The sequence below is a fragment of the Ustilaginoidea virens genome, chromosome 7, assembly GCF_000687475.1.
Source record: "Ustilaginoidea virens chromosome 7, complete sequence".
Classification (NCBI taxonomy): domain Eukaryota; kingdom Fungi; phylum Ascomycota; class Sordariomycetes; order Hypocreales; family Clavicipitaceae; genus Ustilaginoidea; species Ustilaginoidea virens.
In genome coordinates this window covers 2,276,564-2,347,285 of record NC_057322.1, presented here as the reverse complement: position 1 = coordinate 2,347,285, position 70,722 = coordinate 2,276,564, and the positions used below count along the sequence as shown (strand labels likewise).

Sequence of the window (70,722 nt, the reverse complement as noted above, 5' to 3'; positions counted from 1 at the left end):
TATTTTGCCGCTAAGCTAGAATCCTTTGCTGGTTGCGATATTCTTATGCGCTTTTGCTTGCTATTTAGCAAGGTATATATAGAAAACGGGCAGGTATAGCGATAGAGGAGTGGCCGATCTAGCGTATAAGTAATAGTGCTAATATATAATTATTAAGAGTTGGCTTTTTGCCGCCAATATAGAATCTTTCGCTAATTGCGATATTCTTAGGTCCTTCTCTCCGTAACTATAAATAAAGTTAATACATCTAGTTCTTATAGTGTCGCTTATAGGAATGATATCCTAATAACCTGGAAAAGAGAGCCTAGTGACGATGGCTTATATTCGCATAAATATACGAGAAATCTACTAGATTAATCCCCAGTCTTTACTTATTATACCAAGTCCCTCCCGATAAGGCTAAGGACTATATAGATAGTCCCGCTAGTTAGCTCTAAACGCAGCCGAGTAGGTATTGCTAACTCTACTTGGCCTCGTCTATTATTGCTATCCGGGATTAGTTTATTATTATCTTTATTAATTTATTTAGTAATAGATGTTTCCCTATATATATCCTTTACCTCGTTAAAGAATACTTACGCTCTTATTCGCTATACTATAAGGTATATATAGTAAAAGGCCGGGTATAGCCATATAGGCGATATCGATCTTGCGTATAAATAAGATTACTGATATATTATTTTCTATAGGTTATTAAAAGGCACCCTAATCTCGTTTAGGATAATATGGTAGTGTATAGGCCGATGTATTCCTTATATAGCGATATGCGAACTAGTCTTTTCTGGTTTATTAGTCGACTTTTGTGTATAGTATAGGAAAAAAACGGTCTAATAGTCTGTATTAGATAAGTCTGGCGTAGGTAAGTCTAAATTAGGGTCCTAGCTAATATAAGAACCGCCTTCGATAAAAAGAGGAACTAAGATTTGGATATATATATTCAGCTATGAAACTATAGGGTTAGCTAAGCTGCCCTTCTAGACTTTATATTTTCTATTTAATCCCTCGATAGTTTTATAAAGAGTGCTAGGAGGTGTCTAGTTATTGCTGAGTTATTAAGCGCTATTTTTAAAGTTGGAACCTTTTATAAAGGTAACTAGACCTAGTTAGTATATGCTATATGGCAAAGATGGGGGTAGCTTACTTTTAGGCAGATAGTTTCCCTCTTAAAGTAGAGTATTAATATCTATAGGCTTATTAACGCTAATCGGCGGTTTCAACTTCTTGCTATAGATGGTTTCTATATATAGTCTTATATTATTTGCTCGGTATTATAATGTAATCCTTAAGTCTTTATAACTAAATATCTTTTCGTTATTGCCGAAAATGGTATATATGTTTTGCCGCTAATCTATACTCTTTTACTAGTCGCGATGTTTTCGTGCGCTTTTGCTTGCTATTTGGCAAGGTAGGCGTAATAGACGGCCGGATGTAGCGATATAAGTATAGTCGATCTTGTGTATGAGTAATATTACTAGTATATTATCTTTTGTAGCTTAATTATAGGCACCCCCATCTCGTTTAGGATAACGCCTATATGGCTACACCCGGCCGTATTCTACTATTATCAGCAATATTACTCATATATAAGATCAACTATATAGTAGTGGATAGGCGTTGGCGGTTTCCCGCTAATATAAAATCTTTCGCTAGTAGTGATATTCTTGTGCGTTCTTACTTACTATCGTGTAAAGTGGGTATAGTAGATAGCCGGATATAGCGATATAGGCGTGGTTAATCTCGCGTATGAGTAATACTGCTTATATATAATGACTAATAATTGGCATTTTGCCGCTAATATAGAATCCTTCGCTAATAGCGATATTCTTGTGCGCTCTTACTGCCTATCCTATAAGGTAAGTATAGTAAAAGCCTGGGTGTAGCGATATAGGCGTGGTCGATCTTATATACGAGTAATATTGCTGATAAATTATTTTCTGCAGCTTATTGATAGGTACCCCTATCTCGTTAAGGATGATGTAGTAGTAGATAGGCCGAGCTAATCTTTATATAGGGATATGCGAACTAGCATTTTGCTAGGATGATATAATATTAGACCGGGCAAGCCGTTGCTTATATAGCGATGTATAAACTGGCATTTTGCTAGGATAACGATCCTATAGCTCTGTATTAACCAAGTTATTTTTAAGGAATTCTTTATACCTACTTATGATATTACTAACCTTATGAAAATATTTATGGGGCCGAGGCATTGATATAATAATATAGGTATTATAATCCGGCGATAGAGTAGGGAAATTATATTTTAGAGGGAAGAAAGTAGAGGGTAAGAAAGAAAGATAAAAGTAAAGGAAAGGAAGATAGAAAAGAGTAAAAGAAAAGAAAAAGGATAAAAGTAAAAGTAAAAGAAAAGAGTAAAGGTAAAGAAGAAGGAAGGGAGTATAAGTATAGCGGGTAGTAGATAAAGAGGCTATAAATTAAGCTGGTAAAGAAGAAGGTCGTAAGGTAGTAGTGAATTATAGGAAGTAATAAGCATACCTAATAGGTACATAGGTATATAGCATATATAGCCGCGTTATGGCAGCGGCTGCTCACGTGACCCTAGTACGCACTTATATCTGCGGCACGTATACGTAACTGCGGCACGCATATATGACTGCCGTATATATATATATAAAGGCTATATCGTTAGATATAGCGCTATCCGCCCTTTTCCTCCTTTTTCCCGTTTCGCCTAGTATAGATAGAAGCCTATTGGGACCTATAGGTCTGAATAAATAAGCATGCAAGCCCTATAGGACCTGCAGGTCTGAATAAATAAGCATGCAAGCCCTATTGGGACCTATAGGTCTGAATAATATATATGCAAGCCTAAATTATATCCTATAAGGAGGAGAGTAAAGTATAAGAAAGAAGGAAGAGAGTAAAGTATAAAAAAGAAGGAAGAGAGTAAAGTATAAGAAAGAAAAAAGAGAGTAATATATAAGAAAGAAGGAAGAGAATAAAGTATAAAAAAGAAGGAAGAGAGTAATATATAAAAAAGAAAGAAGAAAATAAAAGTAAAGAAGAAAGAGGAGAGTAAAAATAAGAAAGAAAAAAAAGAGTAAAGGTAAAGAAGAAGAAGGAGAGTATTAGTATAAAGGGTAGTGCGTAAAGAGATTAAGAATAAAGCTAGTAAAGAAGAAGGTTATAAGGTAGTAAATAGTAAGAAGTAAGGTAATAACGCTATTAGAATTATTAGTCAGTCGGTTAGTCAGCTAGTTATTTAGCGTATCTAACTAGGTATATAGTATATGAGGCCGCGGTACGGCCACGGCTGCCTATATAACCGCAGCACGCATATATAACTGCGGCACGCATATATAAAAAGGCTATATCGTTAGATATAGCGCTATCTGCCCTTTTCCTCCTTATTACCGCTTCGCCTAGTATAGATAGAAGCCTATTAGGACCTATAGGTCCGAATAAATAAGCATGCAAGCCTTACTAGGACCTATAGGTCCGAAGAGGTAGGTATATAAGCCTTACTGGGACCTATAGGTCCGAAGAGGTAGGTATATAAGCCTTACTAGGACCTGCAGGTCCGAAGAGATAAATATACAAGGTAATATATAGTAGTACGATATATATATAAAGCGCTATATGCTATAGAGTGGTAGTACTAGTATTGGGAATTAAAGGGTACCTATTATAATATAGGGTGCGTATATAAAGGGAAATAATAAACGAATAAAGAAGATATATCTTACTTCTACTAAATCAATAGTATAGTTGGGACCTGCAGGTCTGAAGTGGTTTATTTGATGTGTATGCCTTTAGGGTAATATTATATATACTAATAGCGCGTCTGCCTGTGTTTAGAGTAAGGTTATGTGTATTGCTTGCGCGCCTTTTGCTGTATGCCCTACATGCCTTTAGAGTGAGGTTATATATATTGCTTGCGCGCCTTTTGCTGTATGCACTGTATGCCTTTAGAGTGAGGTTATGTGTATTGCTTGCGCGCCTTTTACTGTATGCACTATATGCCTTTAGAGTGAGGTCATGTGTATTGCTTGCACGCCTTTTGCTGTATGCCCTGCATGCCTTTAGAGTGAGGTCACGTGTATTGCTTGCGCGCCTTTTGCTGTATGCACTGCATGCCTTTAGAGTGAGGTCACGTGTATTGCTTGCGCGCCTTTTGCCGAATCCCCTGCCAGCCTTTACAGTAAGGTGATCACGTATATTGCTTGCGCGCCTTTAGGATACTTTATATGCACGCGAATTTTATAGTGCATAATATATAGTGATACTTTAGTCAAATGTTTGCCTTTTACTTATAGAGCGGTACTTTATATGCACGCGAAATTTAGCGCATACGAGTATATACTGAGTCGATTTAATATTTAGTAGGTATGTAGGTATAATACCCCTATCGCTAGAGGATTTTCCAGATTTGGCTTAAAAAAACAACGATAGTCGGATACTTTACGTATATGCGAGTTTAATAGTGCATAGTATATAGTGATACTTTACTTAACTGGTTGCCCTAGGGAGCAAATGGTTGCCCCTTATTGTAGAGCGGTACTTTATGTGCACGCGAAATTTAGCGCATATAAGCATATACTGAGTCGATTTAATATTTAGTAGGTATATAGGTATAACACCCCTGTCGCCAGAGGATTTTCCAGATTTAGCTTAAAAAAATAACGATAGTCGGATACTTTACGTGCACGCGAGTTTAATAGTATATAGTATATAGTGATATTTTACTCAACTGGTTGCCCTAGGGAGCAAATAGTTGCCCCTTATTGTAGAGCGGTACTTTATATGCATACGAAATTTAGCGCATATAAGTATATACTAAGTCGATTTAATATTTGGTAGGTACGTAGGTATAATACCCCTGTCGCCAAAGGATTTTCTAGATTTAGCTTAAAAAAACAACGATAGTCGGATACTTTATATGCACGCGAGTTTAATAGTGTATAGTATGTAGTAATACTTTACTTAACTGGTTGCCCTAGGGAGTAAATGGTTGCCCCTTATTGTAGAGCGGTACTTTATATATACGCGAAATTTAGCGCATATGAGTATGTATTAAGTCGATTTAATATTTGGTAGGTATATAGGTATAATACCCCTATCGCTAGAGGATTTTCCAGATTTAGCTTAAAAAAATAACGATAGTCGGATACTTTATATGCACGCGAGTTTAATAGTGTATAGTATATAGTAATACTTTACTCAACTGGTTGCCCTAGGGAGCAAATAGTTGCCCTTTATTGTAAAGCGGTACTTTATATGCACGCGAAATTTAGCGTATATGAGTATGTATTGAGTCGATTTAATATTTAGTAGGTACGTAGGTATAATACTCCTATCGCCAGATGATTTTCTAGATTTAGCTTAAAAAAACAACGATAGTCAGATACTTTATATATACGCGAGTTTAATAGTGCATAGTATATAGTGATACTTTAGTTAAATAGTCACTTAAAGAGCGGTACTTTATATACATATAGATTTTGCGTGCTTTTATAAGTATTTGCCTAGGGAAATGGTTGCCCCTTAATTATAGAGCGGTACTTTATATATACGCGAAAATTTGCGTGCCTCTATATATACTAATAGTTGCCTAGGCAAATAGTTACTTAGTAAAATAGTTGCCTAGGTAAATAGTTTTTTAGGTAAATGGTTGCTTAGGCAAATAGTTGCCCCTTATTTGTAGAGTAGTACTTTATATACACGCGAATTTTGCGTGGCTCTATATGTACTAGTACTTTATACGAACGGTTGCCCCTTATTTATAGAGTGGTACTTTATGTGCACGCGAATTTTGCGTGGCTCTCTATATATAAGTACTTTATGCGAATGGTTGCTACTTAGAGCAGAGCAACCAGTTGCCCCTCAATTGTAGAGTGGTACTTTACGTGCACGCAAAAATTTGCGCGCCTTTTAATGTACTGGTACTCTATGCGACTAGTTGCCCCTCACTTGTCTGAATTAAGCCAGGAAATTTTTTTTTTAGTGGAGCGGTACTTTGCGTGCACGCGAAAATTTGCGCGCATCTGTATGTACCGAACCTGCGACCTATTGGCCTGACCCTGCCCCCAGAAGGGACTCTGATAAAGTATAGCGGTATATAATATATAAAATACTAGTCGCTAGCGGGGAAATAGTATTATAAAGAGGATAAAAAGGAAGAAGGGCGGGATATACTAAAGCTTATTTATATAAAAGAGGAAAAGAGAGAAAAAGGCAGGGTAAATAGTAAGATAAGAAAAAAAGAGTATAAGTTATAATAAGGGGGAAAGAAAAGAAAAAGAGAGGGAGAAGTCAAGGCTTTATATAGGAGAAAGAAATTAAGGGAATAAGAGTAAAGGTAAAAAGAAAGTAAAGGCAGGAAGGCAAAAAGAAGGTAAAGGGAAAATAAAGGCAGGAAATATATCAATTCTCTGCTTTAATAGGCCTCGCTTCTGCTGCTAAATAGGCAAGCATATACGATAAGGTTAGGTGCATAGCTATAAATCGCGGGTGGTTTTAGTTTAGACCTATAAGTCTAAGCCGGTTCTCCTGCTCGCCTACTTCGTCGCCATTCTATTATGCTTTATTATCTATAATATATAAATCCTATAAAATAGTAATAGTACCTTCTCTATAGACTATAGTAATAAGCAATACTTTAACGGTGTCTTTATACTACTGATTAACTAGAAAAGATAAAAAGGGTAAGAGCAGATATAAAGGCAAGATATAAGGCTATAGCACTATAGGTTCTATAGAAAGTATTCATAATACCACGCGCTATATACTATTATAAGGTACTATCTGCTGTAATGCCCCCCTCTGTATTCTGGCAGCTTAGAATAAAGCTGGTAAGCTTTACCGTTAGGGAGGTTAGTATATAGGTCTTTATAGAGTAAGTAGTCATAGAGACTATATATATCAATAGGCGTTCTCTATATTACTAGAAGACTCTAACTACTATGCCCCCCCGGTTAAGTCGTAATAATTAATATATCTTATTCTTATATATAATAATAAACTACTATATAGAGCCTATTAGGGAAGAAGGAGAAGAGGATCATTAGGTCGGAATTATATTAGACTAAGGTCTCGGATCAACCTAGGTTTCTAATATCTAACACCCCCCTCCCCATTGGAATATAGTTAGGCACGTAGGCTAGGCCACGCTACTTATATAGTAGTCACCATAGCATATATATGCAACCTTAGTAGGTTAGAGGGCGATGCTATAGTGCGACTATATAGCCCGGTTAGGACCTATAGGTCTGAACTACCCTACCACCCGTATAGCTTATCGTATTATAGCGCATATATATAGTAACATACTCTCAATTCGTAGTTAGCTATATAGGTATGCATCTATCTATACTATATATTTGCATCTAACATAATGCTATACTAAGTAAAAATATATCCCCCTATAGTCGTTCGATAAAACGTAAAGCAAAATGCCTGCGAATGCACCTAAGTTATATGCCGAGTAATATAGCCCCCCCCCCTAGTATTAGCTAAAAACGAAAAAAATAAAATAAAACGCCACCTTATATTTCCTATTAGTGGTTAATAAAAATAAAAAAAGTAAATCACCTCCTACTGCTACGCGCCTAGCAGCATATATTCGTATTATTAATACTTATGAGTTAAATTATACTCCTATAATATAATATTATCTTTAAAGTAGAATCTATCTTCAAAATAGCTACTACTATAGTTATCGTATGCGGCATCTTTTGCATTGCTATTATTATAGGCGCTAAAACAGGTGCTAATGCCTATTTTTATAAATTCCTAATCCTTATCTATATCATAGAGCATACTATTAGTAGGTAAGGGGGGGGGGGACGCGATACTACTAGTATAAAAAGAAGCGATGCTACTAGGGGGGGGAGGGATATAGCGGAGTAATTATATAGGGTATAGTCGGCTAAAGCACTTCTAATGCTATTAGTAAAGAGACTTAGCGATATCCCTTTTAAAGTCCCAATAGGCTAGATAGGGATAGTATATAAAAGGGTTCATAATATGCAAAAAATACTTCTAGTATATAGCCTTTTTGAACTCTATCGCCTCGATATATAGCATTTATAGGCATCTTTCGGCTATCGCGAAGTATCGGAGGAATATAGCTACTATAGATTAGAACGCTGGCGTTATTATTATTATTAATATTTCATTAGCGCTAGGCGGGCGGGCAGTAGCACTATCGATTAGCTTCTAAAGGCTGGTTCTATTATATATTATATCGAGGAGCGTAAGGTATTTGCCGGCTAATATCTCCTAGTGTATAATTAACTTACTCTTTCTGAGGCAGTAGCAGCCGTAGAGTAAATACTAATCGCAAGAGCTACCGTCTTATATACTAGTGCAGTATAAGAACCTAGAGATGAATCTATCGTATGCGCAGTTATAGCATAGCTATACGGGCGATACTTATATAAGAGCGTCCTAGTCTTCTATTTGGATAGTTTTATTAGTAAGCCTATCGGGCAGATAGGTTTAAGCGTCTAGTCTACTAATAATCCTCCTATAGGTTAATACATAAAGGTTTGTAAATAGCTTATTGAATATACTAAATAATACCATAGGGATAATTAACTCTTTCTTTATACTATATTTTATAGCATCTGCAGCCGAGGTAGGTTAAGCCATTATATCTATTTTAATTATTAGTATAAAAAAGAAGAAAGGAGGAATAAAAGGGGAAAAAAAAAAAAAGGAAAAAAAAAAAAAAAAAACGAATTTATAGGAAAAAAAAAAAAAAAGTAGGTATTAAGATGAAATATAGTTAGATCATATATATATAATTCTCTATTATCTATAATAAGAGTAAATAAGCTACAATAGCAGTTCCTATATGATTCCGTAGTAACTTAAGAGTATTAGGTAAGTCGGCGCACCGAATTATAAGGTATACCCTGCTTTTCCCCGCACTAGGAGTTGCTAGCCCTACTGCAGGACCTATAGTAGCAGAGCCGCACTAGTAGAGCCGCACCACCATGCCTACTAGTATATAGGCTATCTTATTAGGGCTTGCGCGTTATCCTCTGCCTATTACTTATACACTCTAGTGCTTATAACTTCCATATATATAGTAGTCTAAGGGGCCGGTTAAGACCTATAGGTCCGAACAAATCTACACTAATATATACTAGCCTATACCGAAGGTTACTACAGTCGTAGGCCGATACAAGCTATATATCATAGTGCGTCTATAGTAGATTCCATAATATAGGTTGTATTGGGATCTAGTGGCCTGTATAGCCGGTTGGGACCTATAGGTCCGAATAGGTCTGCACTAGTATATACTAGCCTATGCCGAAGGTTACTATAGTCGTAGGCCGATATAAGCTATATATTATAGTGCGTCTATAGTAGATTCCATAACATAGGTTGTATTAGGATCTAATGGCCTGCGTGGCCGGTTGGGACCTATAGGTCCGAATAAGTCTATGCTAGTATATGCTAGCCTATACCGAAGGTTATTATGGTTATAGGCCGATATAAGCTATATATTATGGTGCGTCTATAGTAGATTCCATAATATAGGCTGTATTAAGACCCAGTGGCGTACATAGCCGGTTAGGACCTATAGGTCCGAATAGGCCTAGGCGAGCCTACGCATAAGGAGCATACGGTCGTTCGCGAATATAAAAACCTTATATAGTAGTATAATATCTCTATAGTATATTGCTTGCTTTAGGCTGCATTAGTATATGTAATACTAGGAGGCTAGTTCGGACGTATAGGTCTAGATAGGCCTATATTGGCCTATATATTAGGCAACCTTCGCTTAATTAGTCTATAGAGGCAGCTATAAGGGAGGAGTGGTTAGTCAGAGATAGGCGGCAGGCTTTATCCCCTCCTACGATAACTCTAAGGCTAAGTCTACCAGCCCCTACTAAAACCCACTTTAGGCTTTATAGGTGAGCTGCTATTACTAGGGTGGTATATTGAAAGGTCGGCTAGGATAAAACCAATTAGGCTAAGACTGGTTATATAGCCGATAGGATGGGCGCTGCTAACGGGGGCGGCACTAGGTAGCTAGTTTAAACCTATAGGTCCGAAGCTTCACCTAGTCTATACATATAGGAGGGTTACCTATATAGCTATACTGCCCTATATATATAGGTAGGTACCTTGTCTAAAGGAAAGAGGCCGGTAAAAGGTTAAAGGCCGCGATCGGGCATTACTATATATCTCAGCAATATAGTATATGCGAGTGCCCTAGCTACCTAACCTATATATATGCTTCGAAGAGGGAGAGCAGTAGGAATAAGCAAGCCATTTACTACACAATAAGGATGCGGATATAGCGGCGGTGCTCGGCGTAGCGCGGCGATATATAGCGCGCTATATATAAAGGCCTGATATAATTAGGTATACTAAACGATATCTACCTTACTAGAAATAGAATATTGGAATCGGTAGTTATATTAGCCTAGCTATAATAACTGTGCCTATTAGAATCGCTATCGTAAGGTGCCCAATTGGGCATATACTGCGATAGATATGCCGCGTGCTGCTGCGTACGATATGGCCACTTTTGCCCGTTTACCCCTTATGCCTAGTAGGGCATGCGGGCAGCCCGGCCCGACCGCGCCGAAGCACGTGATTATAGCACGCGCATAACCGAGGCTATATTGTGTAATTCCTCTCTTTTGCCTCTTTCTTACTTTCTTAAATAGTTATTAGCAAAATAATAGAATACCTTTGCTTTATGATTAATAGGTATATTATACTACACGCGCGACCCTATATATAAATAGGTACCCCTTGATATAGCACCAATAGTGCCAGTATAGAATGGTTCCTACGTGCGAGGATGCACCGATATATAGTAGCGGAATCGACTCGCTATATATGCTTAGGTCAGGTGGCCGCCTGTCACCTGACTTACAGCAGCCCGCGGTATATATATGTCACCAATAGGTGCCCCACCAAGGCTTATAGTCCCACTATATAAAACACACATATCGTCGGCTTTATATACATCCCGAATTTAAATATATACACTAAACCTATGCTTATTAATGCCGACTAGGAGCTAATGCCGCTAACTATAAGCTAATGCCTAGTAGGAGTATTATATATTTATAACCTTATCTCCCTTCTTTTATCGCTTATTATCTTATTAATTATACTTATATAAATCCTTATTATTAAATGCTTTTGCTTTTATATCCTCTGCCTCTACTATATTTCCTATTTCTATTTTAGTTGCAATAGACCCTAGAGTGGCTTATATAAAGCCCTCTTCCCGGAAAGCCTATTAACTAGGCCCGAAATAGCCTTATTGCAATAGTTAGTACGTTAGAATAGCTTATATAAAGCCCTCTTTCCGGACCGATGCCGTATATTTTTAGGTATGGGTCCTTCGATAACTTTAAGTCCGCAATATTATTTTCAATATTTGCTCGTCGTTATTGCGGATTGATTAGGCCCGAAATAGCCTTATTGCGATAGTTAGTATATTAGAATGGCTTATATAAAGCCCTCTTTCCGGAAAGATGCCATATATTTTTAGGTATAGGTCCTCCGACAACTTTAAGTCCGCAATATTATTTTCAATATCTGCTTATCGTTATTGCGGATTAACCAGGCCCGAAATAGCCTTATTGCGATAGTCAGTATGTTAGAATGGCTTATATAAAGCCCTTTTTCTAGAACGACACTATATATTTTCAGGTATAGGTCCTCCGACAACTTTAAATCTGCAATATTATTTTTAATATCTGCTCGTCGTTATTGCGGATTAACTAGGACCGAAATAGCCTTATTGCGATAGTCAGTATGTTAGAATGGCTTATATAAAGCCCTCTTTCCGGAATAATGCTATATATTTTCAGGTATAGGTCCTCCGATAACTTTAAGTCCGCAAAATTTTTTTTAATATCTACTCGTTATTATTACGGATTAACTAGGCCTGAAATAGCCTTATTACGATAGTTAAGCTATCTTTCCGGAAAGACGATTAACTAGGCCTAAAATAGCCTTATTGCGATAGTTAAGCTATATTTCCGGAAAGCCTTATAGGTTAATACTTTTATAAGAAAGAGTCTTTCGGCTAAAGTTTTTAATTAGAAACTTATCTTTAAATCGCACTTGCTGCGCTATAGCTATATCTGTAAGCCAGTCTGCCGCTATAATAGGCGGCTCTATATTCCCCTTCTTAGCTATATCCCTAAAGCGCTACTATATCTGCTGCTCGTCTGGGCTACTGCTAGTAAGTAGGTAGATAGGCTTAGGCTTAGCGAAACCTTCCTCCTTAGCCATTATAGGCTTAATTATCGTGCCACTGCGCGTGCGGTATAGCTTGAATATAGCTCCGTTAGCCTTAGCAATTAAGCAGTAGCTCTTAGGTCTGTTGCAGATCTTCTCTATATAGTAGGAGTCTTTTATTTAGGGGTAAGTAGATAAGGCAGGTATAATCACTATATTAAATGCCGCTATAATATTTAGTTAAAGGAGCGAGTCTATATATATACTATAGTGGCCGTTCGCTTTAGCCTTTCGTATCTTAGGGAGCGGATTCTTTATTACCTAGCGCTATATTGTAGCCCCTAGAATGCTCTCTTTATCTATTTATAGTAAATTAGTAAAGGTATACTAAATAAGGCCTGTAGCCTATATAGAATTAGCGCTCTTGCTTGCTATCTGGTAAGGTGGGCGTAGTAAACGGCCGGATATAGCAATATAGGCGTGGTCGATCTCGTATATAAGTAATATTACTAGTATATTATCTTAAGAGTGGCTAATATGCACTTTAGTTATAGCTCGCAGTATGATAAAAAAGCGTGCTAAATCTCGTATTAGAGCACCAGCTAACTGCCTATTTTCATCGAGGTTTATAGAGAACCGCAGTTCTCCTTTATACCTATACTAATTAGTAGTAGTTAGGCATTAGGAAGATTGTAAGGTAAGAGTGGCTAATATGCACTTTAGTTGTGGCTTATAGCGTGATGAGAAAGCGTGCTGAATCTTATACTAAAGCACCGGCTAGCTGCCTATTTTTATCGAGGTTTATAGAGAACCGCAATTCTCCTTTATGCCTATACTAATATAGAATAACTATTAGTTAGTTGGTATTTTACCGCTAACTAAGGCGGATAAGAGGTAGAAGGGGGAAGTTAGAGCAGCTAGGTAAAGCCATACTATATGCTAAGACTAAAGCACGCCTAGCTATATAGTGTATATATAGTGCATAGTCTAAATGAGCGGGGCAGACGGCTGCTATTAGCTGGCAAGTAATATTGCCCCGCACTATGCGGTTATGCCACTATAGAAAATTATTAATGCCTAGGGGCCGTAATATTTATCTTCTTTAGTTATTATTTTCTTCCGCCGTTAATAAGCTAGATAGAATGCCTACAGCCTAGGGGCTGTAATAATTATCTTCTTTAGCTATTATCTTCTTTAGCTATTATCTTCTTTAGCTATTAATAAGCTAGATAGAATGCCTATAGCCTAGGGATACCTTTATATCGAGTTAGGTAGTAAAAAAAAGAGCCGATACCGCTAAAAGACCTAAACTTAGGGGCCTAAGTCTTATTAGCGCTAGGTAGAGCCATTCCTTTCGCCAATTAGTCAACTCTAAGGTCTTTCTCTCTATAACCGCAAACAAAATTAATATATTATAACTAAAAGTCGGGTGGCATTTTGCCGCTAAGCTAGAATCCTTTACTGGTTGCGATATTCTTATGCGCTTTTACTTACTATTTAGTAAGGTACGTATAGAAAACAGGCGGGTATAGCGATAGAGGAGTGGCCGATCTAGCGTATAAATAATAGTGCTAATATATAATTATTAAGAGTTGGCATTTTACTATTAATATAGAATCTTTCGCTAGTTGCGATATTCTTAGGTCCTTCTCTCCATAACTATAAATAAAGTTAATATATCTAGTTCTTATAGTATCGCTTATAGGAATAATATCCTAATAACCTAGAAAAGAGAGCCTAGTAATAATAGCTTATATTCGCATAAACGTGCGAGAAATCTACTAAATTAATCCCCAGTTTTTACTCATTATACTAAATCCCTCTTGATAAGGCTAAGGACTATATAGATAGTCCCGCTAGTTAGCTCTAAATGCAGCCGAGTAGGTATTGCTAACTCTACTTAGCCTTATCTATTATCGCTATTCGGGACTAGTTTATTATTATCTTCGTCAATTTATTTAGCAATAGATATTTCCCTATATATATCCTTTACCTTATTAAAGAATACTTGCGCTCTTATTCGCTATACTATAAGGTACGTATAGTAAAAGGCCGGGTATAGCTATATAGGCGATATCGATCTTATGTATAAATAAGATTACTAATATATTATTTTCTATAGGTTATTAAAAGGCACCCTAATCTCGTCTAAAATAACGTAGTAGTGCATAGGCCGATATATTCCTTATATAGCGATATACGAACTAATCTTCTCTAGTTTATTAATCGACTTTTGCATATAGTATAGGAAAAAAACGGTCTAACGGTCTATATTAGATAAATCTAGCATAGGTAAGTCTAAATTAGGGTCCTAGCTAATATAGGAACCGCCCTCAATAAAAAGAGGAACTAAGATTTAGATATATATATTTAGCTATAAAACTACAGGGTCAGCCAAACTGCCCTTCTAGACTTTATATTTTCCATTTAGTCCTTTAATAGTTTTATAAAGAGTGCTAAAAGGTGTCTAATTATCGCCAAGTTATTAAGCGCTATTTTCAAAATCGGAACCTTTTATAAAGGTAATTAGACCCAATTAGCGTATACTATATAGCAAAGATAGGGGCAGCCTACTTTTAGGCAAATAGTTTCCCTCTTAAAGTAGAGTATTAATATCCATAGGCTTATTAACGCCAATCGGCGGTTTCAACTTCTTACTATAGATAGTTTCTATATATAGTCTCATATTATTTACTCGGTATTGCAATATAATCCTTAAGTCTTTATAACTAAATATCTTTTCGTTATCGCTAAAAATGGCATATATATTTTGCCGCTAATCTATACTCCTTCGCTGGTCGCGATATTTTCATACGCTTTTACTTACTATTTAGTAAGGTAGGTATAGTAGACGGCCGGATGCAGCAATATAAGCGTAGTCGATCTCGCGTATAAATAATATTACTAGTATATCATCTTTTGCAGCTTAATTATAAGCACCCCCATCTCGTCCAGGATAACGCCTATATAACTGCACCCAGCCGTATTCTACTATTATCAGCAATATTACTCGTACGCAAGATCAACTATATAGTAGTAGATAGGCGTTAGTAGTTTCCCGCTAATATAAAATCTTTCGCTAGTAGCGATATTCTTATGCGCTCTTACTTACTATTATATAAAGTAGGCGTAGTAGACGGCCGGATGCAGCGATATAGGCGTAATTAATCTCGCGTATAAGTAATACTGCTTATATATAATAACTAATAATTGGCATTTTGCCGCTAATATAGAATCCTTCGCTAGTAGCGATATTCTCGTATGCTCTTACTGCCTATCCTATAAGATAAGTATAGTAAAAGCCTAGGTATAGCGATATAGGCGTGGTCGATCTTACATACGAGTAATATTGCTAATAAATTATTTTCTATAGCTTATTAATAGGTACCCCCATCTCGTTAAGGATAATATAGTAGTAGATAGGCCGAGCTAATCCTTATATAGGGATATACGAACTAGCATTTTGCTAGGATGATATAATATTAGACCGGGCGAGCCATTACTTATATAGCGATATATAAACTAGCATTTTGCTAAGATAACGATCCTATAGCTCTATATTAGCCAAATTATTTTCAAGGAATTCTTTATACCCACTTATAATATTACTAACCTTATAAAAATATTTATAGGGCCGAGGCATTAATATAATAATATAGGTATTATAATCCGGCAATAGAGTAGGGAAATTATATCCTAAAGGGAAGAAAGTAAAAGGTAAGAAAGAAGGATAAAAATAAAAAAAAGGAAGATAAAAAAGAGTAAAAAAAAAAAAGAAGGATAAAAGTAAAAATAAAAGAAAAGAGTAAAGATAAAAAAGAAGGAAAAGAGTATAGGTATAACAGGTAGTAGATAAAGAGGCTATAAATTAAGCTGGTAAAGAAGAAGGTCGTAAGGTAGCAGTAAATTATAGGAAGTAATAAGCATACCTAATAGGTATATAGGTATATGGCATATATAGCCGCGTTATAGCAGCAGCTGCTTACGTAACCCTAGTATGCACTTATATCTGCAGCATATATATGTAACTACGGCACGTATATATAACTGCTGCATATATATATATAAAGGCTATATCGTTAGATATAGCGCTATCCGCCCTTTTCCTCCTTTTTCCCGCTTCGCCTAGTATAGATAAAAGCCTATTAAGACCTATAGGTCTAAATAAATAAGCATGCAAGCCCTATAGGACCTATAGGTCTGAATAAATAAGTATACAAGCCCTATAGGTCCTACAGGTCTAAATAAATAAGTATATAAGGCCTATTAGGACCTGTAGGTCTAAATAAATAAGTATGCAAGCCCTATTAGGACCTATAGGTCTGAATAAATAAGTATGCAAGCCCTATTGGGACCTATAGGTCTAAATAATATATATATAAGCCTAAATTATATCCTATAAGGAGGAGAGTAAAGTATAAGAAAGAAGGAAAAGAGTAAAATATAAGAAAGAAAGAAGAAAGTAAAATATAAAAAAGAAAGAAGAGAGTAATATATAAGAAAGAAGGAAGAGAGTAAAATATAAAAAAAAAGGAAGAGAGTAATATATAAGAAAAAAAGAAGAAAGTAAAAATAAAAAAGAAAAAGGAGAGTAAAAATAAGAAAGAAAAAAGAGAGTAAAAGTAAAGAAAAAGAAAGAGAGTATTAGTATAAAGGGTAATACATAAAGAGATTAGGAATAAAGCTAATAAGGAAGAAAATCATAAGGTAGTAAATAATAAAAAGTAAGGTAATAACGCTATTAGAATTATTAGTCAATCGGTTAGTCAGCCAATTATTTAGCGCATCTAACTAAGTATATGGCATATAAGGCCGCGGTACGGCCACAGCTGCCTATATGACCGCAGCATATATATATAACTGCGGCATATATATATAAAAAGGCTATATCGTTAGATATAGCGCTATCTGCCCTTTTCCTCTTTATTACCGCTTCGCCTAGTATAGCTAGAAGCCTATTAGGACCTATAGGTCTGAATAAATAAGTATGCAAGCCTTATTGGGACCTATAGGTCTAAAGAGGTAGGTATATAAGCCTTATTGGGACCTGCAGGTCTGAAGAGGTAGGTATATAAGCCTTACTAAGACCTATAGGTCCGAAGAGATAAGTATATAAGGTAATATATAATAGTACGATATATATATAAAGCGCTATATGCTATAGAGTGGTAGTACTAGTATTAGGAATTAAAGGGTACCTATTATAATATAGGGTGTATATATAAAGGGAAATAATAAACGAATAAAGAAGATATATCTTACTTCTACTAAATCAATAGTATAGTTGGGACCTGTAGGTCTAAAGTGGTTTATTTGATATGCACGCCTTTAGGGTAATATTATATATACTAATAGCGCATCTGCCTATATTTAGAGTAAGGTCACATATATTGCTTGCGCGCCTTTTACTATATGCCCTGCATGCCTTTAGAGTGAGGTCATATATATTACTTACGCGCCTTTTGCTATATGCACTGTATGCCTTTAGAGTGAGGTCACGTATATTACTTGCGCGCCTTTTGCTGTATGCACTATATGCCTTTAGAGTGAGGTCACGTGTATTGCTTGCGTGCCTTTTGCTATATACCCTGCATGCCTTTAGAGTGAGGTCACATATATTACTTACGCGCCTTTTGCTGTATACACTGCATGCCTTTAGAGTGAGGTTACGTATATTACTTACGCGCCTTTTGCCGAATCCCCTGCCAGCCTTTACAGTAAGGTAATCACGTATATTACTTGCGCGCCTTTAGGATACTTTATATACACGCGAATTTTATAGTATATAATATATAGTGATACTTTAGTCAAATATTTGCCCCTTACTTATAGAGCGGTACTTTATATGCACGCGAAATTTAGCGCATATAAGTATATATTGAGTCGATTTAATATTTAGTAGGTATATAGGTACAATACCCCTATCGCCAGAGGATTTTCTAGATTTAGCTTAAAAAAACAACGATAGTCGGATACTTTACGTACACGCGAGTTTAATAGTATATAGTATATAGTAATACTTTACTTAACTGGTTGCCCTAGGGAGCAAATGGTTGCCCCTTATTATAGAGCGGTACTTTATATACACGCGAAATTTAGCGTATATAAGCATATACTAAGTCGATTTAATATTTAGTAGGTACGTAGGTATAACACCCCTATCACTTTTCGCGATTTCGCCCGCACCTCGGTACCGGCGCGAATACACCCCTAAAACAGTCAAAAAGTTGATAAATCAATCCCTTACCTCATCTTACCCCATCCGCTAATAGCATATCGGCACCGGGAGGAAGGCGCAATCAAGGCGGCGGAAATTATGGATTTAGACAGAAGAAACAGGGGTAGACTCAAGTCAAGCCACTATAACCACCGTATTACTATTGCTAACGATAATTACGGACGAATTAGCGGCAATATCGTATAAACTAATGTAGGAACCCGAGAAAAAACCGAATTGCTTAAATAATATTACTAAAAGATTACAGACTACATCCCGGCAGCTATGCTAGGAAATATATAGAACGCTATTACTAGCCTGGTCGATAGTATTAAATATATTAACCGAACTAATTCTGCCTTGAACCCGAACTCGAACCTTATTATAATTAATAATCTAGAAAAAATAGTAGAGAGTGCTATAAATAAAGCTTTTGCCTTAAAGATCCCCTTTGGAACGACCTAGGCCAGTATCGCTACTAAAGGCATACTAACGACTGCACTACCTAGACCGACCACCTTACCTATACCGCCGAGAATCTACTGTAAAATAATAATTAAAGGAGATAATATTACTAAGAACTTACGATAGAGAACCCCTATTGAGATTATAAAAGCGGTAAATACTACTACTAGAGGTATTAATGCTATTGCCGCTCGCCGACTCTATAGCGGAGACACAGTTATCACCTTCGTAGAAGCCGCATCCCGTTTTACTATAGAAACTACCTAGATCCCCCTTGCATTCGGTATAAAAGCTGCACTAAATATCCGCACCTTTAGTATTATTATTAAAGGATTCCCCACCTAATTCTCTAAGAATGTCCCTATTGAAGATATTAAACTAAACCTAGCCTAAGCTAATAGCCCTAGTATTAATAAAGTCGCTATAAGAAAACCCCGCGAAAAAGCAATAAGAGCCCCCCTAATTATTAGAGTAACTAACGTAAAAGTAGTAAACCGATTCTATAAGACTAGAGTTATCTACTAAATAGAAATCTTTAAGGCCGAACTATATAACGAAACTATCTACCTAAGATAGTGCTATTAATACTTTAAATTCGGATATATTGCGAATTACTGTATAGAGACCCCTCGATGCAGATAGTATAGCGCAGAGAGATACCCTAATAGAGATAAAGACTGCCCTAGCATTATTAGCAATAAAAGAGAGTACTGCCTTAATTACTAAAGACCCTATCCGGCCTAGTCTCGACTTTGCCCTATAGCGAATAGGCAATAGGACATCGCAAAATAGGCTTATAGCACCAGACTAATATAGTTCGCAACTATTAGCACCTTATCGATGCCTCCCCCCCCTATCCTAAAGGATAGGGGCTATAGATACCTCGCTAATAACTCCCTAAGGGAGGACTCCTTAAGAAAACGAATCGGCAAATTATATAAAGAAAGCTCTATCGCCCCCGAGAGGACTAATAGTAGTAATAATATTACTACTTTCTTCTAACCTGACTTATCCGAGCCTACCGCTACTAACGCACTAAAAGCCCCGACCCCCTAGCCCTAATACTAATAATAGAGGTACTATACTAGAATATATAAAAGAAATTACTACTAGCGTACCTTACCTTTAACTATAAATCCGAACCGGATATTATCGCCCTCTAGGAATTCGCAGCCCTAGATAGACTCCCCCTATACTCCAGCCTCAGCAGATACTAAATAGCCGCCTATAGTAGATGCATAGCGATCTATATCTATAAAAGACACGCTCCTGGCTCCTAGGCAATAGACTTAGGTCCAGACTAATACTATATTATACTCTAAAATACCGATATCTACTCTATTTACTCCCTAATCCCTTCCCCGAATTAGTCTACCCCCCTCTAAGAATTCGCCTAAACTACCCCTCACCCCCACAGTATCTTTACTAGTGACTTTAATATCTACTACCCTATATAAGACCGCTCTTATAGAACCTCCCTAGGCTATAATACCCTCCTCGAACTCGCATTAAAATAGAAGCTAACCCTTATAATATTATAGGGAGAGATAACTAGATAAGCCCTAGGCAAACGTAATAGCACTATCGACTATATATAGAGCATAGGAGACCTTAACGTAGAGTTTATAGGGGCGGCAGATATTACCGGATCCGACTACATCCCTTAGGTAATCTAGGTAGAAATAAAACCAGATAAGTTTCACAAACTACCGCCGATACACTAATAGAAGAAACTTAATAAAATCCTTACTTAAGCTAAAGCTAAAGTTAGGATAGCTATCCTATACGCCTCGCACCTACCCCAATCCCCTATAGAGATTGATGCTTTCGCCTAATAGCTTACAACCTAACTATAGGCTATCGCTAATATCGCTATACCTAAGAGAGGAACCAAACCGCCAGGAAGGGCCCTATAGTAGACCCAGGAAGTACAATCGGCTATAATAGCGGCCCGCAAGGCTATAAGGAATTAGAGAAAAGACTATACTAGCCTCAATTAGTTAATAGCATAAAGAGCAGAGATAAACTAAACTAAGGTTATCTAATAGGAAAGGCGCCGGATATAGAGAGAAGCTATTAATAAGGCTATAACGAAAAACGCAGACCTATAGTCCCTAGAGAAATAGGCCTAGATACACAGCAGACTCCCCCTAAAATTAAGAGAAATCCCTATACTTCTCCAAGGCGAAAGAGCCTAAATATAAGAAGCAAAAATATATTCCTCTAAAGCAGAAGTACTAGCAGAAAGATTCTTCCCGATATTAATAGCCACCCTTAATAATATCCTAGACCCACAATTCCCCTGCCTTACCAACGCAATATTCGCCCCTAAAGACGAATTCTCTAAAGTAGATATCTATAACGCCCTCCGATATATAGCCAGCTGGAAAGTATTAGGCCCTAATAGTATACCAGCGGGATTCCTTAAAGCCTATAAAGAACCGGTTCTTAGAGCCCTAATAATACTCCTTAATGCCATATGCAGAACTAATTACTACCTAATATAGTTCTAGGAAGCTAAAGTCGTAATTGTTACGGGCTCGGGCTACGCCCGCGCCATAATGTGGCTAGGACTCGGGCTGCGCCCGCGACTAGCCTTAGGAGTATCGGCACGGGGTTACGAGGGCTCGCTAAGGACTCGGCCTGTGCTACGTATGAACATAAATAGGCTACTTAGAGGCCCCTATTTGGGCCCTCTCTTTTTCCTCTTTAGTCTATTTAATATATTCATTCGACGCCTATTCGCAGTAGCCCTAGGGCTAGTCCTTTACATTTAAATAGACTCTCTTAGCCTTGCTGTTATAACCTTACATTATGGAGCCGATGATGCAGGCTATATAAGATATCGAGATGAGTATACCTGGAGAAACGGGTATAGATAACCCGAGACTAAGACGCTCCCGATGTAATATATATACCCAAGTGGAGTAGCTTGCATTAGGGTTATAATAGATAGAGGCGCAGATGTAGACTAATGCGTAATACCTTGCTGCTGTTGCCGCCTCGCTATAGACCCTCCTTGCGAACCAGTTAAATAGCTCCTAAAACGCCACCTAACCGGCCCCGGTTATATAATAGAACGCCCCCCTCCCTACGGCTTAGGATACCCAGCTAAAACATAAGCCGATCCTAATGGGGGACCCTTTTAATGGCAAAAAGGCTATATTTATAGCCTAGCAGACCTTTATATAATATAAGCTTGAGGTCGATAAGGAATTTATTGGGGATGAGAAAACCTAATAGATGTTTATCTTTTAGAACCTTTCGTCTATAGTCTAATTATAGGTTGCGGCCTTTTTTAAGAATAGTGCGGCTTGCAATTATAATATAATAAAGTTTTTTAAATACCTCTAATGTCTCTTTAAGGACTTGCACCGATAGGATTATGCTATTATTGAGCTTAAGTACTCTTTATGCTAAGGCCCTAAGGAACCTTTTGCTGCCTTTTTTATACAATTCGAGGAAAAACTTGCGTTTACTAGCGGTCTCGGTTAGCCTAAGGAAGTTAAGCTTAAATACCTCTAATTAGCGCTTAATGCTTATATGGCTGATAAGATTATTAGCCTTAGGGTCTCCTATTACGATTATTATTTAGCGGTAGATTATTACCGATAAATTGCTATCGATATTAAGACTAGCCTGATTATTAATTACTATATGGGTTCGACCTATTCCCGACCGATATACGCCTAGGATTCTAAGGGCGATATATAAATATTAGGTGTTAATAAGCTGGACTCAAAGGGTAATTAGTATGCGCCTAGGGCGATATAGGTCTCTAAAGAATGGTATAAAGATTATAGGAAGAAAGGCCTTTATCTTTAGTATAGCTCTCCTAATTATTAGATATTTATATGCCACCTATTGCCGGCAATCCGATCTGATATAGCTAAGGTGGCCTCGCTTAATTTATAAGTTATAGAGGTCGAAAGTAGCGATAAAGATTAGGAAAAAGAATAGCCCTTAAACCTAGTCTCGTTAGAGGGCTTAAGATGCGTATATAGACCCTGGCCCGATTATAGAAGGAATTAAAGGAGATTATAGAATAAATGGATAGATACCCCTTTTTAGTACCAATCTTATATAAATCTTATACCTTTATTAATACCTTAATCGACTTAGGATATGATTATTATAGCGCTATAAGCGAAAAGATAGTATAACGGTTAGGCCTCTAACCTATCCGCCTACTATAACGTAGGGAAATCGGAACGGTAGTAGATATTTAGAGCCATTTAGGAGAACGTAAGGTAATATATTCCTCTATCACCTATATTATCTACATAGCAATTGATATCGATAGATAGCTATTTATAGTTATGCTTTATATTATCCCGGGCCTTACCTATAATATTATCTTTAGGATGCTTTAGATAGAGCATTATAATATTATACTATAGGCGAAGCGATACTAATTAAAGATCGGATCGGTAGGTGGCTTTATCGTTAAGGAATCGATAAGAAGGCGATAGGGTCTAACTGCAGTAAATATTCTTAGCTTAGTCTTCTATAGTATGCTAAAGCGGGCGAAACGCTTTAGGGACTAATCGACTTCCTTTATTGCGATAAGCTTATAGGAGATAATATATATCCTTTGCGTTATACTGCCATCTTATTAAGACTCTGCCCTATAATTGCAGGAGCCGCAGGTGCTCCCGATGGAATTATAGGAATTCGCCGACCTCTTTAATAAGGAGAAGGCTTCCGGTCTCCTTTTACATTAGGGTATATTAGACCACTATATCTAGCTCAAAAAGACTATAGACGGGAGCTAGCCAGACTTACCTTAGGGCCTATTATATAATATACTATAAGACTACTTATTTGAGGTTCGAAGATAAGTAACTAACCTAATAGATAAAGGATAGATCTGCATAAGCTCCTTATTGGCAGTAGTATTAGTCCTACTAGCTAGAAAAGGGAATAGCGGGTGGCATTTTTGCATTGATTACCGGGCCCTTAATAAGGTTACGGTCTAAGACTAATACCCCCTCCTTTTAATTAAGGAGACCTTGCGATCCTTATCTTAGGCGAAATAGTTTACTAAGGTTAATATACGCATAGCGTTCTATAAGATATATATTGCAGAGGGTGATAAATATTTAACTATATTTTGCATACGATTCGGACTATTCGAATGGCTCGTTATACTATTTAGTCTAACTAAGGCCCCTGCGATTTTCTAAAGATATATTAATGGGGCCTTAGGGAATATACTAGGAGATTTTATAACTGCCTATTTTAATAATATTTTAATCTATACCGGGGGAATAAAGGCAGACTATATAGGGCGCATTAAGGAAATCCTTTAATAACTATAAAAGGCCGGCCTAAATTTAGATCTTAATAAGTGCGATTTTATAGTAAAGGAGGTCTGGTACCTAGGATATATCGTAACAGCCGGAAAGGAAATCCGCCTAGACCTTAAAAAGATTAAGGCTATTTAGAATTAAGAAGCATTTACGAAATTAAAAGGCATTTATAGTTTCCTCGGTTTTACTAATTTCTACTGCGACTTTATCCTAGATTTCTCCCGCTTTATCGACCCTTTAGTTAGGTTAATAAAGAAAGGGGTTTCGTTCTAATAATTAGATAAAGAAGAGGCGGTATTTTAAGCACTTAAGCGGTATTTTATATCGTCTTTAGTTCTCGCCTAATAAGACCTAAATAAGGAGACGGTTCTTAAGGCAGATAGTTCCGGTATAGCCCTCGGTGGCTATCTATTATAGGTTAGGGAGGATAGCGTACTCTACCCTATTATATATTATTCCGCTCGCTTATCGGATATAGAATGGAATTATACTATATATAATAAGGAACTCCTTACTATTATCTTTTGCCTTAAGGTATAGTTAGTAGAACTCTACTTAGTAGCCTCCCCCTTTACTATCCTTACCGACTATAAGAACCTAGAGTATTTCGCCCGATTATAAGAAATATCCGAGCGATAAGCCTAATAGGCTGAGACTCTAGCGCTCTTTAACTTCTATTTTTGGTATAGGCTAGGGTTATAAGCCTAATGCCTTAATGCGCTTTCTTAATAGGAATAAAAGGCAGGCAGGGCAAAGCTATAAATCGGCTAGATCCTAAAACCGCTATCTATTTTAGCACTCGATATAGATAAAATAGAGGGCGGGACGATACCGACCTTAGCCCTATAGACTACCCTACCTTACAGCCTATACGTCTTCGCCGATTCCTACCTTTAAGCTATCTAGGACTAAATAATATCCAAAGATAGTATATATCGGGCCCAATGGACGGCAGTTGCGAATAGGGAATAATGATTTCCAGCAGAAGTAGCGATATAAGAATAAATTGCTAATTATACCCTAAATGTATACGGCGTGCTCCTTTACCAGGTATAGGTATAGCTCCTATCGTTTGAGCCCTTAACTACTATAGTGATCTAATGCTGCTATGACTCGCCTATTGCAGGCTACCTAAGGAAAAACATTACCTTTTAACTATTGCGATAGGATTATCATTTCGATAATATATTATTTGAGGTAGCGAGATATATTTGGAATTGCCGATGCTATGGGGTATATAAGAGCCGCTAATTGCGCCAGGGCCTATTGCAACCGCTACTAATTGCAGACCGCTTTTAGTCGTAAATATCGGTCGACTTTATGACCGACCTTCCTATCTGTAATGCCTCCGACCCGCGATTCCTTATGGTGATTATAGACCGCTTATCGAAGTATGTCTAGCTTAAGGCTATGCACTTAATGAAAGTAGAAGACTGCGTAAAATGCTTTTAATAGTATTAGTAGCGCTTTTATGGCTTCCCTAGGGAGATTATTAGCGATCGAGGTTTGGATTAGGTAGGCTAATTTTAGTTTATGCTATGCAAATTAGTTAGGACCGAGTAACTTTTATTAATAGTATACTACCCCTAAACCGATGGCGGTATAGAGCGAATGAACCAAAAAGTATAGGCGGTCCTCCATATTATAATTTCCTTTAATTAGTACGATTGGCTATATTATCTTACGGTATATTAATTCGCGTTAAATAACTAGATATTATCTATTACCGGGTTTAGCCCGAACCGGTTGCTTAATAGGTTTGATATTCTAATTATTGCCTTACCTCTAGGGGTAACCCTAAGCTTGACTACCCTGAAGGGGTATATAGCTCTCTTTTTTAATAATTTTAAAGAGGGATAGGAATTAGCCTAAGCTACTATTGCTTTTATATAATAACGATAGTAAGATACTATTAACCGTTTATGATGCCCGGCCGAGCGCTTTTAGGTTGGTAATTAGGTATAGTTAAACTTTTAGAATATTAAAACGAACTGCCTATATAAGAAGCTCGATTGGGTCTCTATTAAATATACTATTGTTGCTATTTTATTACCGCTTAATATCTAGCTTGATATCCTATAAGGCATTTATCCGGTTTTCTATATTAATTTAATCGAATGAGCCGCTTTTAATCTATTACCTAATTAGGTAATAACCGATATATAATTTAGGCCCTTACTTGTCTTTCCCTAAGATTTTACGAACCTATATAAAGAGTATAAGGTTGAGGAGATATTTATAGCGAAGAATATATAGGGCTGAGGATGGAAACATAATATACTTATAAAGTAGAAAGGGTACGACTTACCGATATAGGAACCCCTGGAAAACTTTGAGGATACTATTATATAAGAAATATTCGAGGCTAAATAGGGGGATATTAGGATTTATAATGGGCCCAACTAGGTCCCGAAATGAGGTCTATTAGACTAGTAAACGATGCCGAATGCCTACCACTATAAATAAAATATAAAATAATAAAAATACGCAAAAAAAAAAAAAAAAAAAAAAAAATATAATATAATAAACTAAACCGGGGCCGATATAGGCTTAACCTTGATACGCCCCTTCTTAGGGCTACTCTTTATCTCCTTAAGCCTCTTCCTACTTTTATAGCAGCATATAGGCTAGTAGTGGCAGGGGTCCTTGCGGGGTAGGGCGCGCATATGGGATATATATTAGACGGGGATAGTTCCCTATATGTCTATAATATAATAGAGTCTGCGGGACACTATAAGGCGAATACAGCGGGGGCGTATTAGGAGATGATGAGACCCTTTAATAAGATAGGGCCAGATGATACGGTATCTGCAGAAGCGGCCGCGATAAAGATAGTAAGGGTATAAGGGGCTGTAGAGCGGGGTCTGCCTACTGCTATAGGGGTTGCACTAGATAACCTTGCGCCAGCAGCGGCGGAGCCTTTACGTAATACCAGCCGCCCTAGTCGTATAATAGTTCCTCCCTTATGTAATATGCGGGGAGGGCGGGCTGAGATAGGGGCAAGGGTAGTCGGGGACGTTAAGCTCTAACCTAGTACTGCTCTATCCTAGTATAATATTCCCGGGCTTCTATTTGCATCTCCCTTATAATATTTAGAACGGGAGCAAGATCTATAATAGACCTAGCCTAGCGCCGCGAGGGTATTAACGCTATAGATGCGGTAGAAACTATACCGGTAGTATCTTTTGGGCCGAATGCTAAACGTAGGGCACTAGGGGCCACTTGCTTAGTAGTAAAAGCGCGATGCTATTGATTATTTAAAGCCTAAAACTCGGGGGTAAGGATAGCGGTATGCGCTTTCTGCGTATCTATTTTAGGATGAGCGGGCTCTACAATGGCCCTCCCCTCCTTTACTGCTTTGATCTGGCTGTATAAGATACGCTATAGTATAGGGTTCCCCGCGAGATGCTAATTAAGCTATACGCAGGATGCGTAAGAATTAGCGCAACTTTTGCACCCTTTGGCTCTCTTATGATGCTTATATACGGGCAACTCTCCGGTCGATTGTATATACTTGGTGTATCTATTGTATGGAAACTCTTCGTCTTTTGCATACTGACACTTTTTATCTAAAGAGTCCCCCTCTAGGAGATAATCGCTAGCGGCGCGGTATAGCTTCTAGGGACGAGTAGGGCTCGATCCCTCCCTAATAGGGGCACTTTTAGCGGCGGATAAGGATATATTCGGGCTCCGAACGGGGTTAGCATAAGATACTTGCAATAGAGGTAGGGACTTAAGACTTACTAATAGGCTTTACGATAGGCTAGACCAGGTCTCGCTATAAAAGGAGTTAATAGCCGGTTGCAATAGAGACAGAATTCGGCAAGGAATACTAACGCAAGCGGGATGGAAATAATGCTTCAACCGATTAGTATATAATACGGGCTTAATATAGGATAAAACTTATGATAATGGGGACCTTCAATACTTATTAATAGCCTTAATAAGAAGAAGGGAAGAAGGAAAAGAGCCCCAACAAGGAAAAATAAAGACTATAGGGAGATTTCCAGCTAATAGCTAACGAAAAATTTTTTATAACGTTTTTAGTTATATCGGTCAACCTTTAGCTAGTAGCGCGATAACGAACTTCTACGCGCTTCCACTATACTATTCTTAATTAATAACTGTACGACTCCTATTAATTATATGGCTATATCCGCTACGGTTATAGACGAATCCTTCCTATACCTGGCAATTGGCCTATATATGGATTTAAGGATATTGCGATGTAGTAATCGGCGATATAATTGGTCCCTAGCGGAGGATTGATTGATAATAGAAGGCGATTTTTCCGATTCTAAGGCAGAGAAGGGGGGTATGTCACGGGCTCGGGCTATGCTTGTGCTATAATGTGGCTAGGACTCGGGCTGCGCCCGCGATTAGCCTTAGGAGTATCGGCATAGGGTTACGAGGGCTCGCTAAGGACTTGGCCCGTGCTATATATGAATATAAATAGGCTATTTAGAGGCCCCTATTCGGGCCCTCTCTCTTTCCTCCTTAGTCTATTTAATATATTTATTCGACGCCTATTCGCAGTAGCCTTAGGGCCAGTCCTTTACAGTAATATTAAAAAAACCCGGCAAAACACCTAAGGAATACTAAAGAGTAAGAGCCTGGCGCCTAATATCCCTCCTAAACCTCTTCGGTAAAGTCCTTAAAGCTATAGTAGCAAAAAGACTAATAATAATCGCAGAAGAATAGAAACTACTACTGGATATACAAATAGGCAATAGAGCAAATAAATCAATAGATACAGCGCTATATACCCTAGTAGAAGCAGTCAAGGCCACTTAGCAGTATAAAGGAATAGCATCGCTACTATAACTAGATATCTCTGCGGCATTTGATACCGTTAACTACACCAGACTTACGCACCTCCTCCTCTAAAGTGGCGCCCCCTAATAGATAGCAGCCTAAGTCTAAGGCTTTACTGCATCGCATTTAGCTAAAATCTTCTTTAAAGGCCAACCCACCTAAAGATTCCTAATTACAGTAGGAGTGCCCTAAGGCTCCCCGATCTCCCTAGTCCTTTTCCTCTTCTATATCGCACCCCTATATTACAGACTTAAAGTAGTAGATAACTCGCTAACCCTAGGATTCGCAGACGATACTAATATAATTACATACAGCAAAATAACGCAGGATATAGTTGCAATCCTCTTAAAAGTATAGAAGATCTACGAAAAATGGTCGGTAGAGGCTAGATTGAAATTCAACCTAGTAAAGAGCGAGCTAATACACTTTACCAAATAGCACCGACCGGATACTATAATAATACGATTCAGCAATATGACTATCTAGCCTATATAATACGCCTGATTCTTTAGAGTAGAGATTAACCGCAAATTTAGCTGGACTGACTATAGGGCCCGAATAGTAAAAAAGCTAGAAAGGCAGAAGCTCGCCCTTATTGCTTTAGCAGCCTCTATATAGGGATATTAGTTCCGCGAAGCCTGACTACTATATATATAGGTTATTAGAACTATAATCGCCTTTAGCGCTAGAATCTGGCATACTCCTACTAAGCCGGGAGAAGTAGCAAAAGGCATTATATGCAGTCTAGCCGCTAAATAGTCGAAGTGCCTTTATATAATTATAAAAGCCTACCAAGCAATACCTAATGCAATTATAGAAACCGAAGCAATAGTCCCCCTACTCGACCTCTACCTTAATCTAGCCTAATAATAATTCCTCACTAGAACCTAAGAAAGTAGTATAGCCAATCTTATCTCTAATATATATACTATTATCTAGACTTAGCTACAATAAAGACCTACCTATAGATAAGGGCGACCGACCGAGAATAGAATACTAAATTATATAGCCCTTAAAGATTCGATTCTACTTTAGGATAATAAACTATCCCCCGCTTATTCCCTAGCTCTTAAATAGATAAAGAGATAGCAATCAAAGTAATAACTCGCCTAAATATAATACCTACTAAAGAACCACCCCACTACCGAATATACTCTTAATTTCACCTCTATAAAGAAGATACTAAATCTCTATAAAAACCTCCGTAAATATAAGTCCTCCCTCCTTACCTAATTTAGAATAGAAAAAATAGGCCTTAATAAGTTCCTATATAAGATGAAGGTCCTATCTATCTACCACCCGTATTGCTAATACAATCCTAATATAGAAAATATCGAATATATAATCCTAGAGTATAGCAACTATCTTAGAAACCCTCCCCTTTATATCTAAAACCGCCCTATATTAGATAAGCGTAGTATTACCTAAGCACTCGAAAATAAAGACTTAGCTAAATAGGTTATTAAATAGGTCTTTAATACCCGCCGGCTCAAATAGTTTACCCTAGCTATCGCACTTACCGCCTATACAGATTTTAGCTCTAATAGCAACCCGACACAATTACACCCCAACCCTAGACTATATATATATATATAGATAATTATAGATAAAGATACGACTGACTATATAGATAGGGGAAGAATATCCTTTTTATATAAGCTATTTATACGGTCGATAGACTTAGACCCCTAATCTTCTTAATACCCTTAACCCCCTAGACCCCTATTTACTCTATACCACCCTCTCTATTACTATAGCTATTATTAGGGGCTACTCTTACTTTCCCTTTTCCCTTCCCTTTCCCCCTTAGGGAAAAAGAGATTATAGATCTTAAATGCATCTTTTATTTAACCCTAGCAGCTAAACCTAGCATTCCCTTTATAGGCGATTCTATCGTCTTTAATCCCTCCCTCTTCCTCTTAAAGGGGGAAAAGGCAGGGATATTAGTATAGGGACAAGGAAAGGATAGCAATAGAACTACCAACTTAGCTTACTTAGGCTGCACTAACTAAGCAGCGGGTAGGGGAGGCTTTAACGGCGGTATAGCTAGCATCCTAAAGGCAGATACTACTAGCTGAGACTCCGCTTAGGACTTTATAAACTTTAAAAACGCAACCGCTTACTATAACTCACTAGAAGATAGTATCGTAGGAGTCTTAGACTATATTAGCGAGACCCCTTTACTATAAGGTGGTTCCTCTATAGTAGTAGGCCCAAGAGCAGGCTCGTTATCGATATCTAATATAATAACAGAACTAGCAGGGCTTCTATCGCTAGTAGTAGTAGCAGGAGGCTAAGTTCCCTCGACTAATGAGAGAGGCTAAGGCTCGCCGCTATAAGCGCGCTCTAAAGCTAAAACCCCTCTCTTAATAAGCCTAAGGAAGTCGGCCGGCAGCGAGATTAGGACTATAGGCACTATCATTCGTATTATAATAGTAGAGTCGTTTTAACCCTTTCGAGGCATTAAGGTAACTAGCGCAATAGACCGATATGCAGCCTGCTAGGCCTTATAGTAATCGTCTTCATCTACCTACTAAAGTCAACCATAAAGCTAAAGGATACCAGCAAACTAATACACTTACTTCCTACTCGCAAGCGTAGGCCTTCTATAATATAAGCATACTCTCTACCGGTTCGCGGTTTATAGTATTACACACTAGGATATAATAAGGCTTCCGCTTCGAGGCATAAGCGAAATAGGCACCCCCGAGCCCTACCTACTATTAGAAAAAGACAGACAATAATCAAAAGAGAACCTCTCACCTTATTAGTTATAACAACGAGCGGCCACATTAGTACTACGGCATATATAGGGACGACACAGCCATTTTCAAGCTAGGCTAAAACCCAACTCTAGAACGGTAGGCATTTCGAAGGATAAAAGATACATAAAAACTACCATAGCGCAATTAAGGCGGAGAAGTAAAGGAAAATTCTTAGCAATTTTCAATAAGGAACAAAAAGGGAAGAGGAAAAGAATTAAAAAGGTAGGGCAGGTAAGGGAGACTTTATACTACTGCATGCCTGTACTAGATCACTCGACCGTCTGCTAGCTGCCCCAACCTACATTAGACGAAGCTAATAATAACAAAAACGCGACTCACCGCAACACCGCCGCCCACCCGATACTGACGTTACCGCCACCTCCCATACCTAACAACATTAACCACATCGGTTCCGATTCACACCCACCCTAGAGCCTGACTAATGCCCAATAACTAATAACTAATGACCACTAAGGCAAATCACCGCGCCTATCGAGGCGCGCCTACTATCCACACTTTCCTAGCCCTGCCGCTAGACCTAGTCTCGCGCGATAGGACACCTCCTCGCAACGCATAGTAAACCCCCTTCGATTCCGAAGGGATACCATCGACTACAGACAGTATATAGGTTTTCCTCCCGGCATTTGGGTTTCCTATATAGATTAGGCATAGAGGTACTAGCACTAGGCTAGACGGGGGCTTATCCCCCCCCCTAGATAGCTTAGCTAGTGTAATATATATATATATATAACACCCCTATCGCCAGAGGATTTTCTAGATTTAGCTTAAAAAAACAACGATAGTCGGATACTTTATATGCACGCGAGTTTAATAGTATATAGTATATAGTAATACTTTACTCAATTGGTTGCCCTAGGGAGTAAATAGTTGCCCCTTATTGTAGAGCGGTACTTTATATATACGCGAAATTTAGTATATATAAGTATATACTAAGTCGATTTAATATTTAATAGGTACGTAGGTATAACACCCCTATCGCTAGAGGATTTTCCAGATTTAGCTTAAAAAAATAATAATAGTCGGATACTTTACGTACACGCGAGTTTAATAGTATATAGTATATAGTAATACTTTACTTAACTAGTTGCCTTAGGGAGCAAATAGTTGCCCCTTATTATAGAGTGGTACTTTATATATATGCGAAATTTAGCGCATATGAGTATATACTAAATCGATTTAATATTTAGTAGGTATGTAGGTATAACACCCCTATCGCCAGATGATTTTCTAGATTTAGCTTAAAAAAATAATAATAGTTAGATACTTTACGTGCACGCGAGTTTAATAGTGCATAGTATATAGTGATACTTTACTCAATTAGTTGCCCTAGGGAGCAAATAGTTGCCCCTCATTATAGAGCGGTACTTTATATGCACGCGAAATTTAGCGCATATAAGTATATACTGAGTCGATTTAATATTTAGTAGGTATGTAGGTATAACACCCCTATCGCTAGATAATTTTCCAGATTTAGCTTAAAAAAATAACGATAGTCGGATACTTTATGTGCACGTAAGTTTAATAGTGTATAGTATATAGTAATACTTTAGTCAAATAGTCACTTAAAGAGCGGTACTTTATATATATATAGATTTTGCGTGCCTCTATAAGTATTTGCCTAGGGAAATGGTTGCCCCTTAATTATAGAGTGGTACTTTATATGCACGCGAAAATTTGCGTGCCTCTATATATACCAATAGTTGCCTAGGCAAATAGTTACCTAGTGAAATAGTTGCCTAGGTAAATAGTTTTTTAGGTAAATAGTTGCCTAGGCAAATAGTTGCCCCTTATTTGTAGAGTGGTACTTTATATGCATGCGAATTTTGCGTGGCTCTATATATACTAGTACCTTATACGAATGGTTGCCCTTTATTTGTAGAGTGGTGCTTTATATGCACGCGAATTTTATATAGCTCTCTATATAGAAGTATTTTATGCGAATAGTTGCTACTTAGAGCAGAGTAACTAGTTGCCCCTCAATTGTAGAGTGGTACTTTGCGTACACGCAAAAATTTGCGCGCCTCTTAATGTACTAGTACTCTATGCGACTGGTTGCCCCTCACTTGTCTGAATTAAGCCAGGAAATTTTTTTTTTAGTGGAGCGGTACTTTGCGTGCATGCGAAAATTTGCGCGTATCTGTATGTACCGAACCTGCGACCTATTGGCCTGACCCTGCCCCTAGAAGGGACTCTAATCATATCCTGGGATGGTGGGCTAGTAGTAGGCTTGATTAGTCTGTCTACTAAGGTGCCTACCTTATCAGCCAAAAAATCGATTTTAGAGTTCATTCGATTAAATTTATGACTGAATTCTTTTCTCATTTCCTGTTAGTCTTCCCTGAGTTGGGCAATTTCCTGGTTATTATCAGATTCTTCTACCTCTGCCGTATCAGGGACTTGGTAGCCTGGGTTATTGGTAGGAGCGTTCTGACTGGCTATTGTAGGAAGAGAAAAGGTGCCGGAAAGTCTTAAAAATGCGAAGAAAATCAAGACTGAAAATCTAGATAAAACTAGAAGAAAGCTGCGTTAAGGAATAACCTTAGAAAATCCTGTTGCAAAAAGGATGTGTTGCAGCTTGGTGTGGTAGCTGGGTTCCTAAATCTGGGATGATCAGTCCCTTACTGCAGATAGTAATATCGTTAGTTAGATTTCTGGAAGGTTAGCTGCCAAGTGCGTTAAAATCCTAAGTTAGCGTAAAAAAAAAGTCTTAAGCTGGAAGCCTTGAGACACCGGGCTCATAACCTGTTGCAAGATGGTGATTCAGAACACTGTTGGAAATGTACTGGATACCGACAGTGGCGTACAAGGCGTTGCAGAATAAAACAAAGAGCTGGTTAAAGATTTAAAGCGCACAAAAGGTTTGACCAGAGCAAAGATGTCAGGGAAATCTGATTCTAATTGTTGGTGACTATTCTAGCTAGAAAGAGGGAATTTTGGGCATATTTCTACCATCTTGAAAAAGTGGTTGAAAATAATGAAAAACCGCAAAAATAGCGAAAAACCCGACGAAAAGTCGGTCTGCCCAACCGTGCCCAATATCCTACCCAATGCCTACCCAACCAAGCCCAGTGGCTTATAGCGGTGTGCCGGATGCCCTATAACAGCCTGCCGTACGGGCCGGAAGCCCTATATCGGTCTGCCGTAAATGACCGGTGTAGCGGGTGACTGTATGTAGAAGGCCGAAAGTGCTGGTATTAGCAAGGTTTGCCCATTTGGTAATCCCGTAGAAATGCGCCGCCTGTTGTGGGCCCTGTGGCCCGCTGTGACCGGCCGCTGTGGCCGGCTGTGGGGCGCTGTGCCGGTGCCGTGACCGGCGCTGTGGCCCACTGTAATCGGCGTTGTGGGGCGCTGTGCCCCACCATAGCGCCTGGTATAGCCACCGCGATATCTCAACGTAGAGACATCGTACGGTAGCGAGACCAGTACCAAAATACAGCTAAAAAGGCGCTGATTTCAACAACATATACTTCCCTTTAGCAGTAATATTCCTTTTCTCTTAAAGCTTTACCCGCTATCTTGCATCTTTAATAATCTCATAAAAGTTAATATATTGCCCTAGCTTTTCGGCTTTAGTAATTTCCCAATCGATATTATCCTAAATGCTAGGATACTTCTAAAAGAGGGCTTTCGCTAATATATTAGCAGGCTTATTTCTAGATAGGAGGACCAAGCCACTTTATTCCAATCGGTTATAAATAGTTAATACTTTACTAAGCTATTCTAAAATGTTATATTTATTAAAATTCCGTTCCATAACCTAAACAAAGCGCTATATAATATGCTTAGTAATTGCGGTCTTTACCGGCTGCATACGCTTAATAAAGATATGTAATTTATCCCTTATTATCGATCTTATTGCCGTTATTTACTTGAATTCTAGGCCGAGGGTCGTATTAAACCACTCTATATATTTAGAAAGGGCCCGTTCTAGCTCAGTATAATTATGCCGGTTGTTTCTTAATAAAGCATTAATAAGAGTAGCCTATTCGTTAGGGCCTATACCGTCTGGGATTTATCTCTATTTAAAATAATTATTTGGGTCTTCTGGCTATTAGTCTGGCTACGAATAGCTTCGCGTTAGTATAGATACTGCCCTTAACGCCGAGGCTGCCTTAGTATTACTAGAAGGGCTGCTTTTTATTAGTATCTCTTCCGATAATAATACTAGAATAGGTCGATATAATTAGAGCGTAATATCCTTAGGTTTATTAAGGATTACCGCTTAATTAGGATCAATAAGATCCTATACCTTCCTTACCTAAGCCTCGCTCCAAATATAATTATACCAGATATCCCATTCGTATCGGGATGTCAGAATATATGCAGGTTTATTATAATTAATTGTATCGGCACCCATCTTTGCTATCTGCAATATTCTAGGCACGAAAGGCTAATAATCTGACTAAATAGGTCAATCATAAGATAAACTGCAAAATAAACCATAAAGGATATCGCGATCTTCCGAATAGCTTCCTTTTTTATTATAGGAGGCCACACGAGTATAATAGTAATACGAGGTTTCAATAAATCTAGTAGGAATTTACTATTATACCTTAATAGGTATCTAAGAAGAACGGTAACTATCCCTTTGGCTGTGTTAAGGTGCAGCTTTCGTATCGGATCCACTCTTTTCTAAATACCTACTAGGTACCCTCTTAGCAACTAGCCTAATCACCAAACCTTTATCACTAAAATCCTTATACTAGGGAATTCTAGCATTTTTAATAGAGCCAATAAGTGACATCTTAAGAGTTAGTAATAACGCCTTTTCTATCTGCCCTTATCGCTGCTAAATTGACAGCCTAATATAGTGGCAATAGCCTCACAGCGCTATATGCCGGGCCCTATAGGTGCGATAAGTGCGATGTAGCTCCTTATAAGTCTGGAAATTGCCGGTACTTATACTAATATACTATTTACTAAGTCTGTTAATGTACCCTTTAATTCACGGGTTTCTATTGGCTTAAACCCTGGTCCGTTATAAAAGCTGCACCTTAATACAGTCAAAGGGATAGCACAATCTTAGATATCGAACGATATAGTGCTATAGCACCTAACAAAAGGATGAGAATGAGGTTATTATATTATTTTATACAATTGCTACCATATCAGGAAGCAGGGAGAGAAAGCAGTATATTATAAAGGGTTGACCTGACTTGGCTCAATAATACTCAGGTCACCAGCTATTTATAGTGGGCACGGGGGTAACCCTAAGGGGCTACTGTTCCCTTAGTTATATGTGCCACATTCGTACCCGAATATTCCCGACACATACGAATCCACCGGTATCCCCGCCGACACCTTGTCACCCCAACATTTTTGCCCGCACAAACTTAGGGAGCGGGTCACTAATATAATCCGAACCACTCACACTGCACAGAATCAATCATGGTTCAAGCCTGACAGCTGCCATTCAATCAGGTGGGGCAGCTGGCTGAGCTGTCTTGATTAATTTTGTGGGACCGGCGCAAGGGCATAGTCCTGGGTCTTTTCCCGCGCGTTGTCATCTTTTCCCGTCGCCAGCAAAAAGTAAGCCAGAATTTCCAATTAAAAATATTACGTCTCTTGTCCGAGCTGTTGAAGCGCTGCCTCTTTTCGTCAACAAAACTTCCAACATGTCCAGCAAGTTGGTGCTGGAGAACGACATCTCCTACATCCAAACGCCAAAGCAAGCACCGTCGTCTTTTGCTGCTTTTGACTGCGGTGTCTGGACCACTGACGTAAGCCCTCAAATGATGCTCCCTTCACATTGAAGCGTGTGCTGACCGCGATCATCAAGTCGGCAACTATCCACAACCCTCCGCTGCCCTCCGAGGGCGCAGGCAATGAGAGCTTCTCCAACCTCCTTCTGGGTGCGCTGCTGCTGGGCGTGCCTTTTCTTGTCATCCGCTTTGTCGGGTTGGGCTTTAAGACGTGGTTCTTCTTTGTCGTTGTGCTTGCTCTCCCTATACTGATTGTGTACTGGACCTTGGCCTCCAACTTCAGCCCCAGGATTAACGAGAATGTCAGACTCCCAGGTCGTCCCGTCGAGACGTACGTAACGTTCAAGGATGCCGCCGACAAAGCAAAGTGGGGTGGCAACAGCAAAGTTCCCATCCAGACTTTCTCCGAGCTTTACATTAACGGCCGAGCTGATTTCAATGGTGACACCTTGGATGTTTTGGAATACCGTCATGATTGGTCCAAGTTCAGCTTCACATGGGACTTATTCAAGTATATTTTCTGTACCTTCTTCGTCGACGTACTGTTCCACACGAGAGAGCAGGACATGGAGCAGATCCGCCCCAATTACGATTCGGGAAACGATCACTACGCTTGGTTCCTTGGCCCTCGCATGATTTATACCAGCGGTGTCATCTCCGATCCCACTCGTGAGGAGACTCTTGAAGAGCTGCAGGACAACAAGATGGCCGTGGTGTGCGAGAAGCTCGAGCTGAAGAAAGGCGAGACTCTCCTGGACATTGGATCTGGCTGGGGCACGCTCGCCAAGTTTGCCAGCGTCAACTACGGTGCAAAGGTTACTGGTGTCACGATTGCCAAGAACGGCGCCGCATGGGGCAACGACGTCCTCCGCAAGGCTGGTGTTCCCGAAGAGCAGAGCCGCATTCTGTGCATGGACTATCGCGACGTCCCCAAGCAAAAGTTCAACAAGATCTCCCAGCTGGAAATGGGCGAGCACGTCGGCATTCGAAAGCTCACTGGTTTCTTCCGCCAATGCTACGACTTGCTCGAGGACGACGGTGCCATGTACGTGCAGCTCTCTGGTCTCCGACAAGCTTGGCAGTACGAAGATTTCATCTGGGGACTCTTCCTTAACAAATATATCTTCCGCGGAGCCGATGCCTCCACCCCACTGTGGAACTACGTCCGATCTCTAGAAAGCGCAGGGTTCGAAGTAAAAAGGTGAGCAAATCACAGCACCCCAGTGGGAGAATACAAGCGTGAAAAGAAAGGCTAACGGAGTCCGCCCTTTGCTCTAAAAATAACAGCGTCGATACTGTTGGCGTGCACTACTCAGCCACCATCTGGCGCTGGTACAGGAACTGGGTCGGAAATGCTGATGCCATTACCGCCAAGTATGGACAGAGATGGTACAGAGTAAGTGGTTTTCTGTCGCCAAGACTATCATGGCCATGGTAGCTAACATAATGACTTCCCCTGCTTCAAGATCTGGGAACTCTTCTTGGCTTGGTCCGTAATTGCTTCCCGCCAGGGCAGTGCCACCTGCTTCCAGATCCTCGTTGTTAAGAATCTCAACGGTGTCCACCGAATCAACGGCGTATACTCGCAGTTTGGACTTTCTGGCGCGTTGGCTAAAAGCCGTGCTCTTGGCAAGGCCTCACTTCCCAATTCTAGCTAGGGCAATGGCTGCCGCCGGGCTCCACATGATCGCAGGCAGGTCACTCGCAAGGCTTATTCAATGCCTGATGCGATGTAAAGTTCTGTTGAACAAAGTCTATGGCGCAAGGCCAAGTTATTTGACATTTAGATGCAAGCTTTGCCATCATACGACAGTAATGAGGGAGATTTCTTGTTTCGGCTGTTGAAACGACCAAGCACGTCTCTTGTATTTCAACATTAGACTATGGTGTGTGTGGGGGGGGGGGGGGGGTCGAAAAATTTAGGGGTTACCCAACGTAATACGTCTACAACACGTCTCTCAGCCATGCCTTGATCTTTTTACCCTGCTGCGTCTCTGTTCTGTCTCCCACGTAGATGTTGTATACGGGAGCTACGTGGCCTTCGCGCTCACCTACAAACAGTTGGACGTTTGGAAGTGCCGCCTATCAAACGCGTCAGCGACCTCGTTAACGCTATGGCTGCGCATTCAAACAAATGGACACATCGAGCCAATGCTTACTCACCTGGAGCTTTTCAGCCAAATCCTCAATCACGGGCAACATAATCTCACTCCCCCCCCCGCAAATAAGGACCTGCCGGACGGGAAACTTTTCAAACCAGCTCTTTGGCGCATCAGACACACTGGTAAAGTAATCTTGAGCCGCACCGGCAAGGAAGGCCGTCGACCACAGCAAATCCACCGCAGGGGTAACGAGATCACCACCGTGGTAGATCTCGCGCTTGCTATGATCTTGCCCCATCAACGTCCACGGCGCAATCCCAATGGCGCCAAGCAGTGGCTCGGTGATTTTCAGTTCCGGGATGGCAGGGTGTACATGGGCAAGGTGGGAAAGGACGCCCATGACCATGTTGCCGCCTGCAGAGTCGCCTCCTATGACGACTTGTGATGGTTTGCGTCTAGTCTGCTTGAGGATGTAGCGGAGGGCGGAGACAGCCTGGGTGAGTTGCGTTGGGTAGGCTGCTCCGGGTGCGAGCGTGTAGGTGAGCACAAAGACGGCGAGGTCTTTGTTTGACTGTCTGGAGGAGGCGACGAGGCTGTCTAGAAACGCAAAGTATCCTTTGTTTGCGGCAAGGCAGAAGCCGCCGCCTGGAAAAGCGTCAGAGTTCTGAGCGATTGCTCCCCGAAATGAATAGCGCATACCATGATACCAAATCAAGACATTCTTGGCATCCCTATCCCCCAGCCAGTGGCCCTGCGCTCCGTTTCCCAAGTCTACAGTCTGCGCCTTGATCTTGACGGACCGCGCATACTGCTCGTACACCACATCGGTCAAAGGCGAGATCAACCTGCGTCAACGGTGAGAATCGGTCCACGGGCTCCCATCTTGGCATGCTCAGTCTCTCTTACTGAAGTTGCAGAGGTGTAAGCCGGGCGGTAGCTTTACGCAACATCGCATACGCAATGTGAAGATGCAGACTGGGGGGGTCTTTGTGGCTGCGAGCAACGCCAGTCAGGGCAGAAAAAATGCCGACTGCCACAATGGAAGCGAGTGCGGGGATTAGATCCAGGATGTCGAGTATGGTGAGCTTGGTGATTGTGCTGTCCTGCATCTTGGCGGGGCTCTGCTCTTGAAAGATGGCGATTTGTGGAGATGCCGTTTTGTCAGTCTGTTGCTGAAAGCCAACTGACTAATGGGACCGCAACTTGCCAGATCCATCTTCTAATAGTTGCGCGAAACGACCAAACTGGCCTTAGATGCGGAGCTGATGGTCTTGCCGGCTCCGCATGGGGAGGAACTCCTGAGCCGGCCCGGTCAAACGGGGTCCGAGCCAATCGCAACATCAATGTCGCGTCGCACAGTCGCGACTCGCTTTCAGCTGGTACAAACGCCACTGAAAGGTAGCTGAGTGAAGCTGTAAATTCCATCCCAGGCTTAACAAGTCTAGCCAAGGTGCTGCAATGCTCGTACAACTTGCATTTCTATATTGGAATCTTGTAGTCATATCCTCTTATAGCTTTGTACTTGTTATGACCTTGCGACCCAGATGATGCCCTGCAGACTTGGACTTCATGCTGGAATGCGAGTTGTCATGTTGCACCCACCTCCTCACATATTAAGGGAAATCGCGATTTGATGCAACTTGACGATATAGAGCTTCTATTGAGGCCTGTAATATACCTATTTATAGTGCTGGCTAGAATTTACCTCGGGATTTACCTGGGAAGTCAAGGGACTTGGCCCAGGGCCAGGATTGCGCGGAGCTCGAGGTATTGCTCCTGTTATGTACAATGGTCGGTTGTATTGAGCCTTTTGAGGGGATGCAGCCGGCCAATGTGCTAATGAAGGGCGTACTTGATGATGCATTATAGATGCAGTCTGTGAAGCAAGCTGTGAGGCCACTGTCCGGGCACAGGTCGTGATTTTGTGCTGTGTAAGAAGGAGAGAAAGTTCTATGTAGCTGCTAATAGTAAAATGTGTGCGAAGGTACATGGCTCTATTTCAGGCTTAGCGTCATTGCATGTTCGAAACTCCTTCCTTGCCTGTTTACGTGTACGACGCAATTCACACCTTCTAGGGCATGGGATACACGCAAAAAAGGAAGAGGTATCGTTCTATACATATAATCATACGCAATTGTATATAGCCACGTAACTTCTTTTTCAATAGCAATTGTATAATCATCACGCACTGTAGGATATAGTATAATCTGGTCACAGGTACCTTTACGTATTAACATAGGTGCAATATTGTCTGTTTGATTCGGTTGAGAGATGCTTATAAGTAAGGTATTTTCACGTACTCATTGGTGGAAAGATGCCAGTTACTGCTGCATGATCAAAAATCTATTGCCGCAAGTCCATGTATTCTAAGAAAAGGGCGGCAAATGCGTTAGCATGTCTCGGGTAGGGACAGCAACAGTATAAGATAAATTCTTCATGTATTTCAGGAGTCAAACGTTTATGAAAAGTCTCGTGCCTCGACTGGCGTTTCTACTTGATCAGGACCTAAATCCAGGCTTATACACTGTTGATATATTTCTGCAAAGCAATATGTTGACGATGTCTCGTTATATATATACATTCCGCACACTTTATTATTCGCTCAGGTGATACAGGGTTAGTAAGAGTCAATATAAACTGATGATTTGCCACTAACAGCAACACAAAACCTTTTAGAATGACCCTGGGTGACGTCTGGCTGAGGCGGGACCATTTCGGCCGGCTCGTCATAGTTAAAATAGGGCCTAAGATTCACCTCTGCGCGATCTGCGAACTTTTCAGAATGCTCCCATTGACTCTTCAACCAACCTTGGAACGCTGCCGGTCGTGAACGATGTGGTTCGGGAACCCATAAAAAGAAGTCGTTCGGGCATGGGCCCCAATAACGATAACGAGGGCTAGTTGGGCGTGTTGCGTTTTGCCTTTTCCACTTGCAGTTGGGTCGGCTGAAGGTCGAAGAATAATTGAAGTCAATCAATAAAACCCGATGATTTTGAGCATCGACACTTGGCTCCAGCATAATGTTTCTAGGAGCAAAATCTCCGTGCCTCACACCATGAAAATTGATATAGCATTCGACCTCCATGGCCTTTGCGAGTATGCAGAGGCGCTCCTCAGGGGAAAAGTGACGAACTTTTTGGCGATCAATCAATGATTGCATGCTGAAGCCTGAGATCCATTCCATAAGAACCATGCGTACCGGTCGCACGTCCTGAGATTGCTTCAGAGGCATGTTGAAGGTCCAGGAACCATAGTACTTTGGCACTAGAATACCATCGACTTCAGCTTGGCTCAGATCCTCGTATGCAGCGCATTCGCGACTGTAATGTTGATCTGCCAACCATGTAACATCCACTGGGGTGCCAAATCCTCTATCAGCATATGAGTAATAGAGAGGATCATATATCTTAGCGGCGTAAGTTTGACTATTATCTTCGTCAAGACAACACCGCACTAATTGAGGGCCTCTTCCATCTTCACAGGCGATTTCGTCAATAATATAGAGCTGATGTTCACTCGAGTCATGGTGCGGCAATGTATTTGCGGGTGGATGCTGTAGACACCATTCACTTTGAGTCACCTGTCGAAGAGGTTCTGGCGGAGATTCCTGACGTTCCGGACCTTTCAAGTAGCCTGTAATGCCAAAAGGCGGCGGAGGTCTGTGTCGACGGATGGACAGGTTGAGTCCGCGGTGGTAGGGAAAGTCTGGCCGGTGGAGATCTGGAAGAGGTTTCCAGAGAAAGAACGGGTCGCCCGCAATACGTCCTCCCTGTGGCATATTGAATCAGTTAATTGACCGAAGTAGAGACCGCAGGAGAGACTTGGGAGTGGCGATGGTTTTATTTTCTCGCGGTGATTTCTAGGAGGTCGGTAAGTGTTGCCGGGGATTGGTGCATTTGTCAAGAATGTTTGGCTAGTATGTGGCACATGTAACCGAGGGAACAGTAGCCCCTTAGGGCTACCCCTGTGCCCACTATAAATAGCTGGTGTAGCGAGTACTGGTCAGTTAGTGCTCGTTAACCTTCTTCGAATATACGTGACAGTAGGTTGCGTGGGACCTTCATGACTCAGGCATCAAGGACCAGAACAAGCTTTAGCGCCAGCCAAGATGCTATAGTCACGTGGGCGACCGCCTGCCACAGTGTAACCTTAAAACTGCATATTCAGTAGTGTTCTGCAATTACTCTACAAGTTAACAGGTTCGCTTGAACTTTAACACTTCATTATCCATGATGCCAACCATCCAGGAATCGTTTGATCACGGGCTGCCAACTGCAGTACGCGGTGAAGGCGATGAATCCCCGAATACGCATGTTTCCAGTCGATCAACACTATATGCTGAGCCTCCCGGATTTGCTTATAAAGTTTCTTACCGAGACATCTGGAACACATATGCTAATAGCGTCCTTGATAATGTCGATCTTACTAGATCCTGCCTCGCGTCATAGGAGAGCACCAGGATGATGTTCGTCGAAGGAGATGTGAGCGATGCATCGTCACCCCAACTTATTAATCCCGTCGACTTAGCACTCGATGCTCGCCATCCTAGGGAAATTATTACCCTTAACCAGCACCTTGTTGACAATGCCCGCTCGGACAAATGCTGGTGTCGGCACACAAGAGAAGGGCTAATTACCTTTGCTGCTTTCGACTATAAGAGACCCGGCGTTATACGAAAAAAGGAAATTGAAGCAGCATTTGTGCAACAAGAGCTTTATGATCGGCACGTGATATCTATGCAGCAAGTAGGATCGTATTTTAAAGGAAACTCTTTCATCCTGCTTAAGCAGGCTGTTAATTACGCCAACCGATACAAAACAAAATATGTTGCGTTCTTCGATTGGGTAACCTTACTCCTCATTTTTTTGGGGGACCAGGAAGAAAATTCAGGTGGAATATGGTGCTGCGCAACATTAATTGATGACAGGAAGAAAATGAGACGTGCATTATTAGGGTTCCTTGAACGGGCTTATCAAGCATCTATTGCAGGAGGCGAGCAACATCTTCCGCCTCTAATACCGCCATCAAGTGCTGCTACGAAAAATGGCAAGGGGCGGGCGAGGAGATAGACGTTTCCCGCGTCTTGTCCATGGGTCACGTCCGTCGGTGCCACCACAGGTCTGGCTGAGCCGCCTCAAGCAGCAAACTTTAGCTCAGACGGATTCTCGCAGTATTTCGAACGGCCGGCAGGGCAGGCTGCTCCTGTGGAAGGATACGTCAGTCAGCTTAACGGACACTTGAAAGGCTATTACAACGCCAACATGAGAGGCTGTTCCCGATGTGTCGGCCGTGGGGAAATCACTTGCCATCATCGCCGAAGACTAAGTTATTAAGGCTTGGGGAACGAGTGCCAGCACCCCGGTTTTCGCGGCCATGATTGCCTTGGTGAATGACGCGAGGCTGCGAAGAGGAAAGAAGTCTCTGGGCTTCTTGAACCCCATCCTGTACTCGAGCAAGGTGGCTTCGCTACTGCAGGACGCGGAAATGGGGCAGAGCTTTTCGTGTGTTTAGGATCCCTTTGGCTGTGTTAAGGTGCAGCTGTTGTATCGGACCCTTTTTTTGCTACTTAAGGGACCTAGCTACCTACTGGGTTCCTTCTTGGCAACCGGCCTAGTCGCCAAACATTTATCACTAAAATCCTCATACTAGGAATACCGGCATTTCTAATAGAGCCAATAAGTGATATCTTTAGCATGAGTGATAACGCCTTTCCCGTCTGCCTCTGTCACTGCTAAATTGATAGCCTAATGTGGTGGGAATAGCCTCACAGCGCTATATGCCAGGCCCTACAGGTGCGATAAGTGCGATGAGCTCTTTGTAAATCTGGAAATTGCTAGTACTTGTACTATCGTACTATTTCTTAGTCTGCTAGTACCCTTTAATCACGGTTACCTATTGGCTTAAACCCTGGTCCGTTGTAAAAGCTGCACCGTAACGCAGTCAAAGGGATGGAGTAGAACCTGGTGGATGGCCGGCGAAGAAAGGGTGGGATGCGGTTACTGGGCTGGGGGTGCCCGACCTGAAATGATTCTAATGACCTTGGGCCAAATTAGTGGGTTGTAAGAATGTTGATTTCTTCTAAGCTAAATTATTCCATTTCACCTTCTAACAGACCGCTTTGATAGGCTGATGGCTGATGGAGGTGCTAGTGGAGTATTAGCTATGGTGATGGAGCCGGTGTACTTCGTACTTTTTCTTCAAATAGTTTTTCTTTCTTTTTTCGTGGCTCGTCTTTGTGCTCAAGATGACAAAAAGAAAGGCCCTTGAAGGCCCTTGAAATTGATAAGCATGTACTATGTGTCGCATCCCTGCATCGTTGCATTGCGTAGAATACGTACGTCGCAGTTTATTTACGCGTGATGGTAACCGAGATGTCTGAGCCCTTGCCAACATGTGGGGCTGTGAACAGGGCCAAGGTCCGCCCGTCTGGCACGTGCTGCACCAAGCTTCCCTGTGGCTCCACCTTTACGCTATACCCTTCCGGGAAGGAAGCCGCCGGCAAGATAATCTCGGTAGGCGCATCAACCGACGGATCAGCCGCAAAGCGCAGCCTGAAGGTGCCTGAGCTGGCGTCAAAGCCGAAGCCACGCGGCGTCCCTGCCACAGCCGCCGGGTACGCGCGGCCGTAGTGCCTGGCCAGCTCGGGAAACGGCTGTCCCGTCGAGCCGTTGTACAGGTTCTCGTACGCCCAGCCCATCCACGACACCATGCTTGCGTCGGTGGCCGCCATGGCCTCCTCCAGACGGCGCATGTGCTTCTCGTCGCCCGTCCAAAAGGCCAGCTCGGTGAGGACGCCTGCGGTTCGGAGGCGCTCGCTGTCCCGGCGGCGGTTTCGGAGCGTCTCGGAGATGGAGCCCAGCTGCGGCGGGGAGTAGTAGTGGAACGAGTGGACGGATTTGGACCCGGCGCCCAGGGGCACGTTGTTGAAGCCCGAGAGGATGTCGAGCGTGGCGCCCTCGAACCAGATGAGGGTGTTGTTGTCGACGACGCGGATCTGCTGGGCCGCGCGGTTCCAGAGGCCCTCCAAGGCGCGGTGGTCGGCAATTCCGGGGATCAGGAGCGTCGGGTCGGCCCAGGTGTCGCCCACCCAGGGCTCGTTCAGCAGGTTGTACCCCACTACGTTGGGCGCGTCGGCGTATTCAGACGCCAGCTTCTTCCAGTAGGCTGCGAAGGCGTCGCCCAGGCCGTCGTCGTTGTTGTAAAGCCTTCCGAAGGCGTTGCCCAGCGCCACTGACGTGTAGCTCAGCCCCCAGTCGACCGTGCCGCAGATGGAATGCGGCGTCGGAAACCCGTCTTGATCCACTGGAAACGGCTTGAGCTTGAGGGGGAAGGGGTACCTTTTGCCGCGTGACACCCAGTCTTTTTTGGCGAACCACTATCGGGATTCAGCAGTCAGCATTCAGCATCCGCCAGACCAGCGAGCAACGTGCTCACGCCTGCGCCGCTCACTTACGTCGGGTGCGCCGTGGCCGCAAAACTGCCGCGCCAGGCAGTCCTGATGCACGTCAACCAGGACGTAGATGCCCTGCTCTGCCGCCATCCTGGTCTGCGTCTTCATCAAGTCGATGAACGTCTGGTTGTAGTATCCTCGCACAGGCTCCGCACCTGCCCAGTGATGGCCCAGCCTCACGACGTTGAGGCCCAGATCGCGCAGTGTTTGCACGTCCCTCTCGCCAAACGACGAGACACCGGGCATCCACTCGAGCGGCCGATGCCATGGCGGCTCCTTCATCACCACGTTGGTTCCGTGGAAGAAGCGTGTGCGTCCGAACTCGTCTATTATCTGGTGCGTGTCCTGGTTCACATGGCTGATGCGTGCCATGCCAGGATGAGACTGGTACCAGCCCTGGGGGTCTTGGGCCAGCGCACCAGCCGCGAGCAGCCATACAGCATTAATTTGTGTAGGCCGCATTTTTCTCGCAGCGGACCGTAATCAGGTGAAGCGTTTGCCGAGAGAAAAGTCGCCTTGCGTACATGCAATATTGAAATCGGGACACTGACCAAAGTATACATATATATATATCCATGTACATCATATATCATATTGTTCTGCCGGGTGATGTCTGAGCGGGGAAGACGTGTCGTGAACGTGTTATTTTACTTGGCATAAATGTACTTGCCGCATATAAGCTACGATGAGTTTTCTTAGCTCAATGTACGATGGGGCTGTGGACCTGCCTAGTACCTGTAATTGTACTGTCGCGCCCGTTAAGATAATAGGTATGTATTATTACTAGGTAGCCATCATCAAAAGTCCTTACGAGGGATTGCAGCTGTACAACACAAGGGTGGTTGTCGAAAGTTAAGCCCGTCTAAGGCTTTTCAGGAAGGTACTTTGTAAAAGGTCAAACATTACCCATATGATATAGGCACGTTGTCTATTATCAGAGAAAGCGGAACTTTGCCTGGGATTTGCGAAAAGCAAGTGGAGGCAAGCAGGTGAAGCGTTTGGTAGCTTCCCGATGTCGAGAAATCGGCTGGCAAAGGGACTGGTCTAGCTCTGCGTGTCACCTGTTTCTGCAAAGTGCTGTGCTTCCTAACAACAACCAGGCGGCTAGATCCCTGTGTTCTGTTTACAGCTCCAAACATGCAGCTGGGAATGAGCAAAGAAAGACCTTTGTTAGGTTAGACGATGAGTTTCTGTTTTTTTAAACGAGGGCGACCCTCACCATTTTAAGTTGCAAACATCTGCCTTCACGTGGCCTACGACACGTGATACATTGTCAATGTAAGATGCTGGCATCCAACCTTGACACATGAATCAAGTACAGCATGTATCACCAATAGTTTTGCAGTACGTGGCGGAATCGAAGGGGGAGAAATACAGAGGGCAACAGATGAAGTGGGTGATGTGAGTCCACAGCTACGAAAAGTAACTCCGTCAGTACGGGTCAGGTTGGTGAAATGTTGCCTCCTTGCCTCACAATGTTAGAGCAAGGGAAAGGGGTCGGAACTCAGAGGCACACAGTTAGTTGCATTGTCATGTGGGTGGGGTTGCAAGACCGTCATGGGCAGAAACACTTTCTTTTCGCTCTCATGGCCTAAAGCAGCATAATGTACATTTATTCGTCTCGTCGATGGATGCTATTCATCGCTTGTTTCATCTCGTTTCATATTGCCTGTCTCGTATCGTACTTCCTCTTCATGGCGACCGACATGCAAACGGGCTGTGAGCGCTGCCTTGAGCAGTCTCCTGGATCTGCCTTGACGTTAGTTTGGGTACAAACTATCCAAAGCCAAGTCGCCTCTGTGCAAACTTACAATGTCTACAATCGTAGAATAAGTGCCGGCAACGAGCGTGACCGCGCCAACGATAAAGGCCACAATACTTGCGATGCTGGTCAGCAGATTCTCCTTGGAGTACCAGCTGCCCCTACAAAGAAGCTTGAACCACATAATGGCAGGGATCCAAAACGAAAAGCCCGACACGAAAAGAGCTGAAGCGAGTGAAAGCAGGTCGGAAAAAATGGGAACTGCCTCGGCAATGACCCATGCCACCAAGGTGAATGCGATGACCAGCCCGATCCAGGTGGTCCACCCCATGGGTGTATTGATGTAGCGCGCAACAGAGTTCTTGAACATGCGACCGTGCAGGTAGCGAAGGGCTACCGTCGAATTGATGGAGCCGGAGATGAAGATGACTGGCAATGCGACTCCAAAGGCAGCCTTGGAAATGGTTGGTCCAGCGGACAGCAGTGCCGGAGCCTTAACAGAAGAGCCGACAAATGCATAGCACAGGGCGCCGGTGAGAGCGTAGATGATGATTTGGATAAAACCCGATGCCCAAATCGACTTCATGTAGTCGGTCGGAGTGTGCATTTCGTCCATGAAAGAAAATTGGCCAATGGCGAAGCTAAATGCAAAGATAATGTTACTGACGGCAACAAATGCTTGGGAAAACGTCACCCCTTCCCTGGGCCAGGCTGACCAGTCAATGCCTCCGAGACCCACGGCGGAATCGTTCGCCTGAATACCTGTGGCAATGAGGGTTATAGCGACAGCGGCAACTATGGACCCAAAATCAACATAACCGAGGACGGCGACCTCCGTAAACGATGGCGGGATGGCCAGGATAAGCAGAATGATGGCAGATACCGCGGAAAAGACGATGGAGCAACCGTGGCCATCGCTGAGCGTCCCGAGAGCGATGCTTCCTGTCAAGGCATGCGAACCAACCACCATGACCAACTCAAGAACCAGGGCAGCACCAAAAAGCTCATATCCAAATCTGCCGAGCAAGAGCTTGCCCGCATCGGCGTAACTGGAAGTCTCCGGGAACTTGAGCTTGACCTGCCCAACGAGATAGCTAGTGAAAATCGCAATCAATCCCAAGGTGATGGTAAGAAATACGCCAGCGAACATGCCCAGTGTGTGAAAGGCTGCGGGCAGACTGAGCGCTCCCAAGGCGACGGCCTCAACGATGGTGACGATGGCCAGGCGCTTCCAGCCCAGGCGATGGAAATGCGCATTTCCAGCGGCAGCAATCTGTTTCAGACGATCTTGTGACAGTTCCTCGCTCGTTTCGCCAGAATCGTCCTTGTCAGCAACGCCAACGGCAAGGCTTCCGAGGGGTGGCGTCGTGGCACCTGATGATTTAGCGCGGCTAGTGGTACCGACATGATTTTTGTGTGCCAGTGGCTGCGAAGCCGCAGAGACGGGAGCAAGGATGCTATGACCGTCGTCAGCCATGACCGAGGGAGGAGCCGTAGCCGATACGGAGACGATACGGAGAAAACTGATCGAGACGAAGGTAAAAGACTATTCAATAGAGCAACAAAAAAAGACAACACACTCGGAATAGATTGAAAGCTCGCTTGGTGAAGAAAGGCGCATTTATTTGAGCGGCGGAGTTTGCGTTCAGTGCCGATGATGGATGGGGTGAAGAAAATTTTCCGGCAAAAGTCGAGTCATGAAAGAGGTTTGTTGTGATGGCGCCGGCAGGGGATCGCGCCTGCCTCCAGCTGAGAGACCAGCGACATGTTGTAGGTGGTAGGGAGAAGGTACGTGATACGAACCGCGGCCCCCGAGGCTTGCTTCGTTTCTTCAACCTGCAATACTTTACTATATTGTCCATAGTGACAATTCACTCGATGTCGTCTCGAAAAGTTGTTGTTCTATGGGTGCTCTGTGGCAGCAATTACCATGTCGCATTTACTAACATTGTATGGTTGGACATGCAAGCCCCCCAACTTCTGGAAGGAGCCCCGTTGACTAGGGTCATCCGTGGAGATTATAACGTAATGCCACCAGTAAGTCGATTCTTCCAACGAGTCCACTGATAAGGAATGTGGAGGGTTCAACGGTACCAAAAGAGAGGGCGTCTTTAAGCCAGCGCCGCCGCCAATACTCGAGGTTGCAAGCTTGTGGACACGATCATCTGCGTCGTTGAGCAGACACATCTCACAAGCAAGATAAGAAGGCTCTGATTTGCTATCCGGCTAGCCTTGCATGCTAATCAGCGCGTGGCTGCAGGGTTTTGAATCCCCAGGATCCAGGTAGTCACGACTCGCATATCGTTTGTTTCCCTTCATAGATGGCGACTTGGCAGCCACCATTATACAGGTCAGCTCGGTTAACCCCTTCAGAGCATGCTAAAATCCATACAGTACCGAAAACCTGAGAAAAACAATCACACGGAGAGGACGAAAACTGGCCATGATGTGTTGCAACAGAATACATGATATAAAAGGGTATGATTTAAGCCGCAATCTCCGCCGAAGCCGCCGTGATCGTCGCATTCTCAACCGGCTCAATGGATCCAGTCGAGGTATCTGCAGCAGCAGCGTTCTTTTCCATGATCTTGTTCCCAGAAGGCTAGTTCGTCTTGCCACCTGGCACTATGATACCCTGTCGGTCGTACAAGGACCTGCAGCGGACATACTTGTCAAGTTTCCAGTAGTTCTCTCTTAAAGAGACGGCGATGCTCTCTCTCTCCTGCTTAAGCGAGGCGGCCTGTGTACCCTCTGGGTTCTGGATCCACTGCCTAGTAGCGTCTTCGAACTGTTGGGCGAAGTCTTGTCTCTCCTTTAGGAGGGCGTCGCGGGTAGCGGTATCCTTCATCGCATCGTTCTCACCGGGAATAGGCTCTTCGTATTTGTATTCCCAGTCGTCCTCACCACCATGTTCCTTGAGGAGCTGGGAGGGGTGAATAAACTCCTCGAGGCCTTTGGCTCCGTATGTGAGGTGGACCTTGGATGCGACAACGGGGTCAAGCCAGGCCGAGATGATTTTCCAACAGGCTGCCAGTTCTTAGTACGCTTTTTAAATACAAAGGAAAAAGTTGTGTTGTTCACTCACGCTTGAAAACCCAAGGGGAATTGTGAATAAGAATCGAACCCAGCGATTCAGGGTAATTGGCTTCAAAACATTTAATGATGAACTTGACGGGAACATAGTCCATGTTGGCAAGGGTAAAGTCGGTGAGGTCAAACACAAGAGTGGCAGTTTCGACGGAAGGGTGTAGGGTCATTCTAGCGGTTTCAATAAGGTAGACTGTATATCGCTCGAGGCTCTCGACGGACTGATCAGCAGCACGGTGCATCTTGGTTCGAACGTAGCTGACAGGCCGGTTCTGACGGTCGAAACCGTGGATGAAGCTCTTTCCGTTGCGCATTTGCTTCATGAAGTCCTGGGCCAGACATTTGCTCTTTATTTTGCCATCGTGCTCGTCGCGGACGAGAACCTCCTCACCGTTGGTCAGGATGTCGGAGTCGATCTGGGCCTCGTTATGTCTCCAGTTCATTGCAGAGAACATCATGACGAGAGCCTTGTTGACGTCCCACTTTCGGGCTCTGAGGAATCGCAGAACAACGGCATCTGGGTGCTCATGCTTGATGGCTCCCAGAACCATGGCGCGAAGAGATTGGGACGTCTGAGTGGCGATGACTTGCTGGAACTGCTTGGATAGGCCGTATTTGTCCGTGTCACCGCAGTCGATAAGCTTGAGGGCTTCTTCTGGGACTTCGGGGGCAACTGGTTCGGCCTGAGCGGCGCCTAGTCCGAACCAGCGGGATTTCTTTGGAGCTTCGACTTTGGGCGCGGCAGGGGCTTCTGTGTCTTTCTTGCGATTCCACTCCAGTAGAATGTCGTACAATTTGAACACGGCCTGCCAGAGCTCTCGCAGCTTGGCTTCCTGCTCCGGCGTCAGGTTGCCGACGCGACCATCTGGGATTGAGTTGTTCATGGCTGCGGCGTTGATTTTTGCCCCAAACAAATGCAAAATGCTACACGAGTCGCAACCTGTAGTGAAAAGCAGTCAGGTTAGCCCAGATATTTTGCGCAAGAGAATTTTCCGCCTATGCTGTCAGTCCCAAGAGGATTGAGGCCTGTATGTGTGTGCACCGAGGGGAGGGTAACAAAAGTTCAAACTGCGGTCATGCAGACAGGGGCGGTGAGAGAAGGTTTACTGGGCTGGGGGGCAGAAGTTCCAGAAAAGCATTGGGCTGGGTTTCCACGCTTCGAGCACGACGGATGGAAAAGCAACCAACTGACCCGATTGACGATCCAAGGACAACGCGCAGCTTCAATTCTCAAGGCTGGAAGCAAATACTTATTCAAGATGGAAAAACGTCCACAGAGGCATAAGGTGATGCGGGTACGCCAAAAAGGAGAGCAAGTTGCGCATGTCGCATTGGGAAATTTATAACTAGAAATAAAATAAGCGATCACGAAGGGCTTAACAAGAGCATGTGCATAAAATGGGGTAGGTTGCGGCTGCATGGACCCAACACGGGTTACCGAGGCTCACAAGGCGGGGGTTTGCATTGCAGCAGGCAATATGCAGCAAGGTTTGGGACAGACAAGCTTGCGATTGGAGGGATGCCAGATGCGGGTCATTGTCGGTCGATAGCGCACCAGTTGGCGCAAGGGGCCGCAAGAGGGTGCAAGATGGCTACGGAGTAGTAAGATGGGGAAAGGGAAAGGGAAAGGGGCAACAGGACGGATGCGCAAAGTGCGGCGGTACATGACCCAGGTGTTATGCAGGGCCCCCCCCCCACTCCCCGCAACGCACGCGACGCACGCGACGCATGGATCACCATTCCAGCATCTTCCAGGAATGTGATGGGGGATAAGGGCCCCAGGGCCTCCCACGCAGCACACACAGCGCACGCACCAGCGCACACACAGCGCACACACACGCTCATACCTCCGTCTAATTTGGTCATATGAAGGACCCTGAGAGATTCTTACCTGGCGGTGAAGCAGACTAAGCAGACTACTGGATTAGTCGGCTCAAAGACAGGCAGACCTTGCCAGAAAAAGCGAGAAATTGTTCCAGAACAAAGCACAGAACCTTCTCTCTCCGGCTGCACTAGATTCCACCCTGAGCGAGCGGACCGGAGCCTCGGAGAAAAGTGGATCTTTACATGCATTCTTTTGCATGCCTTTACATGCCAGTACCTGTGCTCTGTCTCTTTCGAGTATCCCGTGTCCCTGCCTCACAATATCACGAATTTAGCTCGATCGATAACCTTAGAAGCCACCTCGATACCATACGTCATCCTTTTACGGGAAATTAGGCATTAAGGTGCCGATTCGAATATACGATTACCGCAACTGAGGGTTCCTGACTCCGTCAGGACTCAGGACTTATCAATATCTTGCGGGCTTTGTTCATTACCCTCGCACAACCCCTCGTATCTTTTTGGGTCTAGCTCTTTCCGCATGATCAAAAACTGCCTTATTTACGTACTTCTTGGAGTGCTATGTAACCTTTCAGTCTGACCGCCCACCGCTGGGCCGTCGGCACCCCTATTCATTACCCCGAATAGCCGAGACACGTGGTGCTTGGCTTTATCTGTTGGATTTTGAAATGGGAGGTAGACTACGGTCTCACAGTCAGCCGACAAGTACGGTGGCGGCGCCGCCATGTGCAGATTCATGTGCGTGTCCATGCGCATAGTGATTTTCTTGCCCTTGCATCGTTTGGGTTAAAAGTTGGCCAATTTGCTAATCCACAAGGCTTCCAAATCTTCCACTGATCAGTCTTCATTCCCCTGAGCTACAACGACTCACCTAAACAGCAACTGTTACATTAAACACGGGCTACACCCACGTCTTCCAAAGCTGTTTCAGCAATCACCAGGAAACCGAAACGTGACGCTCACTGAAACTCTTTCGAATCGCATCCTTGTTCATTCAGTGATTTCGCAAGTTCACGCCCTGCCGGGAAGTTTTTCCGCCAGTTACATGGCCCTTCAGAATCCTTGCACTCCCTTGTGCCTCGACATTTCTTATTCGAATTCATCGGGCTTCTCACTCACAAGGTCGGAGCGTAGGTGGCAAATGAATGGCTCAATGGGCACATGCTGCAATTGTTGGTAAGTGTCGGGTGCTTCTTGTATCAATTTGCCGCAACTTGAAGGATACCAGTGGTAAGCCCGAAGGTTGTGCACTTGCTTGGGCTGCATGGGTTGAGATCATAAATGCTTGAAGAGGCCGTGGCAGGCGCTGCCGAATCATGGACCTCGTGATGGACGCTGACGAGCGTTGGGACTGTGTCTGGTAAGTCTACAAAGATAGCTTTGGATTTGTTGGCGTTGTTTGTTGTTCCATGGCAAAACTGGGAGCCATGGCCGCAAGCCCACAAGATCAGTGCTCGGATGCTGCGATTCAGGTAAGTATATCAGGAACTCTTGACGCTGTTGGCCATGGTTAACTTGGGACTGTGTCCTGCACATGGGTCACGGTCGAAAAGTTTAGGATTGGTGTTGATGCTGTGCTACAAGTGAGAGTTGTCGACCAAGTCCTCCTTACGTTCGTATTTACTATTGAAAGTTCAATATTAGGGCGGAAGTGTCGTTGCATCAAAACCGGACGTCGCCATGCCCCGAATGCATCAGGGTTGAAGTAGTCAGCCAGTCATTGCATCTTTGCAGATATAAGCCCCTAAGCGAACAAGTTATCCGATTCTTTTGAGTCCAGTCCTTGCTTTTGGGGAGGCGAAAGAAGTCCCATGAAATGCAGATAGACGGGAAGCAAGCAAGTTGCTAAAAATCCAGTCTTGTCCGTTGAATTACCCCATTTAGGGGCTAACGCATAGGAAGCCACCCAGGCACCGGTTCCATTAGCCACGCTGTCTACTCCGTACCGGCTCCGGCGTTCGTTAGGCTCTACATATATATAGCATTGCTCGGGGACCTAAGCCGAGAGCCCAGTAGACACGCGCGGCTCCACGGTAAGCTGATAGGTACGGGAGTACAGACTGTACTATACATAGTACTCCGTGCAATATGCACGATGGCTTGGCTGCAGCCCCGTCCTTGTATCGCAGTATATGAAGCCCAATAAGCCCAATAAAGCCGCACCTTGTGTGGCGTCACATTTTAGTGCAACACCTTGTGCTCGCTGAGCAAGTACCAGGAACCAATACAACCATGGCGCATGACATGCCGGCTGAACCACAAGGCATAATCCGTCGCCTCTCAAGTGATATTTATTGTAGACATTGGCGCGTGCCAAGCCAGCTTGATCGTAGTAATGATGACCCATGGCAAGGCTGGAGCAATACATCGGGTTTCCCTACGCCGCCTGTTGGTCCCGCGAAAGCAGTCCGTGTAGGAACGGCCCTCGGTCGTTGCTTTTCCCAAGTTTGTTATTTGCATCATTACAGCAATATGTTGAATGTCGTTTAAAACCCTCGTGCTCCCTCGGCTGAAAGACGCTTCGTGGAAACTTGCCTTCAGTCAAACACCAAGGGTGATTGAGGGGCGAAAAGGATGAGTGGCATTATGATGACGAACCAGATCATACCTCATCATCATTATCATCATCGTCGTCGTCGTCTTCTTCTTCTTCTCCTTTTTCGCCACTGTCATGGTCTGTCGTTGTCGTTGTCGTTGTCGTCATTGTCATCATCGTTGGATAATTCTACATCAATCGAATGGTTAGCCAGCAAAAATAAGTCTGGAGTCCGATTGGATTCCTCCGTTGATATACGGAGTCTTGGGGGAAAGAAATTCTCTTGGCGACTTCTTTCAATAGGCATCTTCCGCTGGTACCTCGTTTACTGGGGAATAAGGCGCCTTTCACTTTCTTGGCGTAGATCATTTGCCAAAACAGGGATAGCTCCGTCGCAATGCTCATTTAGAAATACGCCTGCTGTTGCACCAAAAAGGCGTAACGGCATGTATTAGATTTCTTGTGCTGCAACACACTGTCTACGGAGTAGGCTAATTTTCAATATGGCGCTGCAATGCCAAAACTCAAACTCACAGCCTCAAGCCACGCAATCGTCCGAACCCAAGGACGTCTGCTTGACTTTATCTCCCGTCCAAGCATTTTGGCCCTTCAGCGTCTGAGTTTCATGGTCATCAATGAGGCTAATGAGATGCTTTGGATCGAATTAGGAGAAGAGGAGCTGCGCCAAATGTTGACCAGAAGAGAGCAGGATGAAGGCAAACATAGTTCACGGATATGTTATGTCCTGATTGGCTCGTATGTACTCCGTAAGGAGAATTTTGCACGCTTCTCTTGGTTTGCCGACCGTCTTGGGTGATGTAAAGTTGTAAGCCTGGGGAGGGGGATGATCAGCCGGGCCGGGATAATTTCAGAAGTGGTGACTCGTATCACATCCTATAATAGTCGAGTGAGGCGGCGTTTCCCATTCCGCGGGGCTTGCATAATACATACGACTGTCAATTATAGGACGATTTCAGCTCATTTGTGCTTGTAAATTTCCGCGAACCGGTCAAGCCACAAAAGCCATCGGCCATGCATTCAGGGGTTCAAGCAGGAGACTCGGAGTGCTTTTGATCCTTTCTCGGAAAGACAATCGGGATCTTTACGGACTACGAGCTGTTTATTCCATTAATTCCTCCACTCTATAAGAGTCAAGTCACGTCCGAGAAGGCGGAGAAAGGAAAAATAATCCGTTGCACCTGATCGACGGGCTGAAATATTAGTCTCCACCATGGATCCAACGCGGAACCAAATATCACCGACTTTCGTTAGTCGCGCCAGGGCTGGGTAGTAGTAGCTTCCTTGGTCGCACATGATATGGAAAACTTTCTTTTCCCTCCAGAAACGTCACGCCGTTGTGGTGATTCAGCAGATGGAGGATTGCATTGCGTCCATGGCAAGAGAACATGCCGAAATTTATTATTTATGTACATATATATCTATTGATCCACCCTTGCAGCTTGATTCTGATTCCAGTAGAGTAGACAGACTTGCAACCTCTCATCCAGTCATCAGTGGTTTTCTTGTGCTTTTTACGTTTTTAAACACCTCCACAGCCATGTTGACGGTCTTGGTCTCTGTTCTCCTCTCCAGCAGGGTGCTGCTGGTTGCTGCGGAAGCTGTATTTTACGGAGGCATCCCGACTGTAGGAGTCCTTTACGACGACAAGATCAAGGAGCATTACTGCACAGCCAGCGTGGTGGAAAGCACAAGCCGAAATATCCTCATCACCGCGAGCCACTGCCTCAGTACTGACGGCACGGAAATGAACTTTGCCCCGGGATACTTCAACGGCACGGCTCCCTACGGCACGTACCCCGTCGAGGCTCTCTACGTCAGCCCGGACTGGAACAAAAACTTCAACATCAAACGGGACTTTGCCTTTGTCAGGCTCGGCAAGGGCAAGTACAAGGGCAAGAAGGTCCATGTGCAGGACGTCACTGGCGGCAACAAACTGCGCATTGGCGCCGGCTACACGCAAAAGGTCGAAATCGTGGGCTACGCCTATGGGGAGCAGAGGCCCCGGCACTGCTCTTCGGAAACGTACCGAGCAAAGGATGGTCAGATGGGCATTGAATGCGGGCCTTTGCAAAGCGGCACCAGCGGCTCGCCTTGGCTGGCAAACTATAATAGCGGGACAAGGCGCGGCGATGTAATCGGCGATATTGGCGGCTGGCATACCGGCGGTTGCGACGACTACGAGACGTTTTCATGCAGATTCTCAAAAGCTACTTTGGAGCTGTTCAACCGGGCGGTGGCCGGCGGTCCCGGCGATACAGTCACCGGCGGCGCTCCTGAAAACTGCAACAGCAGTTCGCAAAGTAGGAAGAAGGTAATGAAGCCGGGGAGTAGGAAAAAGGTAATGAAGCCGGGAAGTTGATGACGGAAAGTCTGGACCAAGCATCCATTAAAGTATACGTCAGTGTCAATGTGCAGATAAACATGGGATACTCGATAATTTAAGCACATGATGTGCTTGTATCTTTCTTTCTTTCTTTCTTTCTTTCTTTCCTTTCTTCCTCTTTTCTATTGGAAAGTTTTCAGTCTTGAGGGAGTAGACTTGTGGCAAATCCGCAACTCACTCCAAAGATCGATGCGCCAGTTGGGGTGCTGTGCGTTGCAGATTAGCTGCATGCCGCTGTTAAGGCTCCCATGTCTGCTTGCGATGATTTGTTTGAGCGGCTTCATGCCTTTGTTGGACCTTCAATTTTGTTTTCCGAGCAGCGCCGTTTGCTGCTCAGTTCCGTGACCCATGCTGCAACCTGACATGCCAGGCAAGAGGCCTCTATTTAGACGGCTTCATCATCGTTTCTTATTCCAGATGCCCCAGAACTGCCGCCATTATTATGCATCGTCTTTATATTCAACAGTTCAACAGCGCGGTTGGGTGGATGTTTGGTGCATATGAGGGGCACGATGTGATATGAAGGAGGCTTGATTGAGCTAAGCTAGGATATGTGATGGTGGAGTGCCTATATAGGTAAGGTCATGTGACAGTGCAGCAGGGTTGGCATAGGTGGATCGTGCACCCGTCGGCTGACGCTATTGACGCCTGGGTTCTGGCAGCTAGGGCTACTAACCCTCCGCACAACAGCCAGTACCATCTCCAGAGTCCAACACCACATATGTCTGGTCATTGCCGATCCGCTAAGCCTAGGTCCGGACTTGGCTGACGCACGTCGGCTACTGAGCATTTCCGTCCCTACATAAAAAACACAGGGGATATGAAACGCCGGCCGACGCCATAAACCCAAAATTGCTCAAGATCCACCATGACCATGCTTCGGCGGCCGCCGATGGCCGGCATCGTGGTGCCATTGCGGAGGAGCCATGCGACATGGAGGCGGATCAACCCGCGAAAATGATGAAAGGATGGATGGATATTAATACCCATTATAGATTGTTGGCACTGCCTTCCATATCCTCCAAGCTGTGGTCGATACACATCGCACGGCTTCCGTCATTCACAACGTTCCAGCATGGCCCCTTACCTCGGTCTACGCGGCTCTGCGCTGAGCCGCGCATTCATCGGGCTGGTTGTCTTGCCGGCATTCTTCTGCTACGGCTACAACCTCAGCGTTGCGGGCGGGCTCCTGACACTGGATTCGTTTGTCCAGGCGTTTCCGCAGCTGGATACCATCAACACCGTGGGCGAAGAATTGCGTCGCAACTCTACAATACAGGGTAACTACATCTCTCCGCGCTCCATCCGACCACAAGATAACATTGCGACAGGGACCGTGGTTGCCCTGTTCACGGTCGGCGGCATGCTTGGCTCCCTATCCTGCGTCTATCTGGGGGACAAGCTCGGACGGAGACGAGTCATTTTCGTCGCGTCAGCAACTACCGCCATAGGCGCCGCCCTGATGGCTCTGTCGTTTAGTCTTGCGCAGCTCATCACGGCGAGAATCGTCCTGGGCATCGGCACGGGCGGGTACGTTGCCACGGTGCCCGTTTGGCAGTCAGAGATTTCCAAGCCCAGCAAGCGAGGTGCTCATGTCGTGACGAACGGCATCTTTCTGGGCGCGGGAGCCTCCGTCGCCCTCTGGATAGCCCTTGGCTTTTACTTCGTCAAGGGCACTACCCTCTCGTGGCGGTTTCCCCTCGGCTTCCAAATTATCCTGCTGGTCATAACCATGGTGTTTGTATGCGTGCTTCCCGAGTCGCCGAGATGGTTGGTGAAGCAGGGTCGACATGATGAGGCGAGGGCGATTCTCGCCGCACTGGGCGACGTGGACCCAGACCACGATGCTATCACGCAGGAGATCCGGGATATCCGACTTTCGCTGTCTGTGTGCGGCACCATGTCATGGAAAACAATGTTCAGCATGGGGAACCAGCGCATGCTGCACCGGACGGCGCTCGCGGCCGCGGGACAAATGTTCCAGCAGCTATGCGGCATCAACCTCATCACCATGTATGCCACCACCATCCTGGAGCAGCATCTCGGAATGGGTCCCGTCAAGTCTCGCGCCCTTGCCGCGTCCATGTGCATGACGCAGCCCCTGGGGGGGTTCTTCGCCTTCTTCACCATTGACCGGCTGGGACGCCGGCGGCTGATGCTCTGGAGCGCCGCCGGCATGGCTGCGTGCATGGCCGTCCTGTCGGGCACCACGAGTGCGCGAGACAACGCGGTAGCGCTCCTCGTCGCCATCGTGTTCCTCTTTGCGTTCCAGTTCATCTTCACCGTGGGATACTCGGGCCTGACGTTTCTGTATGCCGCCGAGATTGCGCCGCTGCCGCTGCGGGCAGCCATCAGCGCCGTTTCCACCGCCGTGGTCTGGGTGTTTAACTTTTTGCTGGCCGAGGTGACGCCCGTGGGCTTCAACACCATCGGCTCGCGCTTCTACGTTGTGTTTGCGGTGCTCAACGCCGCCATTGTGCCGACCGTGTACTTGTTCTTTCCCGAGACGAGCGGGCGTTCTTTGGAGGAAATCGACGACATTTTCACCCGGTCGAAAAGCATTTGGGACCCGCCCAGGGTTGCGAAGAGCGTGCAGTCAAGCCCGGAGGGGGGTGCTTCACTGGACAAGGACGAGTCGATTGGTCAGGCGGCAGCATAGATTTCTTTTCTTGCCTTCTTCTTCTTCAAGGTAATTCTAGTGCCAGCAATATACAAAATTCTAAAGTTACCTGTTACCTTCACGGAGACAAGGACAGGCCGAACGTTTTCACTGCCACGGCACATTGCTGCAAAGCAAATACTGACTGGCGCTCGCCATCGTCTACACCAGCCCAAGCGCTGGGCACAAGACAGACCCGTCAGGCGCAGAATTAGCCATGCCATGCGGCATTAAACGACATCTAGCAGCACTCTTCGCTACAACCGCAGCCGCAGCAGTTGCACGAGGCATATTCTCCGCCACGCAGTCGCACGTCGTCGACCGCCATTCGAGACTCGGGTTCCTTGACGCGCCGCCTGTCAGAATACGGTCAGAGATAATGGCGGGATCCCGCAAGGTACGCACCGGTTGCCGCGTCTCAACCGGCTGTGTGGGGTCCTGGGGGAGAATCTCCGTCTTGGCGGGCTGCTGGTCGACTTGGTCTGGCATCGCGGGCGGGGAAAAGTTGAATCTGCCAAGACGCTGAATCATGAGGAGCTGCTCACGGGAGCCTGCGCGGGTGCCATGCTTACATTACACCAAGGATGGAATGGTCAGTCTGGGTGGGGGGCCCAGGTACGGATGGTGATGAGGAACGAGACGAGGGACACGAGACAGGCTGCGGACCTAAGGAGGCGCATTCTGGCCTTTAATTGTCAGTTCCATGTAGTCGGGGCCCCCGAGTTGCCAGCCGCCCTCGCGGCTTATTGCCCAGAGCTGCATGCGATGCGACGATTTTGCTCCGAGGGCTACACAGCATCACCATTATCAGCGGTTATTTCCCTCCGGCTGCGCTTGCCAGGGATTGCAATCCTCAATTGCCTGTCATCAGACTTACCACCAGAGTACGGATCAACCGACCATTGGCCCCCCCCTCTTTGTCATCCGACGACTTACCACATCCATGTTGTGTAACGCGGCTGCCGTTCAATCACGTTCTGCGCAGACTGCGTCAGAAGGGTCTCGACCCAGGCCCCGGCCTTGGAAGTTGGGATGCAACTGGCAGCTCTTTCCTCGAATACCCTGCAATCGCCATCCAGCAAGTTGGCCAGTGCTTTCCCAGGCAGGCCGCAGCGCGGACTCCGAGGTACGTCTTTGCGTTTGCGGCAGTCAGCTGCCACAATCGATACGATACCTAGCAGGCTAGCAGGTCTGGTTTGCTGGGATATTGAGTAGCTTTTATATAGACCTGACTTTATGCCACGGTTTGACCGTGCTCTTTATTTTTAGCACCACCTGTATAGGTGCTGCCGCAATTGTTTAGTATGTACCTACTGAGTACAGAGAAAGAGTAGTTGATTGATATGAAGTTTGCGACAACTCCTTCTGTGCGATTACAGCACGGTATTATGGTGAAACTCGGTATTCACACTACAGCAACTCGGCAGATAACTAGTAGTCTACTCATTTCTGCATTGCTACGCTTTGAAGCAAAGAACTTGTGTATAGTAACACACTGAATACAAGGTCCTTGCGTTCATTTCGTAATACTATATATATTTACAGCTGCCTGCAGGTAAGAGAGATGGAATCAGTCTGACATATTTTCGCTGCAAGATGTCGCAACCTCTTGTTGTCGGTATCCCCAGAGGTGCCCAAACCAACACCTTGATTGGAAACAACGCGCCCGTCGGGGAGCAAGAATCATGCGGTCTAGCATCACCAGGACTCAATCTTGTGTACGCTCATCATCTTCAGCTCGTAAAACCGCCATGCCATAAACGGTAGGCATATTCCGTATTGCGCAACTGTTGCAGCGCAGCTGAGTCTTGATGATGCAGATTTTACGACGCTACTTGGCAGCACGCCACTATTTGCAACCTGCAGGCCGTAAGTGCCGTCTGATTTCTTATTGTATGACAGTAATCCGTAGACTAGAATCTTTCAGGCGCAACGTTCCCGAGTCGAACCTTTCTGACACATGCGCTGTACCAGCCGTAGAAGCCGGCGCAGCCGCCGTGGAGCCTTGGGTGGAGGCAAGCCGTAACTTGCATGGCCGCTGGTGTCGACAGACCATTTTGGGTTCAATGCCAACAGCCAGTCGGTTCTATCATCCGGCTTCGTGAAGCAGACCCAGGCGCACGATGCGTCCAGGTGCATGGCAATGCCCATGGGTGCTTTCGCCATGTCGATGAATCTTTCAAGATCATGGCGTTAAGTGTCAACGTTGCATCGAGCCCCACATCAGCTGTTAAAACCATTGATATGTAGGAGCAAAAGTTCGAACTACTGTAGGTCTAGGCGCCTGGATGCTGGATGGCGTGCGAGTTCTCATTGGCACGCGTGGCTGGCAGCTGCCGCAGCTTTCTGCTGGCTTCTTTCTTTCTTTTTTTCTTCTTTTTTCCCCCTGCTTCCTTTGCCCATTTCGCTGTTGTTTCTGCATTGCGCTTGATGTACAAAGTCTGTTGGGTATCGCAAGACGGACATGGCAGGCGCATTGGTCGGAGTCGGTCACCGCTGCGCCATCCGTCGGCGGCCCGTTCGTGACGCAACGTCATACATACACTGTAATATGGATGGAGGGCAACAGCCACGTGGTTCGGGTCGGCTCCTGCCGCTGGATTCCTTGCCGGCCTAGCGAGTCAGAGTCCAAGACGTCATTGGGCGCAGTCTGACGGTGCTGAATTGCTGACAGGTCGGCCACGCCGCCGGAAACCGACTAACCGCATCAAGCGACACGCCACGAGAGCTGAAGGACATGAAAACGGCTGCTTCTGGCCCGACGGGGTCCAGGCGTCCCGAAGACTCGGTCGGCCGCTGGGAGTTCTGGGTCCTGGGCTCCTGGAGGTCCACTTGGGGCGAGCGATCTGGAGAATACGAAAGCCGCACTACGTCATGCTAAAAGTCGGAATACGAGGATTACTAGTAAGATCCAAAGCCCAAAGTGTACATGGGCAACGTCCAACTTGGCCGGCATGTCAGCATTCATGGATAAAGCGACGAGAGCCTCCTCCTTCTCTCCCCCCTTCCTGGCTGCTCTTTTCTGCAGACACACAGAGACGCCATCTTCGATATGAGAGTCGCGCCGCTCCTAGCATTATCCTCCTCCGTCCTAGCCGCCGACTGGGCGAGCGAGTCGTGGGATGCCATCGTCGTCGGCGCCGGCACAGCCGGCATCATTGTCGCCGACAGACTGAGCGAAGCCGGGCTCAAGACGCTGCTCCTGGAGCAGGGCGGCAAGTCTTACGGCATTGTCGGCGGTCGCGAGGGACCCGCGTGGCTCAACGGCACGGACCTCAGCAGGGTCGACGTCCCCGGCCTGTGTGCGAACCAACCCACCACCCTCCCCCCTTTTCTGCATCGCTTTTTATTAGCTGTGCACTCGGCTCGTGAATCGCAGCTAACGTGAGCCGCAGTTTCCTCCATTTTCCGCGGCAAGTCCAGCCTGCTCTGCTCGCCCGACCAGGTGTCCGCCTTCCAGGCCTGCACCGTCGGGGGCAACAGCGCAATCAACGCCGGCCTGCACTTCCAGCCGCCCGCCTCCGACTGGGACAACTACTTTCCCCCCGGGTGGCACGCCGCCGACGTGCAGCCCTCCGTCGCCAAGCTGCTGCGCCGCCAGCCCCCCCTGACGCACTACTCCCCCGACGGCAAGTTCTATATCCAGAGCGGCTACAAGGCCGTGCACGACTGGATCGTCGGCTCGGCCGGCTACAAGAATGTCTCGCTGCTCGACACCATCAACGACAAGGAGCGCGTGTTCGGCCGCCCCGCCTACAACTTCATCGACGGCCAGCGCGGCGGCCCGACCCGAACGTACCTCCAGAGCGCTCTCGCCCGCTGCAACTTCCGCCTCGTCATAGGCGCCAGCGTCAAGTACGTCGAGCAGAGGAACGGCGTGGCGACCGGCGTGACCATCTCCCACGACGGCACCATCAAGACCATCAAACTCGCCCGAGGGGGGCGCGTGGTCCTCAGCGCCGGCGCCATGCTCTCCCCCAAGATCCTCATGTACTCTGGTATCGGGCCGCGTGAGAAGCTCGCCAAGCTTGCCGGCCAAAGGTTCACGCCGTACGTCGAACCGTCCTCGTGGGTCGTCCAGCCCCAGGTCGGCAGCGGGCTCTTTGACAACCCCAACACCTTCATCGTGCTTTCGTCGCCCGACGTCCAGTCTTACGTCTACAAGTACGACGACCCGGACCCCAAGGACCGCGACCTGTATCTCAACGGCCGGCGCGGTCCCTATAGCTTGGCAGGCCAGACCTCCGTCTTCTGGACATACGTTAACCACACCGACGGCACGCGCTCCGGAGTCCAAGGCACCGTCTCCTCGTCCGGATTTGCGGAGTTCACGGGCGCCAACACCATAACGCTCAACATCTACGGCACCTCGGGCCTCCTCTCTTCTGGCAGCGTCGAGCTCTCGGACGGCAACTTTGTCGCCAAGCCCAGCTCGGGCATCTACTACGGCCACCCGCGCGACGCGCAAACCATAGCAAGCTTCATCCACTCCCTGTTCCAGCGCCTTCCCCCCTCAACGCCCAACTCCCCGGCCAAGTCGGGTCTCACCCCCCTTAACCTGGCCCAGAACTCGACCCTCGACGAAATCGTCAAATACATCACCACGCCGTCTGCCTACGCCGTGGGATCCGTCCAGCATTGGTCCAGCTCTTGCCGGATAGGCAAGTGCGTCGACAAAGACACAAAGGTGCTGGGTACCAGCAACATTCACGTTGTCGACGCTTCCATTCTGGAGCCCGTGACGGTCAACCCCCAATTTGCCGTCATGGTTGCCGCGGAAAAGGGAGCCGAGAGAATACTGGCCTCCATGAGAGGGAGGCCGAGGACGAGAAAGGCCCGAAATTGATCGCATTGCTGGGCCTCGGCAAGTTTTGTTATTTAACGTGTACAGATTCATGATCTTGAGAGCAAAAGCATCGTATTGTATTTTGGTAGTATAGTCAGATTGGTTGGCAATTTTTTTTCATCAGAGCTTTGTATCAGCATCACTGGGCTTTTGACAAGATTTCTATTGAGTATGTGTAAATGCATGCATGACCTTGTTGCGAGGCGGTGTCTGATCATGTGTATGTATGTAGTGTGCACTGCCTGCCTGCATTGGGTAACACAGACAAAGATGTTGGCAGCCATTTCTACCACCTTGTTATCCGCTCAAACAATATCCAAGTCCAAAGTCATGATGAAGTGAACTTGTCGGTCAACTATGGGCAGGATTAAGCCGCCTCGTAATTTCCATCGGCACACCTACGATGAAAAGATAATTCATGTCGTCATGAACAAACTTTTAAGACTGCCGACATGCCAACTTCCGTGTCCCTTGCCAATTAAACCCATGACAATATAAGTCATACAAAAAGGAAAAACCAGACCAGAGCGTGGGTATATAACACAGATTTTCCCAGATATCGAGCCTTTTTACATTTTTACACCCACACAACCGTAAACATACCACATCCAAAAAAAACAAAGAATGCATCAGCCTTCGTATTTCCAAAGCCTCTTGCGCTCCGACGCCCACCATAAACCAACCTTTTGCGCCTCCACCACCCATTCAGCTGCCTCGTTGCCGTGCCTGCGCCGCACCGAGGCCTGCAAGCTGGAAATGGACCATTCCAGCAAAGGGTACAGCTCCATCGGGTCCTGGCCGAGGTCCGTAAACATGTATTCCGTCTTCTTGTCTAGCGGAAGCACCAGCCTCCACGGCGTGTCGGAAGACGTAATGGTCAGCATGCGGCCGCCGGGGTTGACAAGGCTGTAGTTCCACGCCCGCCGGCCCTTGTACGACGTTCGGAACGGCCGAACCAACGACTGGCCCTCGTAATCCTGCATCAAGTCTGCCGCCGCCGACGCGTCGCGCTCGTTTAGAGAGCCGGTGTGGACGAGGAGGTCGAGGATGGTGGGGAGGATGCTGACAGAGGTTGCGTTGACGTGGTGCTGGACGCGCGGCAGCTGCGGATGGCGGAATGTGATGGGAATGCGGAAGTTGCTAATGTGAGGATTCTCATACGTGCCCGTCTTGGCAACGTCTTCTTTGAAGGCTTGCCCGTGGTCGCCGACAAACACGACTAGGGTCTCGTTGGATATTCCGTGGTCGTCAAACATCTGCATGAGCTGACCGATCCACACGTCGTTGAACCGAATCGAGTTCAAGTAGCTGTTCATGTCCTTGTGAGTCTGCATCAGTCCGTGGGCCTGGCCCAAGTACTCGCTCGTATTGAACCACTTGGGCGTAGACCAGGGATGGTGCGTTGTGCTGGTAAAGTGGAACAAGAACATGCGCTGATTGTTGGCCGTGGCATTGGTTATGTAATTCGCCATGTGATGCTTTACCGCCGTGTCCGGATAACCAAAATAATTGACTTCTTCGAGATCCGCCTCGTCCAACGAGTCTTGCTTAATACGGTCTTTGTTGACAATGAGGGGAAAGCCAATCTTCTTCTCGAAGACATCTTGCCGGTCGTAGCCATCGGTTATTGCCTGGAAGAAGGCCGGATACCATTGCTGTTGGTGAAAGTGGTCAGACGGCTCTTTCGTTTTCAACCTGTTGAAGAGCTCAAAGATCTCGGGCATGCAGGGCTGATAGCTTTCTGTTTCCGACTCTTGAAACATGTCTACGGGCATGGGCCACGCGCCACAGAGAACGGTAGCCAGACTCTTCATTGACACACTGCTCGTCGTCAGAGCACCATTTATGTTGATTCCGCCGAAGCCTTCCTTCGTCTTGTCGTCCCATTCCGAGTGTTTGCGACCAAACGCCGTGCCGTTGCTACTCCTCCAGTTGCCCCCCAGGCCAGTAATGCGCTCCGCATTTGGTGATATGTGCGACAGCAACTCGTTGACATCGTCGTAATCGAGCTCGTCATGAGATTTCATGAGGAGGTTGTGAAACCCCGAGCCTTGCCGAAGCGGGAATAGTTCCTGACGCGCGCTTTCCATCAATATCACGGCAACATGCTTGATCTTGACAGAGCCGTCTTTGAAAACGGCCTGCAATGGCTCTAAAAAGGGGTTCCCCAGGTTGGAAATCTTGATGGGATCGTTGGCGGGGTTGTAGTATGGGTCAAGTATCAAAGGATCGGAGCAGTGCTTCCTTTGCCGTTCCGTAGTGTTTAAGGGCAGCTCGTTGGTGCTGGCCTTTGCATCCCGGCTCCAGCGAGCAAAACCGCTTAGAGGGATGGCGGGCAGCCAATCCGGCTGCCTGTCTCGGTAGGTCTGGATAATATGGTTCGCAGCGCCCGGTGCCCAGCCTTTGAAATATCCCTGGGGGGCCTCCCATGCCGATTTATCGATCAATTCGGGCAGCGGCCATGAGGTGGCGCATTGAACGGGCTTCGGCAAGAAGATGGCCAGCAAAGGCAGGGGCAGGGTGGAAAACATGCGGCTGTATGGTCTGTCACGATCAAAAAATGCCGATATTCCTAACAGTCCGACGAGAACCAGCAGGGCGAAAGTCAGGGGAAGGTAACGGGGACAGTGCATGGCACGAGAAGAGGTTGCGCCCATCTTTTCATGCAATCCATTTGAGTCGGAATCGGAATCGGAATCCGAGTCGAAATCATGTTGGAGAGTGGGCAGAAGTGAAGACTCGGTCTCTTCCCACTTGGTGGAATTCCTCAGGCCGGCTTTGGAGGTGGTCCATCGAAACACTGGCAAGGCGGTTAGGAAGAAGCTGGTCAATCAGTGCAGTCGATGGCAGAAGCGGGTTACTGACATGATTGCGCATAAATCCCTGCCGCAGCCAAGGCACGGCTCACGAACCTGTAAAGACGGGACTTGATAATCCAAGAAATCACCAAGATGCCACAGGCAAAGGAGAGGGGCATTGCGCCTTCGCTCAGCAGAATCTTTCGGCCCTCTTCGCTAGCGGCAAACGATGCCGCATCTCCCCAATCAGGCTCGCCGCCAGACTGGTAAAAGAATCCCCACTGGGACGAGGCGGCTCCGAGGGTAACGAGACTGCGGAGATGGCACAAGAGATGTTAGTTGCTGGCAGAGTCATCAAAGAAGGTTCAAGAAAAACCCCTTGTAAAGCGGAGAAGGGGCACCGCCGGGTTGAACAAGCGTCAGGTCCCAGCCGTCTGTCAACTTTGTCAGGCAGGTATCGCGGAGTCTGGTCTGGTGCTGTGGACTGGTGCCATGCAGTGCTGCGCAGGTGCTGTGCAGTGCTGGGTCAGGCGGGGTGCAGGCGTCAATCGGATTGACCAGACCAGTTGACCAGACGACCAGACGCCGGGCAGCAGAACGTTCCAGATGCCGTTGCAGATTGCCCCATCCCGCGTGACAACTTACCAAATCAAGCAGGCTGCGAGGAAGCCGAGCGAGGAAAAGAAGCCATTTTTGGGACGCAGAAGGAGCCAAACAAGGCTTATCAGAACAATGTCGGGCACAACGAACGCAGGCAGGCAAACGACGGTAACCGCGGTCGGAAAAGCACGCGCATTGAGAAAAAGGTGGAGAACCTTGGTCGACGTAATCGAGAGGAAGAAGATGGCGAAGAAGAAGCAGACCAACGGAGGATACATTATGGACCAGTGTTGGTCAGCATCGAGCCAAGGCCCGCCACGACAGGGCTTTCCACTCTTCGAGAATCGCAATGGCCGGGCTTGTTGTTGGCGAAGAAGCCGCAGCAAAGTAGTCGATCAAGGGAAAAGAAGGAGATGTCCGAGGGGGCACGTGGGCAGGAAATCAGGAACCGGTCAGACGAAGACGCCGACGCGAACGTCTGAACTTGGCGCCGATATTTATTCAAGGGCCTGGTTGCTGCAGAGTGGCGGACAAGAAGCAGCAGAAGCAGCTACTCCGTACGGAGTACTCTGTACACAGTACAGAGAACACTCCCTACCTCCAGTCTGGGACGGAGAAGTTGGTTACATGTGTACACGGACCGCGGGCCACGAACCACGGACCACGGACCAGAATTTCTTGCTTTTTGTTCTTGCAGGGGCGCAAATGGACGGACCAGGCGACAGCGACGAATCAGCAGCAGGGCTTGGGCTCACCACGGGCGTTCTAGGGAGGGGGTCCTGTCAACTACCTAGTGGCGGAGGGGAGCATGAGGCTAGTATTGTACGTACTCGGTAAAGCCAAAGACGTACGGAGAACGGAGTACTGGGTAAAGCAAAGCCAGGCCGCGCGAGAAAAGCAACGGGCGGCGGTTACAGGCTGGTACAGTACGCAGCGGGTGGGAGTCTGGGTGGGGGGAGTCTGGCGCAAAGGAGGCGCCCGGGATCGCGTGCCCATCTTCCTCTTCTGGCTGGTGAAGCGACCAGAGAGCGAGTCAGCCGCAGCCACACGCCCCTACCCGCCTGGGTCGCTGCAAATAATAGTAAAAGTGAGCAGTCGCTTGTGCCGGCAGACCTTTCGGTTGGATCAAGGTGTACGGAGTACTCCGTACTCC

The 70,722-nt window shown here is 45.0% G+C and overlaps 13 protein-coding genes across 13 annotated transcripts; 6 read left to right on the top strand and 7 right to left on the bottom strand.

The window, feature by feature from the left end:
• Positions 1-37,393: 37,393 nt before the first annotated feature.
• On the top strand, positions 37,394-39,138 carry UV8b_08296 (uncharacterized protein; the record flags this gene model as incomplete). The annotated part of the gene is made up of 4 exons (XM_043145793.1): positions 37,394-37,498; positions 37,558-38,681; positions 38,768-38,876; positions 38,947-39,138. The coding sequence occupies 4 exons, from the start codon at positions 37,394-37,396 to the stop codon at positions 39,136-39,138; spliced, it is 1,530 nt and encodes a 509-aa protein (XP_043001728.1).
• Positions 39,139-39,424: 286 nt separating this feature from the next.
• Positions 39,425-40,691, bottom strand: UV8b_08295 (uncharacterized protein; the record flags this gene model as incomplete). Its single annotated transcript, XM_043145792.1, has 4 exons — positions 39,425-39,562; positions 39,644-40,227; positions 40,282-40,427; positions 40,489-40,691. 4 exons carry the CDS (start codon positions 40,689-40,691, stop codon positions 39,425-39,427), a joined length of 1,071 nt encoding a protein of 356 aa, XP_043001727.1.
• A 1,508-nt stretch (positions 40,692-42,199) lies between these two features.
• UV8b_08294 (uncharacterized protein) lies at positions 42,200-43,360 on the bottom strand (the record flags this gene model as incomplete). The annotated part of the gene is made up of 1 exon (XM_043145791.1): positions 42,200-43,360. The coding sequence occupies one exon, from the start codon at positions 43,358-43,360 to the stop codon at positions 42,200-42,202; it is 1,161 nt and encodes a 386-aa protein (XP_043001726.1).
• A 2,568-nt stretch (positions 43,361-45,928) lies between these two features.
• Positions 45,929-47,494, bottom strand: UV8b_08293 (uncharacterized protein; the record flags this gene model as incomplete). The annotated part of the gene is made up of 2 exons (XM_043145790.1): positions 45,929-46,957; positions 47,036-47,494. 2 exons carry the CDS (start codon positions 47,492-47,494, stop codon positions 45,929-45,931), a joined length of 1,488 nt encoding a protein of 495 aa, XP_043001725.1.
• A 1,230-nt stretch (positions 47,495-48,724) lies between these two features.
• Positions 48,725-50,271, bottom strand: UV8b_08292 (uncharacterized protein; the record flags this gene model as incomplete). Its single annotated transcript, XM_043145789.1, has 2 exons — positions 48,725-48,781; positions 48,844-50,271. 2 exons carry the CDS (start codon positions 50,269-50,271, stop codon positions 48,725-48,727), a joined length of 1,485 nt encoding a protein of 494 aa, XP_043001724.1.
• Positions 50,272-51,396: 1,125 nt separating this feature from the next.
• UV8b_08291 (uncharacterized protein) lies at positions 51,397-52,765 on the bottom strand (the record flags this gene model as incomplete). The annotated part of the gene is made up of 2 exons (XM_043145788.1): positions 51,397-51,821; positions 51,880-52,765. 2 exons carry the CDS (start codon positions 52,763-52,765, stop codon positions 51,397-51,399), a joined length of 1,311 nt encoding a protein of 436 aa, XP_043001723.1.
• A 2,122-nt stretch (positions 52,766-54,887) lies between these two features.
• UV8b_08290 (uncharacterized protein) lies at positions 54,888-55,435 on the top strand (the record flags this gene model as incomplete). Its single annotated transcript, XM_043145787.1, has 3 exons — positions 54,888-54,902; positions 55,092-55,198; positions 55,285-55,435. 3 exons carry the CDS (start codon positions 54,888-54,890, stop codon positions 55,433-55,435), a joined length of 273 nt encoding a protein of 90 aa, XP_043001722.1.
• Positions 55,436-57,820: 2,385 nt separating this feature from the next.
• Positions 57,821-59,028, top strand: UV8b_08289 (uncharacterized protein; the record flags this gene model as incomplete). Its single annotated transcript, XM_043145786.1, has 2 exons — positions 57,821-58,594; positions 58,891-59,028. The coding sequence occupies 2 exons, from the start codon at positions 57,821-57,823 to the stop codon at positions 59,026-59,028; spliced, it is 912 nt and encodes a 303-aa protein (XP_043001721.1).
• A 713-nt stretch (positions 59,029-59,741) lies between these two features.
• Positions 59,742-61,325, top strand: UV8b_08288 (uncharacterized protein; the record flags this gene model as incomplete). Its single annotated transcript, XM_043145785.1, has 2 exons — positions 59,742-59,946; positions 59,998-61,325. The coding sequence occupies 2 exons, from the start codon at positions 59,742-59,744 to the stop codon at positions 61,323-61,325; spliced, it is 1,533 nt and encodes a 510-aa protein (XP_043001720.1).
• A 241-nt stretch (positions 61,326-61,566) lies between these two features.
• UV8b_08287 (uncharacterized protein) lies at positions 61,567-62,266 on the bottom strand (the record flags this gene model as incomplete). The annotated part of the gene is made up of 4 exons (XM_043145784.1): positions 61,567-61,668; positions 61,731-61,836; positions 61,898-62,011; positions 62,262-62,266. 4 exons carry the CDS (start codon positions 62,264-62,266, stop codon positions 61,567-61,569), a joined length of 327 nt encoding a protein of 108 aa, XP_043001719.1.
• A 655-nt stretch (positions 62,267-62,921) lies between these two features.
• UV8b_08286 (uncharacterized protein) lies at positions 62,922-64,206 on the top strand (the record flags this gene model as incomplete). Its single annotated transcript, XM_043145783.1, has 3 exons — positions 62,922-63,043; positions 63,146-63,194; positions 64,000-64,206. The coding sequence occupies 3 exons, from the start codon at positions 62,922-62,924 to the stop codon at positions 64,204-64,206; spliced, it is 378 nt and encodes a 125-aa protein (XP_043001718.1).
• Positions 64,207-64,377: 171 nt separating this feature from the next.
• UV8b_08285 (uncharacterized protein) lies at positions 64,378-66,171 on the top strand (the record flags this gene model as incomplete). The annotated part of the gene is made up of 2 exons (XM_043145782.1): positions 64,378-64,627; positions 64,721-66,171. 2 exons carry the CDS (start codon positions 64,378-64,380, stop codon positions 66,169-66,171), a joined length of 1,701 nt encoding a protein of 566 aa, XP_043001717.1.
• Positions 66,172-66,800: 629 nt separating this feature from the next.
• Positions 66,801-69,847, bottom strand: UV8b_08284 (uncharacterized protein; the record flags this gene model as incomplete). The annotated part of the gene is made up of 3 exons (XM_043145781.1): positions 66,801-68,971; positions 69,037-69,281; positions 69,615-69,847. The coding sequence occupies 3 exons, from the start codon at positions 69,845-69,847 to the stop codon at positions 66,801-66,803; spliced, it is 2,649 nt and encodes an 882-aa protein (XP_043001716.1).
• Positions 69,848-70,722: the final 875 nt, after the last annotated feature.